Source organism: Salmo salar, chromosome ssa04 (genome assembly GCF_905237065.1).
Source record: "Salmo salar chromosome ssa04, Ssal_v3.1, whole genome shotgun sequence".
Taxonomy (NCBI): domain Eukaryota; kingdom Metazoa; phylum Chordata; class Actinopteri; order Salmoniformes; family Salmonidae; genus Salmo; species Salmo salar.
Window position 1 is genome coordinate 21,065,600 of NC_059445.1, and position 70,134 is coordinate 21,135,733.

At 44.6% G+C, this 70,134-nt stretch overlaps 6 protein-coding genes and 1 long non-coding RNA gene across 10 annotated transcripts; 3 read left to right on the forward strand and 4 right to left on the reverse strand.

Moving 5' to 3' along the window:
• Positions 1-5,950: 5,950 nt before the first annotated feature.
• Positions 5,951-13,405, reverse strand: LOC106602580 (NADH dehydrogenase [ubiquinone] iron-sulfur protein 8, mitochondrial-like). Of its 3 annotated transcripts, none has more exons than XM_014195286.2 (7): positions 13,332-13,405; positions 12,390-12,434; positions 11,949-12,014; positions 11,551-11,640; positions 11,042-11,214; positions 7,472-7,600; positions 5,951-7,223 (listed from the first exon to the last, which is right to left on the reverse strand). In XM_014195286.2, exons 2-7 carry the CDS (start codon positions 12,430-12,432, stop codon positions 7,092-7,094), a joined length of 633 nt encoding a protein of 210 aa, XP_014050761.1. In that variant the 5' UTR covers positions 12,433-12,434; positions 13,332-13,405; the 3' UTR covers positions 5,951-7,091. The 3 variants fall into 3 exon arrangements, with proteins under 3 accessions (XP_014050761.1, XP_014050762.1, XP_014050764.1); XM_014195287.2 differs by having other exon boundaries at positions 13,336-13,399; XM_014195289.2 differs by having other exon boundaries at positions 12,390-12,448; positions 13,332-13,359.
• Positions 12,153-16,600, forward strand: si:dkey-9i23.8 (parapinopsin). Of its 2 annotated transcripts, XM_014195281.2 has the most exons (9): positions 12,153-12,238; positions 12,333-12,462; positions 14,137-14,147; positions 14,320-14,465; positions 14,782-14,971; positions 15,261-15,399; positions 15,717-15,881; positions 16,193-16,274; positions 16,380-16,600. In XM_014195281.2, the coding sequence occupies exons 2-9, from the start codon at positions 12,431-12,433 to the stop codon at positions 16,590-16,592; spliced, it is 978 nt and encodes a 325-aa protein (XP_014050756.1). In that variant the 5' UTR covers positions 12,153-12,238; positions 12,333-12,430; the 3' UTR covers positions 16,593-16,600. The 2 variants fall into 2 exon arrangements, with proteins under 2 accessions (XP_014050756.1, XP_014050759.1); XM_014195284.2 differs by lacking the exons at positions 12,153-12,238; positions 12,333-12,462 and adding an exon at positions 13,367-13,480.
• Positions 16,601-16,644: 44 nt separating this feature from the next.
• Positions 16,645-17,934, reverse strand: tmem187 (transmembrane protein 187). Its single transcript, NM_001146585.1, has one exon. The coding sequence runs from the start codon at positions 17,872-17,874 to the stop codon at positions 17,110-17,112; it is 765 nt and encodes a 254-aa protein (NP_001140057.1). The 5' UTR covers positions 17,875-17,934; the 3' UTR covers positions 16,645-17,109.
• Positions 17,935-31,139: 13,205 nt separating this feature from the next.
• si:dkey-9i23.6 (uncharacterized) lies at positions 31,140-40,257 on the forward strand. The gene is made up of 7 exons (XM_014195280.2): positions 31,140-31,349; positions 32,083-33,552; positions 33,793-33,968; positions 36,392-36,893; positions 37,288-37,378; positions 37,509-37,729; positions 39,019-40,257. The coding sequence occupies exons 2-7, from the start codon at positions 32,083-32,085 to the stop codon at positions 39,115-39,117; spliced, it is 2,559 nt and encodes an 852-aa protein (XP_014050755.1). The 5' UTR covers positions 31,140-31,349; the 3' UTR covers positions 39,118-40,257.
• A 7,031-nt stretch (positions 40,258-47,288) lies between these two features.
• On the forward strand, positions 47,289-56,011 carry LOC106602581 (lectin). Its single transcript, XM_014195290.2, has 6 exons — positions 47,289-47,541; positions 48,084-48,185; positions 49,154-49,305; positions 53,338-53,478; positions 55,179-55,293; positions 55,555-56,011. Exons 2-6 carry the CDS (start codon positions 48,110-48,112, stop codon positions 55,626-55,628), a joined length of 558 nt encoding a protein of 185 aa, XP_014050765.1. The 5' UTR covers positions 47,289-47,541; positions 48,084-48,109; the 3' UTR covers positions 55,629-56,011.
• Positions 56,012-56,398: 387 nt separating this feature from the next.
• On the reverse strand, positions 56,399-57,924 carry LOC106602645 (P2X purinoceptor 3). The gene is made up of 4 exons (XM_014195390.2): positions 57,835-57,924; positions 57,420-57,485; positions 57,027-57,104; positions 56,399-56,607 (listed from the first exon to the last, which is right to left on the reverse strand). Exons 1-4 carry the CDS (start codon positions 57,907-57,909, stop codon positions 56,485-56,487), a joined length of 342 nt encoding a protein of 113 aa, XP_014050865.1. The 5' UTR covers positions 57,910-57,924; the 3' UTR covers positions 56,399-56,484.
• A 1,228-nt stretch (positions 57,925-59,152) lies between these two features.
• LOC106602644 (uncharacterized) lies at positions 59,153-59,913 on the reverse strand. Its single transcript, XR_001328261.2, has 2 exons — positions 59,779-59,913; positions 59,153-59,620 (listed from the first exon to the last, which is right to left on the reverse strand). It is a non-coding gene; the product is annotated as an uncharacterized lncRNA (long non-coding RNA).
• Positions 59,914-70,134: the final 10,221 nt, after the last annotated feature.

A 70,134-nucleotide genomic window follows, 5' to 3' on the forward strand; every position in this document is an offset into this window, starting at 1 on the left:
GCTTACTGGCCCAACGCTGTAACCACTAGGCTACCTGGTAGATGGGAAAATAAAATAAAAACAGACATTGAATATCCCTTTGAGGATGGTGAAGTTATTAATTACCAGTGCTGGGGAAAAGTACCCAATGTTCATACTTGAGTAAAAAAAGTTAAGATATCTTAAAAGAAAATAACTCAAGTAAAAGTGAAAGTCACCCAGTAAAATACTACTTAAGTAAAAGTCTAAACGTATTTGGTTTTAAATGTACTTAAGTATCAAAAGTGGAAGTATAAATCATTTCAAATGTCTTATATTAAGCAAACCAGATGACATGATTTTCTTGTTTTTTAAATTTACAGATAGCCATGGACACAGGTCAACACTCAGACATAATTTACAAATTAAGCATTTGTGTTTAGTGAGTGTGCTAGATCAGGGACAGTAGGGATGACCAGGGATGTTCTCTTGATAAATGCGTGAATTAGACAATTTTCCTGTCCTGCTAAGCATTCAAAATGTAACGAGTACTTTTGGGTTTCAGGGAAAATGTAAGGAGTAAAAATTCCATCATTTACTTTAGGAATGCAGTGGCGTAAAAGTAAAAGTTGTAAAAAATATAAATAGTAAAGTACAGTACAGACACCCAAAAAAAACGACTTAAGCGGTACTGTTAATTACACTTTCGGTGGTGTATCAATGCACCCAGTCACTACACAGACGTCCTTCCTAACTCATTTGCCGGTGAGGAATGAACTCCCTTAGGGATTTCACCATGAGGCCAATGGTGACTTAAAAAAGTTAGAGTTTAATGGCTGTGATAGGAGAAAACTGAGGATGGATAAAGGTCATTGTAGTTACTTCACAATACTAAACTGTTAGGTTTTGAACAGAGTAAAAACTCAACCGGAACATCTTGACTGGCTGCATCACCGCTTTGTAGGGCAAGTGCTTGGCATCCGACCTCGAAGGCACTACAGAGGGTAGGGTGAATAGCTCAGTACATCACTGGGGCCAAGCTCCCTACCATCCAGGACCTTTACACCAGGCGGTGTCAGAGGAAGGCCCTACAAATCATAGACTGTTCTCTCTGCTTCCGCACGGCAAACGTTACTGATGTCCCAAGTCTAGAACCAACAGGACCCTGAACAGCTTCTACCCCAAGCAATAAGACTGCAAAATAGTTAGTTAAATAGTTAACCAAATATCTACACAGACTATCGCATTTACCTTTTTTGCACTAACTTTGTCTCATCACATATGCTGCCGCTAATGTTTATTATCTGTCACTTTATTCCTAGTTATATGTACAGTTGAAGTCGGAAGTTTACATACACCTTAGCCAAATAAATTTCAACTCCGTTTTTGACAATTCCTGACATTTAATCCTAGTAAAAAATCCCTGTCTTAGGTCAGTTAGGATCATCACTTTATTTTAAGAATGTGAAATGTCAGAATAATAGAAGCGAGAATGATTTATTTCAGCTTTAATTTCTTTCATCACATTCCCAGTGGGTCAGAAGTTTACATACACTCAATTAGTACTTGGTAGCATTGCCTTTACATTTTTTAACTTGGGTCAAACGTTTCGGGTAGCCTTCCACAACGTTCCCACAATAAGTTGGGTGAATTTTGGCCCATTCCTCCTGACAGAGCTGGTGTAACTGAGTCAGGTTTGTAGGCCTCTGTAACAGTGTAGGTTCCGTCCCTCTCTACGCCCCAACCCGGGCTCGAACCAGGGACCCTTGCACACATCAACAACTGACTCCCCACGAAGCATCGTTACCCATCGCGCCACAAAAGCCGCGGCCCTTGCAACGCAAGGGGAAACCCTACTTCAAGTCTCAGAGCGAGTGACGTCACTGATTGAAATGCTATTAGCGCGCACCACCGCTAACTAACTAGCCATTTCACATCGGTTACACCTTGCTCGCACACGCTTTTTCAGTTCTGCCCACAAATTTTCTATGGGATTCAGGTCAGGGCTTTGTGATGGCCACTCCAATATCTTGACTTTGTTGTCCTTAAGCTATTTTGCCACAACTTTGGAAGTATGCTTGGGGTCATTGTCCATTTGGAAGACCCATTTGCGACCAAGCATTAACTTCCTGACTGATGTCTTGAGATGTTGTTTTAATATATCCACATAATTTTCCGTCCTCATGATGCCATCTATTTTGTGAATAATATGTGCTGTTGTTTTGGGATTGATTTGCACTTTTCGCACCAAAGTACATTCATCTCTAGGAGACAGAACGAGTCTACTTCCTGAGTGGTACGACAGCTGCGTGGTCCCATGGTGTTTATACTTGCGTACTATTGTTTGTACAGATGAACGTGGTACCTTCAGGCATTTGGAAATCGCTCCCAATGATGAACCAGACTTCTGGAGGTCTACAATTTTTGTTCTGAGGTCCTGGCTGATTTCTTTTTATTTTCCCACGATGTCAAGCAACGAGGCACTGAGTTTGAAGGTAGGCCTTGAAATACATCCACAGGTACACCTCCAATTGACTCAAATTAGGTCAATTAGCCTATCAGAAGCTTCTAAAGCCTCACCATAATTTTCTGGAATTTTCCAAGCTGTTTAAAGGCACAGTCAACTTAGTGTATGTAAACTTCTGACCCACTGGAATTGTGATACAGTGAATTATAAGTGAAATAATCTGTTTGTAAACAATTGTTGGAAAAATGACTTATGTCATGCACAAAGTAGATGTCCTAACCGACTTGCCAAAACTATAGTTTGTTAACAAGACTTTTAATGAATCCAACCTAAGTGTATGTAAACATCCGACTTCAACTGTATGTAGGACACGTGACATCCTGGCAACTTTTAGAAAAAACACTTTCTATCGGAGTTGTGTCGTTACAACCACAAAGTCACAGCCATAAAGTCACAAACCCTGTCTATTTCTACAATTCATCTTCTTAAAATGTGATTTTAAACCTAACTCGAACTTTACCCTGATACTAACCTTATCCTAACCTTAAATTAAACCAAAAAGCATTTTTTTTTCATTAATATTTTGTATGGTAATATCTTGGCTAGATCATAAAGGAACAATTGTCCAGACAGAGATTTGAGTTTACGAATTCACGGTTTATAAACCCAACTCCACATAAAACAACCGTGACCGTCTCAGCCTCCAGTATTTATGCTGCAGTAGTTTATGTGTCGGGGGGCTAGGGTCAGTCTGTTACATCTGGAGTATTTCTCTTGTCTTATCCGGTGTCCTGTGTGAATTTAAATATGCTCTCTCTAATTCTCTCTTTCTCTCTTTCTGTCTTTCTCTCGGAGGACCTGAGCCCTAGGACCATGCCTCAGGACTACCTGGTATGATGACTCCTTGCTGTCCCCAGTCCACCTGGCCGTGCTGCTGCTCCAGTTTCAACTGTTTTGCCTGCGGCTATGGAACCCTGACCTGTTCACCGGACGTGCTTGTTGCACCCTCGACAACTACTATGATTATTATTATTTGACCATGCTGGTCATTTATGAACATTTTAACATTTTAACATCTTGACCATGTTCTGTTATAATATCCACCCTGCACAGCCAGAAGAGGACTGGCCACCCCTCATAGCCTGGTTCCTCTCTAGGTTTCTTCCTAGGTTTTTGGCCTTTCTAGAGAGTTTTTCCTAGGGAGTTTTTCCTAGCCACTGTGCTTCTTTCACATGCTTTGCTTGCTGTTTGGGGTTTTAGGCTGGGTTTCTGTACAGCACTTTGAGATATCAGCTGATGTACGAAGGGCTATATAAAAATAAATTTGATTTGATTTGTGAAAACCAGACGTAAGAGAGAGAACAATGAGAGAGAACAATGACATGGTCTTAATTTGCAATGCTCCATCCACCTGCCACACCCTCCCCTTTTTCTACCCAATTTAGTGGTATCCAATTAGTAGTTAGAGTCTTGTCTCATCGCTGCAACTCCAGTATGGACTCGGGAGAGGCGAAGGTCGAGAGCCGTGCGTCCTCGAAACATGACCCAGCCAAGCCGCACTGCATCTTGACACATTGCCCAATTAACCCGGAGGAAACACCGTACACCTGGCTACCGTGTCAGCATGGGACAAGGACATCATGGCCGGCAAAACCATCCCCTAAGCCGGACGATGCTGGGCCAATTGTGCGCCGCCCCATGGGTCTCACGGTTGCTGCCGGCTGCGACAGAGCCTGGACTCGAACCAGGATCTCTAGTGGCACAGCACTAAGCCACCACTGCGCCACTCGGGGGGCATCTTGACCATTTCTATTCCAATGTATCTCAGAGAACTAATAGGATGTCCAGCTTGTACAAAATGAGCAGCAACCGGATCTTGCCTCCTCTCAACTGCCTTCCATTTTGTTTACCTCTAAAAGTGTAAGCCATTGGGGGTGGGGGGGTTAAGATGGTCATACCATGGAACATTTAGCTATTTGATTTAGAGTTTTAGGATCCCTTTAGGTATTTAAAAAAGAAAATAAAGCTAAAATATTGAATTTGGCCTACTACTGCTACAACCAACATAAATGCACTGAATAACACATGCATAAATGGCAAACAAGACAGTAAAAAAAAAAAGAAATCATAAGGAATAAGGTTTTAAAGTGTTTGTCCAATTTCTAGGCGATATAAGAAAGCTCAGAAAATATTTGTATATATATTTTTACACATATTTAACCGCTTATTTTTTGGGGCACAAAACTAGCTCCGTACTTCCATGGGTTACCTTCAGATGAGTTCCGTGACACTTGTGGGGGTCGTAGAGCAAAATGGAGCACACCATCATGTTCATCGTGTAGGCCAAACCGTTTGGACACTACAGACATTTTTGTGAGAAGACCGATTTTTCGGGATGTCTCAATGGTCTGACAAACACTGCTGTAGCTCGGCCACCTTCCACCACCGATGCGGAAGACCGACATAGGCGGATGCAGTGGATTGAGACAAAGCCCATGCAGATAAAACTGATATCTCTATCTTAATGATTTGTTGAGCAATTACGAAAAGACTATTGATAGTCATAACTATAATATCTTTATTTTTCATTAAGGTGCTGGTTAAAATTATTAAGAAAACAAGAGCTTGTATACATTTCAACTTTTCCATCTTACATCATATGGACTGAAATTGAGGTTCTTATTGACAATTTTCAATTCAATTTCCCCACAGCACACTGAACTGTTAATGATGGTATGGACAAGCAGAGGCCCCCTATGAAGCCTGGTCAAAAGTAGGGCAGTATGTAGGTAATAGGGTGCCATTGTACTGTACTTAGCCAATCGATTAAGCACACTGACCCATCATCCACAGATACTGGCACACGTTATGCATCAATGGCATTAACCTAAACCATAAATCAACCAAGTTTTCAGATGCAAGAGCAGGCTTCATTTAATTGTAACCTTATTTAGACAGAAAGCTAGAACGGTCCAATGCAGCCGTTTCATCTCAATATCAAATAATTTCGGGGTTACAGTTTACTGTGATTGTTTTCAATTAACATGGTCAAAAAGACACAATAATAGCTTCTTTGCAAATAGCAATTTCTCAGGCAAATATTTCTGATAAGATTGCCTGGGAGTGGTCTGAGTGGGGAGGGGAAAACTGGAAATGAGCTGTTATTGGCAGAGACTTGGAACTCTCTTTCTTATTGGTCTATTAACTGGTCCTGTATGGCTCAGTTGGTAGAGCATGGCACTTGCACCGCCAGGGTAGTGTGTTTGATTCCAGGGACCTACCTAAACATAAAATGTATATACACATGACTATAAGTCGCTTTGGATAAAAGCATCTGCAAAATGGTATCTATATATGTAACTAATTTACCGCCTGAAAAACAGGCAGTCTTATTAAACAGCTCCCACTGAAAGGGAATTATCATAAATGTTACAGTATACTTCCAACCTCAGTGTGAAATATAAAAAAAACAGGAAAATCACATTTTGACTGCATTGGGACTTTAAAAGACAACACTGCACGCCATTTGAAAACTTCGGACAGAACAATATTTATTCTTCATAATTTGAAGTCCACAAGTATTTAACCTTTGTACAATTCTCATGACAAACCCCCATTTAACTTCGTGTTTGCAGCAGGCTAATATATCTACTAGCTTGAGGATATTATAATCGAGCCTGAGTATCATGTGCCAACTGGTTGTGTAACGCTTTCTGACCAAATGATAACACTCTGCCCTTAAAACAGTAGGACTACGTCCCAAATGGCACACTCTTCCTTAAATAGTGCATTACTTTTGACCAGTCTTATGGGTCCTGGTCAAAAGTAGTGTACCATATAGCAGGTAAGATGCCATTTGGAACACAAAGTAGGTAGTTGTCCCTAACCACTAACACATGGTCAGATTTATTTCCTTGCCCCTAATGGTTAAGGTTACTTTAATCTGATCCTAGATCTGTGGTTAGGGGCAATATCTTACCTCGAATCAGATAAACAGTACAGTTAAGGAAAGACATCAGGGGTGCGTTCAGTAGGGCACAGCATTGTGGAACGTTCAGATAGAAATATGGTACGTAGAACAAACATGCCTCTCTGACAAGTAGAATAAAGAATCATGTCAACTCTATTCATGTAATTTCTTTCTGCAAATTTCCACAACGTATCCCTATTGAATGTGCCCCAGGATAGGCATCTGTGGGCGGGCTGCCGGTACAGGAGACTGAGGGTGCTTCTGTCTGTGGGTGAACTGAGCTTATTAATACAGTGGTCCACACAGACCTGGTTCTGGAGAGCTGTGGGTTCCTGCTGTTTATTTGTCCCATTCATCCAAATCACATTCAATATTTATGCAGTATAGATAAACGGTGCTGTCTGGATCTCTGGAAACACATCTGGGTGTGAACCATTGATCTGGATCAACTGTATAGTATGGATGGATGCGTGTCTGTGTCAAAGAGGCTGACGGATATCTATACAATGTGTGTGCCAGTCTGTCATACCGCATCTGTGTGCGTTTCATGGTTATCAACAGAGTACGGTCAGTCGGTCAGTCGGTCAGTCGGTCAGTCAGTCAGTCAGTCAGTCAGTCAGTCAGTCAGTCAGTCAGTCAGTCGGTCGGTCAGTCGGTCAGTCGGTCGTGTGTATGTGTATCTGCGCGCCAGCCGGTCTATCGATAGAGGTAATCAGCTTGTATGTTGGCAGCGATCTCAGCCTCCCACTTGTCTCCGTTGTTGAGCAGTTTCTCTTTGTTGTATAGCAGCTCCTCATGAGTCTCTGTGGAAAACTCAAAGTTGGGGCCCTGAGGGAGAGAGAGGGGGGAGGAAGAATGAGAGGGGAGACACCAAACCAAATAGTTTTACAGGTCCTTTACGCCAAACTCAGTCACAGGAATCTGAACGGCCAGACATCTACAGAGGAAGCTATGGTAGAGGGGTTTTGTGCCAAATAGCACCCTATTTCCTTTTGGTCAAATGTAACGCACTAAGTAGGGAATAGGGTGCCAGTTGGGACACTGACCACAGTAGAGAGGTAGAAGGTCCAGCTCACCTCCACGATGGCGTCAACAGGACAGGCCTCCTGGCAGAAGCCACAGTAAATACACTTGGTCATGTCGATGTCGTAGCGCGTCGTCCTCCTGCTGCCGTCCGATCGGGGCTCTGCCTCGATGGTGATGGCCTATGCAATGGGGGGGGGGTAATCATGTTTAGGGCAGTGAGCCTGAAGGTGTTGTGGTATAGCAGACATAGGAAACGGTCCACTTCTTTTGACCAGGACCTATAGGATGCACTATGCAGGGGTCTATGTACATGTACCAATTTTGGACGCTACCATGGAGGGATTTCCGTTGCAAAGTGCAGGTGTTTTGATGCACTGGGAGGGTTAGGGATATGCAGATGCGAATAGTACAGGAGTGTAAACACCACAGGGGCCGGCTGCACCAGTTGGGCCGTAACAATACGTCCGACGTAAAATGCGCTCAAAGCCGGACCACAAAAAAATGATACCCGCTGCACCACCTGGGAGCAAGCCTTCTATGACCTGTCTAGCTGAGAGCAGGCGGCGTAGGGTGTTCAATTCAGACTGTCTTCACGATACCGATAGAAAGAACAGTCATCCATTTTCAAAAGCATGTGAATCTCGCGTTCGTATTTCACAGCCTCCACCGACTGTTAGAGTTGCCTAAAGACGAGTCATTAGCAAAATAACACTGTAGATTTGGGCAACATTATAGCATGCTAAATGTTTCTGATCAGCGATAGATGAGCAAACTAATAAATGAGCTGCCACCTCCACTTATTTTCCCAGCCAGAGACCAAATTACCAAATATACTGACGGAGATTCGGTGAAACAAAATCACATCGGACGAGTCACAGGCTTTTGGTCGGGAGTAAGCTACTACGCGAGTAAACAGCAAAATCATCAACTTGTTATAGGCTACATAACATGCTATCAAAATGGTCTGATCAGTGGTAAAAAACAAGACGAGTCATCTAGACTAAAGATAGGTTTCCCACCTATAAATATATGCGCATTTGGATTTAATACACATGCACCCTGTATCAAAAGGTTGGCTGGTCCTCATTCAAGTACCGTAGATCACTTCATGATTCCGTTTTTGTTTATCAAGTTCTACTACACAAGCATCTGACTTACCTAACTCTGTTGTTGAAATATCAAAACATGAGATACCAAACCCGCTCACTCGAGGTTCCTCGGGTCTCTCCACCGAAATAGGTAAATCCGCTTTCAGTTATAATGCCCCCAACTTTTTGGAATAACCTGCAGAACTCCCTGCATCTTGATTCCCTGGCGTCGCTAAGGCAGTTTAGGAGTCTAATGTTGAATTTGTTAAATGAGAATTGCATTTGTTTTGATAGAAATAATACATTTAAAAAAAATTGTGGAGTTGAATTTGTATTGTAACCACACACACACTACCAGTCAAAAGCTTAGACACACCTACTCATTCAAGGGTTTCTGTATTTTAATATTTTCTACATTGTAGAATAATAGCTAAGACATCAAAACTATGAAATAACACGTATGAATTCATGTAGTAACCAAAATAGCCAACCTTTGCCTTGATGACAGCTTTGCACACTCTTGGCATTCTCTCAACTAGCATCATGAGGTAGTCACCTGGAATGCATTTCAATTAACAGGTGTGCCTTGTTAAAAGTTAATTAGTGGAATTTATTTCCTTCTTAATGTGTTTGAGCCAATCAGTTGTGTTGTGATAAGGTAGAAGTGGTATACAGAAGATAGTCCTATTTGGTAAAAGACCAAGTCCATATTATGGCAAGAACAGCTCAAATAAGAGAAATGACAGACCATCATTCATTTAAGACCTGAAAGTCAGTCAATACAGAAAAGTTCAATAACTTTGAAAGTTTCTTCAAGTACAGTCACAAAAACCATCAAGCGCTATGATGAAACCGGCTCTCGTGAGGACCGCCACAGGAAAGGAAGACCCAGAGTTACCTCTGCTGCAGAGCATAAGTTCATTAGAGTTACCAGCCCAAATAAAATGTTTCACAGAGTTCAAGTAAGAGACATCTCAACATCAACTGTTCAGAGGAGACTGGATGAATCACGCCTTCATGGCCGAATTGCTGCAAAGAAACCACTACTAAAGGACACCAATAATAAGAAGAGACTTGCTTGGACCAAGAAACAAGAGCAATGGACATTAGATTGGTGGAAATCTGTCCTTTGGTCTGGTGAGTACAATTTGAGATTTTTGGTTCCAACCACCATGTCTTTGTGAGATGCAGAATAGGTGAACGGATGATGACCACATAAGTGGTACCCACTGTGAAGCATGGAGGAGGAGGTGTGATGATGCTTTGCTGGTGATACTGTCTGATTTATTTAGAATTCAATGCACACTTACCCAGCATGGCTACCGCAGCATTCTGCAGCGATAAGCCATCCCGTCTGGTTTGCGTTTAGTGGGACTATCATTTGTTTTCCCAACAGGACAATGACCCAACACTTCCAGGCTGTGTAAGGGCTATTTGACCAAGAAGGAGAGTGATAGAGCGCTGCATCAGATTACCTGGCCTCCACAATCACCCAACCTCAATCCAATTAAGATGGTTTGGGAAGAGTTGGACTGCAGAGTGAAGGAAAAGCAGCCAACAAGTACTCAGTATATGTGGAAACTACTTCCAGACTGTTGGAAAAGCATTCCAGGTGAAGCTGGTTGAAAGAATGCCAAGAGTGTGCAAAGCTGTCATCAAGGCAAAGGGTGGCTACTTTGAAGAACCTAAAATATATTTAGATTTTTTATCATAATTTTTTGGTTACTACATGATTCTGGCAGGTAGCCTAGTGGTTAGAGCGTTGGGCCAGTAACCGAAAGGTTGTTGGATCGAATCCCCGAGCTGACAAGGTAAAAACCTGTTGTTCTGCCTTTGAACAAGGCAGTTAACCCACTGTTCCCCGGTAGGCCGTCATTGTAAAATAAGAATTTCTTCTTAATAACTGACATGCCTATTAAATAAAGGTTCAATGTAAAAAATAAAATAATCCATGTGTTATTTCATAGTTTTGATGTATTCACTATTACTCTACAATGTAGAAAATAGTACAAATAAAGAAAAACCCTTGAATGCGTAGGTGTGTATATACACACTTTTTTGGGGAATGTTTGTGTTGAATTTGTTGTCCTCAGGGCACTATTGAAAATGAGACCCTTGTCTCAATGGGCTCCCGATTTAAATAAAAAGTAAAAAAAGATATTAATTCCCACAGTAACTCTTTATGGATCCATCTAGTTGTGGTTAAGAAAAGGTTCATGCATAGTGGTGGGCTATGCAAAGGGGTGGACTGTTCTCTCTATGGAAGTGACATGCCTTGCAAAGTTTAGAACTGCCACGAGGATGGCAACAGCCTAGTAATGGGCGCAGCCTAGCAACCATCATTATGAAGCATTAAATCTCATGAACGCGCATTGCTTACACTGGACTAAGCTACGACAAGTCTTATTTTGGATTGGTGCAAACAGGTGTGAATTCTGATCAAAGTCTGACGTAGCTACGCCTGACCTAGCATTTAAGACCACGTTTTTACACCCAACTGGTGCAACAGGCCACAGGTGTGTTTCTATGTACCTGGGCAGGGCAGATGGCTTCACACAGCTTGCAGGCGATGCAGCGCTCCTCTCCAGATGGGTACCTGCGCAGGGCGTGCTCACCGCGGAAACGGGGCGACAGGGGCCCCTTCTCAAACGGGTAGTTTATGGTGGCCGGCTCTCTGAACAGGTAGCTCATGGTCATGCCCAATCCTGGGGAAGCAAGAATTAGGAAGTGATGTTATACACTGCACTGGCTGCATCCAAAATGGCACTGTACAGATTTCAGGTAAAGACTACTTTGTCAGTATGTAGCCTTTAATTGCAAGGCTGGTCCCTGATCTTTTGGTGCCCTCTTGTCAACTCCTATGAAATTTGTCATAGGAGTTTGCAAAATAGCAACAAAAAAACCTGGGACCAGGTTATTCAGTGGCTGTCTCTCAAACGACACCCTACAGGCCCTGGTCAAAAGTAGTGGACTATATAGGGAATACAGCACCATTTCAGACATGGGGGTTGGTGTCACGAAGAGTCAGGAGTGAAACTGACCTCTGAAGAGCTCCGTCCACAGCAGAGTCTGAGCGGCTCGGTCTGTTATGGACTTCATGTCTGTGGGCAGATCCTGAGCATTCACATACTCTACAGAGAGAGGAAGAGAGAAGGCGGGAGGGAGAAAGAGGGAGGTAGAGAGAAAGACAGTGATGAATGTTGAGTGAGTGTCTGAACATTCATACTAATCAAAGGCAAACAAAGTGCAGCTGTGTGGGGATCACAGTGGTCAGGTGTATATGAGAGACACTGGGTGTGCTCGTTTTGAATTCCCAGGGGCCCGGATGGGTGGGGATTTCCCTTTAGGACTAATGGAATGTGCAAATGCCGCCCACCCGGTGCACCCAGTGATGCAAAACGAACGCACCTTGAGAGCCGGGGTAAGAGACAGTACTTACTGAAACCCTCTCTCTGGGCTGACAGACTGATTGGACGCACCAGATTGTGTCCAGCTGCAAAGGCACCTGTGGGGGGTGGGAGGAGTCAAATTATGACCTAAAAGGCAGAGGATGAATGGAGCTACCAGGGAAGTGTTTTCACCACAAGAGGTCAACAATTAGCAAGTAGACTTCAATGACAGCTAACAGCATTGACTCGTCTTAAAATATTACATTGAGAGCATTTAGCAGACTCTTATCCAGAGCGACCTACAATCAGTATCTTCATTGATAGTTGAGATGCGTTTTGGGTATCTGTATCCACTGTTTACCCCAAATAACTGAGTATAGCCTAAATTTCCTCTTGAACTGTTGATGACCAGTGTGACTTTTCTATCACTAAAGCAGTGCACCACACCATCAATATCCATCCATCCCTCCCTTCCTTCGGTGAGGTCTTACCTGGCCGGGACACAGAATATAGTACACGCAACGCCGCAGACATGTCTGGAACTCGCCAACAACACAGGAAGAGGTTGGGAAAGAAAAACATACACATGTAATTATTAATCATGTGACACGCAAGTGCAATACAGGGTATTTGTGTGTATATATGTATGTGTATATATATATATATTTTTTTTTTAAGGCCACCGTCCTATTGAAATCTGCTGCCAGATAATACATTGCACTCATTCAGAAAACCTGTATCGGTCTTACTTTGTTTGTCATGACATAATGTAAAGATGTGCCTTATGTTATCATCCAATAACTTATGTTTGTCAACAAACAAACCATAGTAGGATGGCTAATTAAGTTCCATAGCTAAGAGGTTAGTATGTGTGCTTGTTACTAAAATCGTTCATGTGTGATGATCATTATGACCCTTACGTCAGCGCTCTGCTGGTCCTTGTGACGACAGCATGCGATACAAGAGAGAAGAAGCTACTACACTAATATAAATATCTGTTAACTGCATAGGTTAGTTAATACGTTAGCTTGCTAGTTGAGGACATGAGTGTTCTAGCAAGACAACTGTCTTCCCAGAAAAAAAACCCAACCGTCTACCCAGGTGACGCAGGCCCTGCTCAAGGCTATTTTTACTGCGTGACATGGTATATTGTAGCAAAATGTATTACTACCAAAACGCTTTACGCTATGACAAATGCATGTTGTTAGATAGGTACAAACAAGCATTAGCGAGCCGGCTAGCAACAACCGGTTAGCCATAAAATCCTCAAGGACTTTTCCAATGACTGACGTTATGTAGCTTTAGCTGTAAAAGCAGCGGTCATACAAGTACCAAAAGGCAGTAGAAATATCAACAAAGATATTATGTGTTGTAAAATATAGTTCAAACCATTGCAAATAAGTATGTAGTTGATAAAATAACTTAAAACTCACCGACCTGTCGCTATTTGGCCTTCTAAACCAGAACAGCGGACGATTTGAGAAGTGCAATTTGCGTGGGCAGGAAGTGAAAGAACGTTATGACAGAGATCTCGCGTTGGACGTCAAAAAGTTGCCATGTTTGATGTGGCGCAGGTGGTAAGGTAAAAAGTTTGAAAATATGATTTTCTATCCTAAAATACAGTGCTACGTGAAATTATTAAATGTATTGTTGTTGTTTGGAATTGATTGTGCTTCATTCAGTATTTAGAAGTGATATTTTACACACACACACACACAAACACACACACACACATATATATATATATATATATATATATATATATATATATATATATATATATATATATCACACACAAGTACAGTACATAAACAGATACTATACAGTACATAAACAGATACTATACAGTACATAAACAGTACATAAACAGATACTATACAGTACATAAACAGTACATAAACAGATACTATACATGGACAACCACAGTTCCCAAAGTTAGATAGACAGAAGGACCTCTGTATACTCAAACACATTATAGTACATGACAAGACAAAGATAAGAAAACGACACACACACACACACACACACACACACACACACACACACACACACACACACACACACACACACACACACACACACATACTCACACAATGCTTGATAAGGGATTTGCCAGTGGCTAATGAAGCAGGATAGTTTTAATTGGAGATTGTTTTTGATGACGGTCTCACTTTGTGTAATCTTCACTCTCCCATCCATAATTCCCTCTATCTCCTCATGGTTGTGGACTCTAACCAGCCGTCTTAAAAGTAAGTACGGTACTGTATTATAATTACATTAATTATTCTATAATTGCAATGATTTTCTACACATTGTGAGGCTTTCAAGATTGTAGAATTTGACTAACCAACAGTAATTGACTGCATTCGTTTATATCTTTATAACTTATAATCACTGTTCTTTCTCTTCTCCATCGCTCAGTGAACGATTGGGCCAACAGCAGCACATCGGTAGTGTTGGATCAGTCCTGGACAAGGGTTGAGAGGTCAGTGCTGGTGGCAGTTCTGAGCGTGGAGATGGTGCTGGGGGTCATTGGGAACTGTCTGGTACTACTGGTAAAAATCATGGTAGGTAACTGTTATTAACTCTGAGTGTGTGTGTGACTACACACACACACACACACACACTTCTCTCCCTGACCTACTGTTAGGAGATCTAACCAAGGACTCGCATATCCTCTTTGTAACCCAGTGTTCTGACTGTAGCTTACTTCTGTGAGTGCGTTGTAGTTTACATATGCCTGTCTGATGGTGGCACTCTTTTACAAAATGTCACAGTACAAATAAGCTATATCTGCTGATGAAGAGGCACTGAGCAATGCCAATGAGCAGAGCCTATAAAAAGCTTGAAATAGAATAATCTCTCTCTCCGTCTCTTTCTCAGTGTAGGGGTCGGTTTCCCTGTAGATACTGGGTCCCCTTCGTCAGTCTGACCCTCTCCGACCTTGGCTCCTCCCTGCTCATCATCTCTGGCTCCCTATTGGCTATGTTGACTAAGGGTCAGAGGTCACCATGGTGCGAGGTCGTCAGCTTGCTCAAATTCGCCTTCATCACTTCCTCTATTGGAAGCATAGGTGAGACTCTCCTGGGCCTAGGTTGTAGGCGTTTTGAATCCGCATTTCACTTGGAGAAACAAGTGTTACGGGACTGACTTTGATGACCAACTTCTCTACGCACACACTTTCCATTCTCATCATTCTCACTATTCACTTCTAAACACCCACTCCTCTCCTCACACATGCATCTTTTACATCCAATTCAACAATCCTCAATCCACTTGCATATATTGTGTGTCCCAAATGGCACTCTATTGCCTATGTAGTGCACTACTTTAAAAAAAAGTCATTCCTCCCCTCTCCACAGCGATTCTCTGCGTACAGCGAGCCAAGGGCGTGGCCTCCACAGGAAGAGGCGCCTCTGTTGTCGTGGCTCTGGCTTGCCTGGCTTCCTGGTTGACAGGGGTGGTGTTTGGGAGCATCCCTGTGGTCTACAACTGGATCAGGTGAGGGAGGGTTGTGGTGAGGGTCTTGTAGTTATTTGGGTCATACTAGACATACAGTGAGGAAGACTAGGTCATTGTTCATTTATCTTCTCTTCCATCAATGTACTCTGGTCTATCTTTAGCCCAGTTAGCCGATCTAAATTTGGGGTTTTGCACAGAATTATAATTATTTGGCCAATTTATTGGGGCCCAAGGAAAAAATGGGCTGGTGTCAGGCCCTCAAGGAAAAAAATAGGCATGTCTGTTAGAAATGTCCAGGCCGAATTTGGTCCGGTCCGTCCCTGCCTCTGAACTCTCTGTCTCTCTCCAACTCTCAGGTACGACCCTGCAGAGATGCTGTGTGCAGTGTTCTGGGAGAGCAGTTACTCTGACATGCTGGTCTATATCCTCTGTGCTTTCTCCATCTGCATCGTCATCCCCTTCCTCCTCATCCTCTTCTACTCTCTCTTCACCGCTGCTGGCTGCGAGAGGAACTGCGACAGGTATGTGTTGTGATTTGTGAGCATTTGGGTGTGTCGTAATAGTCTCAAATGGTCTCCTCCCCCTCGTCTCGTTTACATCGATGTGAAATAACTGCACATCAATTTCCTGATGCATGCACACCATTCTTGCTTTACCAAAGTATCTTATTCAAGCTAGAAATGGAGGTTCCATTCACATATACTCGAAAATTACAGATCAGTGCAGATGATGGAAAGGCGATGAAGAGAGAAGGCAACCTCACATAGAATGAAGAGGCACCCAGATTAGTACCTTCCTCAGTAACAGCTCTCTCTTTCCCTCTCCTTCATAGTGACCCAGATGACCTCTCCTCTGTCACTCCTCTGATTGTGGCCTTCTACCTGTTCTGCTACACTCCCTTGGCTGTGTCAGAGGTGACACACGCACAAACATCTATACACACACTCTCTTCAGATTAATTTTGCATTTCTCCTCCCTGAAGCCAATGGTTATTTTTTACCCCTCTCACTTCCCCACAGTTGATTCTCCTGGGTAGACTGGACCTATCCCCTGCACCTGATTGGCTGAGAACCCTGTCATCAGTGATGTCCTACCTAGACTGCGGGTTGAACCCCATCATCTACTGTGCCAATCAGGACTTCCGGGAGGCGGGACTTGCTCTGTTCTGGACCAGTAGGAAGTTATTATTCTCTGAGCCTGTGCTGACAAGCGTGACAAAGTTGGAATTGTAAAGATTGACCACAAAATAAATTATGTAAAGTGGGTGGCTAAAAGATTTCTCATAAAACAGTTTTAATTCCTCCAATTTTAGATATTATGACAATGATTGTTTTGACATATTTACACATTTGTTGGAAATATATGTTGCACTGATGTTGATATTTCTTAAAAGATTAGATGTTAACAAACGAGATGTCGTGCATTGGTTAAAATTACAAAGAAAAAACTAATATATATCTTCATCAGTCTTAAATCATTGGCTGACTCAGTTCTTGCTGCCTTTTCCCCTCTGCATTTTATCAAACCAGCCTACCTGTACCTACATTTCTTTTCAAATCTGAATTAGGTGTGATTGGCCTACTATATAGAATATAACTTCAGTGAATGACCGACTCAGTTTTGTCATTTGTCCTTGAAGTGGGCTGTTTCTTCTACACAATTTCTGCTCCCTCAAGTCCACGAAGACAATTGAACACATTAATTGCAGACAGACTCAGACCTATTGCCATTGATCCTCCATGGACAGACCTATTCAGTCCGTTTTGGTGCTATGCTTGTTAAGTGCGTGAGAAAGCAGAAACTGTAGTGGAACTGCAGAACGTCACACACTTTGGACCAGAAGTGTCCAGTGAGATGTTGGAATGGCCAGTACCGAGCCAGGGTGTGATCCAACAGTTTCAGCAACACGAAACCACTGCAGGATAATACCGCAAGACCCAGGTATCTCCGGGAGTGGCAGTCTCCATGGTTACGGTTTACCCCTACACCTTTGATGACCGCGAAGGCCACATGACACCCGAGGGCCACCTCGAACCCTTGGTCGTGCACCAGCGAAAGGCCATAGCTGAGAATGGAGCACAACTCGACCGTTAACGCGTACCGTGTCCGCCAACCGTGCTCGATAAAATCGCACCACACCAGCACCCACGCGAAAATGGGAAGCGTGAACCACTGGTCCAAAACAGCGGGCGCACGAAGGAGAGTCGCGAGGCGCACCCACTGCACAGGTGCGTAGGCAATGGCCATGAGTGCGAACATGTCTTTGACGTAATCTGCCCTAGTGTCTCTATTACCGTCCATCCGTTGAAGTAGCCAGTAAATGCCCATGAAAATGTATCCCAAATTGACCAAGGAGTTGAATGGCATTGCCAGGTAACAGGGTAGGTAGTCAACTGTCTTCTCGGCGTAGTGATCATAGCTCATGTCGACTAAAACGCTGTTGAATAGACCAGTGTTCGCCAAAACGATACAAACACAAAAGGGCACTAAAACGTGTAACAATGCAGACTTCATTATTATATCATATAGTCCATCGCATTCGTACAATAATTGTTTTAAAAAGAATGGAAAATGAAATGTTTTGACAGAGCAAGTTGCGACGCAAACTTTTTCTGTTGTTTTTCCGGGATTGGAATCACATGATGGCGCCAATGATTTATACACTAGATGACTAAAGGGCACTGTTTTGAAGACCCCGTGACTCCATTTTGGCACTCCCCAACCGTTTAAGAAAAATATGAAGGAAGTTTTGATATGCGTTTATTAATGTCTACATTTGCTTTTGCCAAGTTTATTCTATTACAGACACCTTCATGTATACTTGTATATATTTTGATCTAAACATAAAAGTAAAACATTTGAAAATGTATAAAAACATTTTCCTTAAAGTATCATTTTTGTTGTTGATTGAAGTAGCTATTTACTGTACATATAGATAGTGGTAAAGTGACTAGGCAACAGGATATATATATAATGGACAGTAGCAGCAATGTGTGGCGTCAGTATGCATGTGTGTGTTGGGGTGGAGGAGCCAACTTCTGCTTGATCTGAAAATGTGGTCGTAGACTCCGTATGGAGGGTGTGACACAATTGCGGAGCCTCCGGAGGCACACAGAGGCCAAATTGAGCTCCGTACCGCATCACTGTGCGCCTCCCAAATTCTGTAACGGAGGGCTCCGTATAGCTCCGCATTGACATAAATGGTTGACGGTAGGTGGGGGCGGGAGGTCCTGTATAAACACAAACTCACATCCTTCACAACAGCTCTGCACTGCGCCGTGAAGCGCAAGAAGTATGAATGCCCTGACTTCTGCAGAGGCTGTATCACCGTAAACGCTGGAGCCTTCCTCTGACACCACCTGGTATAGAGGTCCTGGATAGAAGGGAGCTTGGCCCCAGTGATGTACTGGGCCGTACGCACTACACTCTGTAGCGCCTTGCATTGGATGACAAGCAGTTGCCATACCAAGTGTTGATACAGCCAGTCATGATGCTTTCGATGGTGCAGCTGTACTTTTTTAGGATCTGAGGGCCCATGCCATATATTTTCAGCTTCCTAGTTTCCGCTGGCTGCCCCTCCACCGCAGAAAGCACTGAGCTAGACTGAAACACCTGCATTTTGGAGCTGCCTTACTCAAGAAAGCAAGAAAGACACCATGTTTGTATACGGCTTTATTCACTTAATAAATGTGTTTTTACATTGTTTGCAAACTGATATGTGAAACGTATTCATGCCAAAATAACATGTAAAACAGGCAACAAACCGGTGGTGCTCTAAACCTCCCTGAATGACGGGTCGCCACTGCTGGCACCACACTGCCAGGTCACTGACCTCTTCTCTTATAGGCTGCGTCATTGTCGTCTGTGATCAGGCCTACCACCGTTGTCTTGTCGGCAAACTTATTGGGGTTGGAGTCGTGCATTGCCACAGTCGTGGGTGAACAAGCAGTACAGGAGGGGACTAAGCACATTTACATTACATTTAAGTCATTTAGCAGACGCTCTTATCCAGAGCGACTTACAAATTGGTGCATTCACCTTATAATATCCAGTGGAACAACCACTTTACAATAGTGCATCTAAATCTTTTAAGGGGGGGTTAGAAGGATTACTTTATCCTATCCCAGGTATTCCTTAAAGAGGTGGGGTTTCAGGTGTCTCCGGAAGGTGGTGATTGACTCCGCTGTCCTGGCGTCGTGAGGGAGCTTGTTCCACCATTGGGGTGCCAGAGCAGCGAACAGTTTTGACTGGGCTGAGCGGGAACTGTGCTTCCTCAGAGGTAGGGAGGCGAGCAGGCCAGAGGTGGATGAACGCAGTGCCCTTGTTTGGGTGTAGGGCCTGATCAGAGCCTGAAGGTACGGAGGTGCCGTTCCCCTCACAGCTCCGTAGGCAAGCACCATGGTCTTGTAGCGGATGCGAGCTTCGACTGGAAGCCAGTGGAGAGAGCGGAGGAGCGGGGTGACGTGAGAGAACTTGGGAAGGTTGAACACCAGACGGGCTGCGGCGTTCTGGATGAGTTGTAGGGGTTTAATGGCACAGGCAGGGAGCCCAGCCAACAACAAGTTGCAGTAATCCAGACGGGAGATGACAAGTGCCTGGATTAGGACCTGCGCCGCTTCCTGTGTGAGGCAGGGTCGTACTCTGCGAATGTTGTAGAGCATGAACCTACAGGATCGGGTCACCGCCTTGATGTTAGTGGAGAACGACAGGGTGTTGTCCAGGGTCACGCCGAGGCTCTTAGCACTCTGGGAGGCACGCACCCCTGAGGGGCCCCATTGTCAAGTAGGTGTCCTTTGGTCCAGGTGGAAAAGAGCAGTGTGGAGTGCAATAGAGATTGCGTCATCTGTGGATCTGTTGGGGCGATATGTGAATTGGAGTGCGTCCAGGGTGTCTTGGATGATGGTGTTGATGTGAGCCATGACCAGCCTTTCAAAGCATTTCATGATTATCTGCATAATGCACAGCCCTTGTCACAAGGATCTGTACACAATTCCTGGTAGCTAAAAATGTCCCAGTTTTCCCTGAGCTGCATACTCACCAGACATGTCACCCATTGAGAATGTTTGGGATGCTCTGGATCGACGTGTATAACTGTGTTCCAAATGTAATGCAGATGTAAGACGGTTACGGTATCTGTAAGTGTGAGAAGCACAGGGAGGAGGTGAGATGACACTTTTTAATACATAAAATGTAAAGACAAAAAAGGAGAAGAGAGGATGAGAGGGAGAAGCAACCTGGTCCACTTTGGTAAGATTTTCTTTAGTAAGATTTTCTTTAGTATGTCATTGTGAAAATGTTCATTTTTTTTCTTTTGTAATGTCATAGAATATACTTTATTCTCAGTCAATTTACCTGGTGAAACAGTGTAGTTATTCCATCATTGTCCCCTAGGTGGTGCTGCTGTCCCAGTGAATCTCCAGGAGGAGACTGCATGCGTGTGGCATGCCCAAAGCCTGTGACCTGAAGAAGTTTGACGACTTGTACAGGCTGGGCACCAACTGTATCAAGTACTAAAAGGCTCTGCTCAACTTCACCAACAATTCGGTGTTTTTTGAGATATGTAACTTGGTGGAAAAAATACTTTACATTTCACCTAATTTTAACATTCTGTCATAAAGAGCACATGTTCAATTAAATAAAAAAGCATGTTTTCCCATTTCAAGAGGATAATAAAAAAATGACTAAGTGCCAAATAAAGTAACAGGGTTGACGATTTAATCGTCCATCAGCCATAAATCCCCTTGTAACAGAGGGAATGGAAGCTTGTTGTATGCAAGAGGAAGGGCAATTGAATGCAAGCTCCACAAAAAAAAAAAAAAAATTGTTAAAACATTTCTAGCCTGTCTGTCTATGGGTAACAGGGTTAACGTGTTATGATTGATCCACTCAGTTTTTCACCATAAAACACCAGAAAATGACCAAAAAAAGAATAGAACCAGCTCACCTGCTTTTACACTATGATTTGACTGTTAGATGTTAAATGTTTTTCTTTCAAAATGTATTTTTTTTATTTTTTTTTAAAGGAATAGTTTCATTATATTCAAACAAGATTTTAGTAACAGGGATGACCTTAAAATGAGGGACAGGTTTATTATTATTCTTTTTTTATCTTCAAATTAATCACATGAATCAATAATAATCTTCAGAAATGACTTTGTCAAAGAAACAGCATAACTAGGACTTACATTGATGGTGACAACTTGGAGACATTTTGAGGTTAAGTGGGTTAAAATCTTCCTGGATGTCACAGAGGGTGCAAAGAGGGACATGTCAAAATTCTGAATTTTGGCAGTTTAGCAAGTCATTATTCATATTAGAAATCTGATTTATTGAATTCTCCATGTAGTCTATATTAAAGGGCACTGCATTGAATATAACAGGTTTTAAAAAATCAATATGGGTGCACAATTTCTACTTAACATATCAAAGGGATGCAAAAGGAACTAGAACATACTATGAGAGGACAATGATGTTATAGTACAGTAGATAAGCTCCCCAAAGAAATACCATATTGTTCGATTTAGTATAGAAGCGTGGAAATTGGCACACTTGTATAATTTTTCACGCTGAACAAAACTTGATAAAGGTCAATTTCATCACCCCCTATAGGTCAATGGTGAAAATGCATTCACCTGTATTGACATTTTGGGTCATTGCTTCCCCTGTGTTGCCTCAAAATACCTTAGAATATTTGTATTTTATAACATTTATGATCGCAACAATGATGAAAAACTATCAGAAACTGCAGTAACATTTTTATATTTTTACTTTCAAAGTAGTGTATTAAATACAAAGTTACCTTTTACACTCAATTTTACACTAATGTATCCATCTCATCATTAAACGACAATTTACCTGACAGTTTTGATATCCATTCATCATGATCCATTACACCGCATGGCATAACAAGCTGCTTAATACTGATATAGAAAAATACTTTCTTTCTTCAAACATGTATTCCAGATGAAATCCTGCTATGGGTCATGTCCGGTTGCCCGACTACCTACCCGCTCGACTCCATCTCCTCCCTTCTCCAGACCATCTCTGGAGACCTTATTCTATTCCTCACTTCCCTCATCAACTAATCCCTGACCACTGACTTGGCCAGAGTCGCTCCCCTCATCAAGAAACCAACACTCAACCCCTCTGACTTCAAAAACTATAGACTGGTATCCCTTCTTTCTTTTCTTTCCAAAGCACTGGAGCATGCTGTCTATGACCAACTCTCTCATTTTCTCTCTCAGAACGATTTTCTTGACCCTAACCAGTCAGGCTTCAAGATGGGTCACTCACCTGAGATCGTTCTCCTCTGCGTCATGGAGGCTCTCCAAACTGCCAAAGTTGACTATCTCTCCTCTGTTCTCATCCTCTTAGATCTATCTGCTGCCTTTGACACGGTAAAACATTGGACCCTCCTCTCCTGCTCTCACTACTGGTGTCCCCCAGGGCTCGGTTCTAGGCCCTCTCCTCTTCTCTCTGTAGACCAAGTCACTCGGCTCCGTCATATCCTCACATGGTCTCGACCTATCATTGCTATGTGGACAACACTCAATTACTTTTCTCTTTACCCCCTTCTGACACCCAGGTGCTGACACGCATCTCTGCGTGCCTGGCGGACATCACAGCTTGGATGTCGGCCCACTACCTCAAGCTCAACCTCAACAAGACGGAGCAGCTCTTCCTCCCAGGGAAGGCCTGCCCGCTCCAAGACTTCTCCATCATGGTTGACATCTCCACTGTGTCCCCCTCCCAGAGTGCAAAGGACTTTGGCTTGATCCTGGACAACACTCTGTCGTTCTCTGCAAACAAAGCAGTGACTCGCTCCTGCAGGTTCACGCTCTACAACATCCATAGAGTGTGACCTTACCTCACACAGGAAGCGGGGTCAGGTCCTAATCCAGCCATATCTCTCTACTTGCTGTTGGCTGGGCTCCCCACTTGTGCCATTAAAACCCTGCAACTGATGCAGAACGCAGCAGCCCGATTGGTGTTCAACCATCCCAAGTTCTCCCATGTCGCCCCACTCCTCCGCATACTCCACTGGCTTCCAGTCGAAGCTCGCATCCACTACAAGACCATGGTGCCTGCCTACAGAGCAGCAAGGGGAACTGTCCCTCCCTACCTCCAGGCTATGCTCAACCCTACACCCCAACCCGAGCACTCCGTTCTGACACCTCTGGTCTCTTGGCCCTCCCACCTCTACGGGAGGGCAGCGCCCACTCAGTCCAGTCAAAGCTCTTCTCTGTCCTGGCACCCCAATGGCGGAACAAGCTTCCCCCTGACGCTAGGACAGCAGAGTCCCTGCCCATCTTCCGAAAAACATCTGAGACCCTACGTCTTCAAGGAGTATCTTAAATAGTCCCACAGCACCCACCCCGAGCCTTTTATTGAATTAACACTCACACTTGACTGCTGATAACTACTTTATTGAAGAAAATGTACTTACTATGACTGAGATAAATGCACTAACTGTAAGCTGCTCTGGATAACAGTGTCTGCTAAGTGACTCAAATGTAAATAATCATAAAGTAAAACATTTTTGAATTACCCACAATCCTCAAAAAATGGAGCCACTTGGCAAGTTGTTGCAAGAACTTAAATTACGTTTAGAGAAATATGATTACAATTGAGTAAATTAAATCACTACATTTAGTCTATTTTTGGTTATCCTAATAAAGATACGTTTGAACAACATATTAAATTGGATTTATTCAAAAATGTTGGGGTAAAATTAAATGAACAAATCACTGAAACTACTTGAATTAATTTTGATGAAGTATATTTGTATACATTTTTTTGTTGTTGTCAATTTCAGTTAACCCCAGAAATGTTTTTTACATTGGTGAATGACAGTAACAGTTTTGTTCTTTGTCCTAGAAGTGGGTTAGGCTTATAAATCCGCATTAGTGGGAAATCAGTGTAGGTGTAGTGGGACATTTGTGTTTGAGGGTAATATACTATGATAATGTACACTACAAAGTAATTTCAGTGTGTACAGAATATTAAAATAAATGGTAAGTGTGTGGTATGATGCAAAAGTCAGCCCAGGGTTCAACTGTTGGAACAGTATTGTGGCTTGGGGGTAGAGGCTGGCTTTGAAACAGGTGGTCAAAAACTTGATGTTGACTCTCACTACAGCAGATTCCTCTCTCCTGTGTGCCGCCACATCCTGCCTTCACAATCGGAGGCCCCTTTCAGGTAACGGGTGACCTGAGTCTGGACCCTCATCCATGGCAAGGTAGCATCTGCCACACTTTCGACTTCAGGCCCTTGGTATTACAGCCAGAAACCTAAGCTACAAATTGCAAGAGAAGTATTAGAAATGACTTACTATGTTAATATATTTCCCTCCCCCACCCCCTATATATTTTTATATATACATTTATTGTGACAGTCTATAAAAATATTTAAGTTGGTAACAGTTATGTTCTTACCTTCATGTCTGCGGCCCAAACTTGGCACCGTTGGCCAGTTGTAGTGTCTCCCTCCTGGCCCTGTTTGAAACAATAACGCCACATTGAAATGAATACCCAGAGTTGCAACATCAACCAAGGGGCTTTTTTCTCCTCTGAATGTGCATATAACGTTAGTCAATGTTGTTAGCTAGCAAGATGGCTAGCTACGTAACTCGGCTAGCAAGGACACAATCGGATAGCCAACTAGCGTACTTAATAGGATTTTCCCCATAATTTAGCTAGCTAGAAACTGCTAAGTTCATGTTTCAAGCTAGCTAAGTAGCTAACATTAGCATGCTAACCAAGTAACGTTAACTAGCTAGGCTAGCTATCTTGCTTGCGTTATTGTCGTTTTTTATGTTAATGCGTTACACAAGTAAAACTACACACAAATGAAGAAAGCCGTAACGTTACTTACTTGAGCAAACAAACTTTGCATTCCAATCTGGTGCATGAACAGATGAGAACAAAAAATGTTCAAACGCTTTGGTTACATATTTGAACATTTCAAATTAAGTCTATTGACTTCAACAAACGACCCACTCTCTCCATGCATGATCCAAAATCCAGGCTAGCGAATTGGTGCTCCATCTATTTACAGTCCCTTCAGAAAATATTCACACCTCTTGGCTTTTTCCACATTTTGTTGCGTTACAGCCTTCCTTTGATCATGGTGACGTTTTTCATTACACTTTGAATTGTGTGTCAATACACCCAGTCACTACAAAGATATAGGTGTCCTTCCTAACTCTGGACTGGGGAAGGTGGAAAGCTCCTTGACATACACATCACTGTCGAACTGAAATGGTCCACCCACACAGACAGTGCGGTGAAGAAGGTGCAACAACGCCACTGTCGGAGCTAGAAACACAAGCATTTCGCTACACCCGCAATAACATCCGCTAAACATGTGTATGTGACCAATAAGATTTGATTTGAGTTGCCAGAGAGGAAGGAAACTGCTCAAAGATTTCACCATGAGGCCAATGGTGACTTTAAAACAGTTACAGAGTTTAATGGCTGTGATAGGAGAACACTGAGGATGGATAAACAACATTGTAGTTACTCGACGGAGTGAAAAGAAGGAAGCCTGTACAGAATACAAATATTTCAGAACATTCATCCTATTTGCACAGCCTGGTCTCACAGACTAGACGTAACATAGTAAAGGTAAATCCGGGACACTCAAATTAGTATGATTTGTTACGTTTGGTATGGTTACATAAGACATATAGCTACTTAAGGCAAAAACTAAAGTAGTGTGGTTGGTCTGGGTGGAAGGGTGGGTGTATAATGCGAACGTTAAGGCCTGGGAAGTTTTTCAGGATAAAAAAGAAACGGAGTGGAGCTAAGTACAGGAAAACCCGGTTCAGTCTGCTTTCCACCAGACACTGGGGGAGGAAATCACCTTTCAGTAGGACACTAACCTAAACACAAGGGCAAATCTACACAGAGTTGCTTACCAAGAAGACAGTGAATGTTCCTGAGTGGCTGAATTTTGAAAACAATAATGGGCAAATATTGTACAATCCAGGTGTGGAAAGCTCTTAGAGACATACCTAGAAAGACTCCAAAAGACTCCAGAAGCCAAAAGTGCTTCTACAAAGTATTGACTCAAGGGTGTGAATACTTATGTAAACGAGATATTTCTGTATCTCATTTTCAATACATTTGCAAACATTTCTGAAAACATGTTTTGTCATTATGCGGTATTGTGTGTAGATGGATGAGAGAAAAAAATTAGATTTAATCAATTTTGAATTCAGGCTGTAACATAACAAAATGTGGAATAAGTCAAGGGGCACGAATACTTTCTGAAGGCTCTGTATATTGAATGTGTGCAGCTAGAGTATTGTTGTTCTGTGTTTCAAAACGTTGGGTGGTGATAAATACAGACAATTCAACTGTTCTTTACCTCCAAAAGCCTGTGGCGTTTTCTATCTAAAAGCTACTGGCTACTTCTTCTTCTTCGTGTGGTTTTCTGGCAGACTAGACACTTAGTTGTATATTGCTGCCTTTCACAGTTCAGAAAGTGCATTGCACATTTTGTTCACAATAAAGGGAAAATGGAAATGGGGAAAATATAAATTGCACCTAGATCTATACCTTTATCCCAAACAAACCCACAACCCCATCCCACTACTTTGGCCCTAACAGATTCGTCACGAGGCCGTCAGCCTGGGAAGCTGGAACCCCTTTTCTCAAAACCCCCTGTAGTTCTGCAATAAAATCTCTTGACACAAAAACATCTCTGCTGCTGCTACTACCAATTCAATCTTTTCAATCTTCTGGGATTTCCTTTCCATCTGTGCGGTACAATTAATGACCATAGCAATAAACACCAAGAAGCCAACCTTACTAAAGCACAAACTTTTGGGGTCACTCTGTACTGGCCTACTACTCACAGGGATCCTCTTAGGCTCCTTCAACCTTAGCTCTCCATCCTCTACTTTCCTCACTGCCTCAGAGCTACTGGCTGCTATCAAGTATTAAAGACAAGTTTGAAAACTCGATGGAGGCTCCTGTTGATAGCTTTTCAGCTTCTTCTGCGGTGTTTAAGCGGTCCGCCACCTACTATAAATAGTGATCAACACTTGTTCAAGTGGGTGAGGCGGTTTAGGGAGTGGCATTTATTGATAGAAAGGAACCGTTTGTATTGCCTCAAAAAGATTGTGTATTAAATCAATGGCAAACATGTAGGCTATTTTGGGGTATATTCAATATAAACTCAGCAAAAAAAGAAATGTCCCTTTTTCAGGACCCTGTCTTTCAAAGATAATTAGTAAAAATACAAATAACGTCACAGATCTTCATTGTAAAGGGTTTAAACACTGTTTCCCATGCTTGTTCAATGATCCATAAACAATTAATGAACATGCACCTGTGGAACGGTCATTAAGACACTAACAGCTTACAGACAGTGGGCAATTAAGGTCACAGTTATGAAAACTTAGGACACTAAAGAGGCCTTTCTACTGACTCTGAAAAACACCAAAATAAGATGCCCAGGGTCCCTGCTCATCTGCGTGAACATTGTGGTGGCTAATTTCCTCATTACCAAATGAGGAGTTACAAACACACCAGTCCGAGTTAAAACTACATCTTTAATACTTAATTAAGATACTTTTGCAAAAGTTCTTGACCCCCAATAATGCACTCTCTCGAATGAACCATTGAACAAGGTGATTACAGAATGGCTACAGGGATCTTTTATAGCAACGATACACCCCCTTCAACGTACATTGACAAACCACAGATACTTAGTAACAGTTCACAAAGGTTGTTTTGTATGACAGATATCAATAAAACACATCAGACAGTAACTGCTATGTCAACAGGGTTCATTATATAGACCAGTATCTGGTCCCCTTAGAACTGTCCCTCCCTGGTACGGTATTGAACAAAAACACAATTTCATCCAATGGCATATATCAATTGTCAACTCTAGATACTCCCATCTCAAGCAAACCCCTCTTGACCCTACTCCTGGACAGGCTCACTGGGGAGAGTGAGCCTCTAGGCCATATATTATCACAGGATAAGTGTGAGATCTAAGAGAGGACATACAAGGGTCCATTTACTGCCATAATCCTCCCCACAATAAAGAAAAGGAGGGAGTGACTTGCTCACAGACATTGTGGAGACAAGTCATTGGTTCCCCATTAATCACGCATCCCTTCACATGGTTTAAGAAATAGGTAAAGACACATTCCCATGACGACAAATCTGACCTCTTCCCTCTCTGGGCCCCAAGTGTCTGAGCCCCAGCTAAGGTAGACGTGCAACTGAAAAGACACCAGAGTCCAATGGACACTTTCTAATGACAAGTACCTCAAATAAGCATATTATACTAATAAAACATCTTCATTATCTATGTTACCCAAATAATTCTGATTCATCCATGACAACATGCCTTAGGCATGCCGCAAGGAGGCATGAGGACTGCAGATGTGGCCAGGGCAATAAATTGCAATGTCCGTACTGTGAGACGCCTAAGACAGCGCTACAGGGAGACAGGACGGACAGCTGATCATAGTGGCAGAGCACGTGTAACAACACCTGCATAGGATCGGTACATCCGAACATCACACCCGCGGGACAGGTACAGGATGGCAACAACTGCCTGTGTTACACCAGGAACGCACAATCCCTCCATCAGTGCTCAGACTGTCCGCAATAGGCTGAGAGAGGCTGGACTGAGGGCTTGTAGGCCTGTTGTAAAGGCAGGTCCTCACCAGACATCACCGGCAACAACGTCACCTCTGGGCACAAACCCACCGTCGCTGGACCAGGCAGGACTAGCAAAAAGTGCTCTTTGCTGACAAGTCACAGTTTTGTCTCTGGGGTGATGGTCGGATTCCAGGGGTGATGGTCGTATTCTCGTTTATCGTCGAAGGAATGAGCGTTACACTGAGGCCTGTACTCTGGAGCAGGATCGATTTGGAGGTTGAGGGTCCGTCATGGTCTGGGGCGGTGTGTCATAGCATCATCGGACTGAGCTTGTTGTCATTGCAGGCAATCTCAACGCTGTGCGTTACAGGGAAGACATCCTCCTCCCTCATGTGGTACCCTTCCTGCACGCTCATCCTGACATGACCCTCCAGCATGACAATGCCACCAGCCATACTGCTCATTCTGCGGTTGATTTCCTGCTAGACAGGAATGTCAGTGTTCTGCCGTGGCCAGCGAAAAGCCCGGATCTCAATCCCATTGAGCACGTCTGGGACCTGTTGGATCGGAGGGTGAGGGCTAGGGCCATTCCCCCCAGAAATGTCTGGGAACTTGCAGGTGCCTTGGTGGAAGAGTGGGGTAACATCTCACAGCAAAAACTGGCAAATCTGGTGAAGTACATGAGGAGGAGATGCACTGCAGTACTTAATGCAGCTGGTGGCCACACCAGATACTGACTGTTACTTTTGATTTTGACCCCCCTTTGTTCAGGGACACATTATTCAATTTCTGTTAGTCACATGTCTGTGGAACTTGTTCAGTTTATGTCTCAGTTATTGAATCTTGTTATGTTCATACAAATATTTACACATGTTAAGTTTGCTGAAAATAAACGAAGTTGACAGTGAGAGGACGTTTCTTTTTTTGCTGAGTTTATAATTAATCTACTTAGACTGTCAATTATTAGGTATATCACTTTTTGTGTCATCCTCAATGATGTTAAATGCATTATGTCCACATTTGTGGTTGTATTGTGTTTTTAAATTGGCAAATAAATCAAATCAAATTAAGATCAAACAAATTTAAGGTATTCCAGTATTAATGCTAAATTGTATTTATTTCCGCCTCTCGGGCCTATTTATTGCCTACCTCCCTACTCTTCTACATTTGCACACGCTGTACATAGATTTTTCTATTTTTCTTTTATTTTGTGTTATTGACTGTACGTTTGTTTATGTGTAACTCTGTGTTGTTATTTTTGTCGCACTGCTTTGCTTTATCTTGGCCAGGTCGTAGTTGTAAATGAGAACTTGTTCTCAACTGGCCTACCTGGTTAAATAAAGGTACAATAAAATAAATAAAAAAGGTATTTATAAAATAAAACTGCTTGCAGCCTAGGCTGCACAGCCACAGGCTGTGGTTAGCATGAACATGGCAGGCCGCATTTGAGATGAGAGAAATTCCTTATTGCTTTTGTCTTTCAAATGGAGTAATGTCTAGATGGCTTACCTAGGACTTATACCTGTCCCCTGAGTGGAGAGGACAGCTGTAGTCACATATTGAACGGTAAACTCCGCTCCCTTTCTGGCTGTAGGAATTTATAGGCTAAAGCCAGCCCTGTTTGGCCTACTCTGTCAGAGGAGTAGGCAAGTAGTCAGGGTGTGTGTGTGTGCGTGTGCATGCGTGCACTCCTGTGCACACCTGTGTACCTGTCTGTGTGTCTGTAGTTTGAAGCTGAAGCATGAGTATCACACATACCTTTCAGCTTACCTCATACTTGGTACTCTGCCAAAAATAGCTTACGTACGGTATACAGCGAAGACACTTGCAAACAAGAGTTGTCCTTTCTCTTCAATGTTATCCACAAATATGCACTTGTATTCATGGTGCATCCATCAAAAATACTTAACATCTGATGCCAAATCTACCTTACACAGTTTAGTCTCAAAAGCCAAAAGCATCTCAACATTTTCAAGGAAAAAGGTGCATCATCTAGTGTTTTGGAAACCTTGTGTTTAATATAGCATGCCACGCCATGTTAAACTTTGAGTCACTGACACTGTGCACGGAATGGGGGAGGACTGGTTTTTGCAGTTTCAATGAGGACATTATTACACACACACACACGCGCACACACACACACATGCACGAGCACGCAGAGGGAGAAGGCAGGAGGGAAGAGAGAGGCCGGACATGTTGGAGTTGTGTCTGTTAGGAACACATGTGGGAAAGAGAGAGAGCGAGAGAGAGAGCGAGAGAGAGAGGGACTGAAGAAAAGCAGCTGAGGAAAGCTTTCAATGCAAAGAGGTCTCGAGGAGAAGAGGATGAAGGGAAGAAAACACGGAGGAAGAGAATAGAACAGCGGTAAGAGAAATATACTGACTAAGTCTAATTAGGGGTGTAAAATTCTGTTAACTTTCCCAAAGTTCCGGAGTTTTCCAGAAACCCTGGTTGGAGGTCTCCGGATTCCATGCTTATTTTCTCCTGATTCCAGGAATATTCCAACTAGAATTTCTAGAGAACCTGGGAATTTGGGGGAATTTACCGACATTTTGCAACCCTAAGTCTAATACATCTCTAAAGAACTGTGAAGAAGCAGTGATTGAAATGCATGAACATTACACTGAGAGAGAGGATGTAGGAACATCAACAGGTTGTTGTACAGCTTCTGTAGGGGCATATAGGACATTATGAGTGAATCCAAACTGTGAATAGCTTCAGTTGATAAAACTAAGTCAATATTTCTGTAAAATTATGCCATCAATGACCTGTGCTGACTTTGACACACACTGGTCAGACACAGGCTGACAGACAGGTCGAGAGAGAGACAGACAGACAGACAGACAGACAGACAGACAGACAGACAGACAGACAGACAGACACTGAGTGTATTATTACTGTAGGGATGTGGTTATGAAACAACACTCTGTATGCCTCCAAAATGGCACCTTATTCCTTATGTAGTGCACTACTTTTTGACCAGAGCCCTATGGGCACTATATCTGGAATGGGCCCTAGTTAATAGTAGTGCACTATAAAGGGAATAAAGTGCCATTTGGGACACATATTAAAAAGCTCTCTGTATTTCTCTCTCTAGATGTCTGAGGCGAACAGTCACTCTGGAAGTATATCTCTGATCCAGTCCATGCTGCGCAGACTGAGCACTGCAGAAAACATGGATCAACCTCCTAACATACACCCTAATACGCACCGTAACACACACCCTAACACACCCCAACACCCCAGAACCTCAGTGGAAACAGACAGGAGATTCTATGTGACCCCTCAGGACCACAATAACGCAGAGCTCATATTCAAAGGGAAGCTTGTTTCAGTGATTGAGGATGATGATGATGATAATGGTGATCATGATGATAATGATCCACAATTGGAAGTTCTGACTGAGAGGGACAGCGATCTGGAATCATCAGACAGGGATTCAGAGGAGAGAGAAGAGGGGAACTCTGGCATTCTATTTTTGGATGCAGGATCAACAAAACTGGTCGACGAGGAGGAAGAGGAAACCAGCAAACCCCCTGCTGTGATTCCCAGATGGGAGAGAAGGCAGTTGCTACCCTGTCCCCCTGGCCCGGACACCAGACCCCCGCCTCCCCCCGTTCCCCCCAAGAGGAGGGCTAAACCACCGCTACACCCTACAGGGCCACCGCCGCCGCCCCCTCCACCAGCCCTCGACCCTAGTCAGAGTGCCAATGTGTGGGGGAGAGTGGTAGGCGAGGGCCCAGGCTGTGAGCTGAGGCCTACAGGGCATGGGAGAGGGCCTGGAGGCCAGGAGGAGGATATGCTGTCATCCTCAGGGGATAGGCTGTCTATGTACTCAGCTGTCATCCCCAAGTCAGAACGCCGATTCTCACAGCCCATTCTGGATCCTACTCTGGACTCTACAGCACAGAGGGGTGGGGGCGTGCAGCAGTTGGAGACGACTGTGTCCGTGGCAACACAAGACCCTTCCCAGCTGAGGGGGAAAGATATAGGGCGCCCCCCTAAAGCCTCTGAGCCGGTGGGGATAGGGGTAATGGGGGTACCCAAACCGTTGGAATCGATCGCACCCAAGCCGCTTATACCCAAACCTCCACACAGAAACAGATCTCTGCCCCAGGGACCTGAGAGGAGAGCCCAGGACAGCCCAGATGGAAGTGCCTCTTCTGGGTCTGAAACGAGAGACATCCCCCCTGACCTCCAGTCTATACCTCCAGAGACAGAGGGAGTCAGAGAACCACCAGAGCCTAGCGAACACATCCCAGATGGGAGCGAGAGCTCCAGAACCCCTGCTGAGTTTCGGTGTAACACGGAGCAGGGAGGTTTGTTGGAAGGGGGGAGGAATTTAGAAGGCACACATGAAGTTGTGGTTCAGGACGCTGCAACGTGGGGTGGTGGGGGTGTGCTTGGGTCGAAACACCCGAATATTAAGACAATGAAAGGAGGAAAGGTGAAGAAATTTGCCAAGAAGATGATGAGCAGATGGAAGCAGAGTCGAGAGGAGAAGAGAGGGAATGGAGAGATTCAGGAGGACGACGGAGAAAAAGAGGTAGAGAGCGAAATGCCATTGGTAAGTCTTTCTTGCTCATTTAATGCGACAAAATTTCATTTGTTTTCTTTCTTTTACCACAATGAACTATCTGACATTAAATGATAAATCAAATATTGCATAATTGTCCTCTTATAACAGGTGAACCTCAAATCAAGATCGACATCCAGTCGGACTATCTAACATTGATTAAGAACGAAGTCGGCCTCTTTTTTTAGGGTGACCACGGTGTGATTTTTTGCTGTGGTCTCTTTTTGACAGGTGAACCTCCGTCAAGATCGACATTCAGTCAGGTTGCATACTAAAATGTCCGTCATAGAGGAAGAGGAGGACGAAGAGGAGAAGAGGAGTAGTGAGGCTGCTCCACCAATGATGGAGCCGCCCAGCCAAGCTGAGACGGAGAGGAAGCCTGTGGGACAGCGTGCATGTTTTCAGAGGTGAGAGACAGAATGAGAGGGAGTAAGAGGAGGAGGAGGAGGAGAGAGAGAGAGAGAGAGAGAGAGAGAGAGAGAGAGAGAGAGAGAAAGACATTTTCAGTGGTGATGGAAAGTGAGTCTTCGGGAGTCTTGGGGATTTTGCATCCACCACACCCTCTCTTTATCCTTGAGTCTACTTAAGATAGATACTGTGCTTGCATAGCAGAGCACACACATTCCTTGGTCTCTGTGTGTGTGTGTTATGTTGATGAAGTTACAGTAACTCAGACACTACTTCCTCATAGTCATGACTTCCTGAGTGCTTTAAAGTCACCACACACAGTCACCACATTCTGTGCTCCGGGCTGTTAGTCCAGTTAAGTAGCATTTTTGCAATCTCGTTTTTAGAGTGAGGGAAAAAAGTATTTGATCCCCTGCTGATTTTGTACGTTTGCCCACTGACAAAGAAATGAATACTTATTTCCCTCATTAAAATCTTGTAGTCAAACGACTTTCCATGGAGGTGGAGGAAGCTGGGCTAGATACGGATATCATACCTGAGAGAGAGAAAGAGTCAGTGTGAGAGAGAGAGAGGGGGGGGGGTGACAGTGCAAGAGGTTTATATTTCAAATCAAATGTTATTTGTCACATGCACCGAATACAACCTTACCGTGAAATGTTTACTTACAAGCCCTTAACCAACAAGGCAGTTCAAGAAATGTGTTAAGAAAATATTTACTAAATAAACTAATGTAAAATAGAAAAATAAAAAGTAACACAATAAAAATAACAATAACGAGGCTATATACAGGGGATACCGGTACAGAGTCAATGTGCAGGGGTACAGGTTGGTCGAGTTATTTTGTACATGTAGGTAGGATGCTTGTCTGAACGCTTGTCTGGACGCTTGTCTGAACGCTTGTCTGGGCAAAAGGTAGATTAGGAATAGAAAAGGGGTGGCGGAGTTTGGCATAGGTGTCTACACAGCCAACCCTATGGCAGAGAATCATATCTCCCTTCCAGCACTTTCTGACCTGACCGTCAGCTTCTACTTATCCCCAGTTACATGTTCAGCCATTACAATTATAGACTGATCATTTCTTTGTCAGTGGGCAAACATACAAAATCAGCAGGGGATCAAATACTTTTTTCCCTCACTGTATTTCCAATCGCTTTGGTGCTATTTTCACAAGTATGTGGTGAATTGTCCCACACAACAACATAGGTGACCCATTCACCTTGACAGGAGGAACTCAATGAGATGTGCAGCATTGTAGGACCAGTGTGAACCCCCCCCCCCCCTGCAAGAAGAACAAAAAAAACAACATTATTTTGGATCCATTCTTACTGTGTAGGTGATGCATTTGTTGCATACAGTACATCTTTGTTCTTGTCAATATCATATAAAAACAAAAAAAAAATTACTGTAGAGTGAAATCATTATAGCCATCATCATAATTGTACATTACAGTATACATCCCTTTACATAACATAGACTGAGCAGGTGAAAGCTATGATCCCTTATTGATGTCGCTTGTTAGATCCATTTCAATCAGTGTAGATGAAGGGGAGGCAGGTTAAAGAAGGATTTTTATGAGACATGGATTGTGTGTGTGTGTGCCATTCAGAGGGTGAATGGGCAAGACAAAAGATTTAAGTGCCTTGGGTTATGGTCGTAGGTGCCAGGTGCTCCAGTTTGAGTGTGTCAAGAACTGCAACGCTGCTGGGATTTTCATGATCAACAGTTTTCCGTGTGTATCAAGAATGGTCCACCACCCAAAGGACATCCAGCCAACTTGACACAACTGTGGGAAGCATTGGAGTCGACATGGGCCAGCATCCCTGTGGATCGCTTTCGACACCTTGTAGAGTCCATGCCCCGACAAATTGATGCTGTTCTGAGGGCAAAAGGAGGTACAACTCAATATTATGTAGGCGCTCCTAATGTTTTGTACACTCAGTGTATATTATACTTTATATGTTTATACTTTACAAACATACATTTTTATACTGTAGTTATCAAAATTAGAATATAGGTTTACCAAATGTTGAAGTGATGATCAATTAAGAGCAGTTGGATTAAGTGCCTTTTAGATGATATGTTTAGAGTTTTTTTTACTAACTAGAGTTGTGAAAATGTACCACATACTTGTGAAAAGTGTTATTATATATATTTGTTTAAAGAAATGTGACCACTGGTTTCATCAACCCATGACAGATGACGTAAAATATATGTTCTTTCCCAAATGGCACCCTATTCCCTATATAGTGCACTAATAGGTCAAATGTAGTGGTCAAATGTAGTGCACTTTATAGGGAATATGGTGTATAGTGCACTATGTTTGATCAGGGCCCTGTTCAAATGTAATGCACTATATTGGGAATAGGGTGCTATTTTGTGACGAAACCATTGACTTCAATGTTTTTTCCCCTCTATTTTACAGCTCCTTCAGCTCTTTCAAGTTCAACTTCAGTCCCATCAGCTTGGTGGATGAGATTCTAACAGGAGAGGAGTGGTCACCATTCCTGTCCATTAAGGACAGTCCCGCCCCCTCGCCGTCCGTTTACCAATCAGAAGCTGCTAGCCAACACGGTGGTGATGAAGGCGACCAATTAAAGACTGAACCAGAGTCGCGCCTCCGCAACGACGTTCAACATAACCACGAGGACATAGGCCATTCTTTATATGAGGATGTTCACTTCAGCCAAACAAGTCCGAATGAGATTGTGGACAACCAATCGGACAACAGACAACAGGAAGTAGACAACAACAATGACACTGGAAATGATGCCATTGCTGTCATCAAACCGAAGATACTATTGGACAATGATGCAGCGGAGGAGAGTGAGTTGGACCACTCCAGACCCATATCTAAGGACATCCATGACTGTAAATCCCCCATAAGGAACCAATCAAAGGACCATCTTGACTTCTCCTGTGTTAAGGTGAGCCACACGGTGGGATTGTGGGCATTGTAGTCATTTAAAGTGCTGTTGTAGGCCTCTGTCTATAGAACAGGGCTCTCCAACCCTGTTCCTGGAGAGCTAACCCCCCCTGTAGGCTTTTTGCTCCAACCCCAGTTGTAACTAACCTGATTCATCTTATCAACCAGCTAATTATTAAAATCAGGTGCTCTAGATTAGGGTTGAACACCTACAGGACAGTAGCTCTGCAGGAGCAGGGTTGGAGAGCCCTGGTATATAAACACTCACTGCAAAATCTCACTCTCTTGTTCTTATTCTCACTGTCTCTCTCTCACTCTCTCGCTTTCTCTCTCTCTCTCTCTCTCTCTCTCTCTCTCTCCCTCTCTCTCTCTCTCACACACCCTCTCTTTCTCAGTCACTTGGAGTTCTGGACAGTTCTGCTCAGAAACATAAAATTCGTCTGAGCAAAAAGAGAAAGCACAGACTTCCGGGGCTAAAGACGAGAAGTAAGATTGAATCACTGAATAACGAGATGAAAGAATCAGTGAAAATAGACGTCTGGAAAGGAGTTGGACTAAAGCTGAGACGCTGAAATATAAAACATGTCTGCTGTTCTCTCTTTCTTTCCTGAAACAGAGACCTTCAAGATAAGACGCACTGAAATCAAAGCCCCTGACATCAAATTCCTCAAACCCTCTCCTCCTCCAACCCTCTCTCCCACATCCCTTCCTTCTTCCTCCTCTTCCTGCTCCTCTCTCTCCTATGTCTTTCCGTCCTCTGTTTTCTACAACATCCCTCCGTCCGCTGAAGAACAGGACCCTGTGACAACACCGACACAGGACAACCTCTCTGTTGAGGTCAGAGTTCATTTGACCCCGTAACCCTTGGCAACATTTTCAAACACTGTACATTAACATGTGTCTCTGAAGTGTGTCTGAAATGGCACTCTACTCCCTAGTGTACTATAGGAATAGGGTGGAATTTCATTCAGACTGTAGCTTATTGCTGAATGTAATAATGTATATTAGCATCACTAGCCAGGTTTCCATCCAACCTTGTTATGCAAGTAAAGTACAAAAATGTCAGGACATGCCTGATGGAAACAACACATTTGTCGGTACACTTTCCAAATGTCGACAAAACTAAATACGCTAGGTAAGGTGGGATCTTTTTGTGTCTGTAAAATTAATAATGCGAGAAATGGCGGTGGAAACACCTTTATGCGCAGATATTGATATAATAACCATCATATCAACATCAGTGTTGTCTGAATGAGATTCTGTAAGATCTGAATAAATGGATTAATTTAAGCACAAGTATATGGTGTTGTATGGTAAAATGATAGAGGGTCATAAGAAGTGAGAGATCTGACTAGTATGAGGTGTTGGGGAGTTTTCAACACTTTTCAGTAACCAGCCTCTGAGACAGCTTTAATTTAACTGTAGTTCATTGTGCTAGCAAGTAAGCAGTTCACTGAACTTGTACATGTGACAATAAATACGCCTTTATGCGCAGATATTGATATAATAACCATCATATCGAAGTAAACTTGGATTCAAGTGATATGTTGTGTGGTCCTCCTACTATGAAACATACAGTTTATTAGGCTACAGATGAAATAAAGGATGAACTTTACAGGGTGGGGAAAGTGCACAGTGATGAGCTTGATCCTGGTTTGACAAATCAAAATAATCTCGATCTTTTTGTCCATAATAATCTCATCATGTATGCTAAAGCAGCATTGTATCTGTGTCTAACTGTTGGCTAGAGAGCACGTGCCAAAACCAGAGTGGGCACATTCGCTATACAGCCTAATGCAAGAAATGTTTTGACAAAACCGTCAGTGGAGTTGAAAATGAAAACCCATTTAACTAGTATTTTTTTGTTCGGTCCATGGGAATTTAACCACAAGTTATTTTTATGTGAACTATGTCATCACGCGCAGCTTTTTATCCACAACAAGTCAATTTAAAGGAAACATCTCTGGTGGGAAAATGCTCAAATTGTTTTATGCAGATTTTTGAATTTTTGAACAGATGAAAATCTGTCACCAATTGGATGGAAACCTAGCTATTGGCAGAGACCACTTCAATCCTCCAAAGATTTCAAAATGGTTCGCTCTCTCTCTCCTCTCTCTCTCTTTCAGACCACTGAAAGCAGCAGAAAGCCAGATTCAAGTCCCAAGCTGCCTCTGTCCAAGTTCATGACAGTCCTGAGAGACAAAACCAAGAGGAAGATTAAATAGTGAAGAGAACTAGGTCTTGGTGATCAAATAGTAACCCATAGCTCCTTCTACTATCCCCTACTTGCTCCCTACCTCTATAACCCCTACCTGTACCCTACCTCTCGCCCCTACCTGCACCCTACCTTTATTCCCTACCTGTACCCTACCTCTCCCCCCTACCTCTACCCTACCTCTACCCCCTACATGTACCCTAACTCTATCCCCTACCTGTACCCTACCTCTCGCCCCTACCTGCACCCTACCTTTATTCCCTACCTGTACCCTACCTCTCCCCCCTACCTCTACCCTACCTCTACCCCCTACATGTACCCTAACTCTATCCCCTACCTGTACAATACCTCTCCCCCCTACCTGTACCCTACCTCTATCCCCTACCTGCACCCTACGTCTAGGCCCTACCTGCACCCTACCTCTAGCCTCTACCTGCACCCTACCTCTAGGTCCTACCCTCACCCTACCTCTATCTCCTACCTGCACCCTACCTCTAGGTCCTACCTGCACCCTACCCCTCCCCCATACCTGCACCCTACCTCTATCCCCTACCTGCACCCTACCTCCTTCCCCTACCTGCACCCTACGTCTAGGCCCTACCTGCACCCTACCTCTAGCCTCTACCTGCACCCTACCTCTAGGTCCTACCTGCACCCTACCTCTATCTCCTACCTGCACCCTACCTCTAGGTCCTACCTGCACCCTACCTCTCCCCCCTACCTGCACCCTACCTCTATCCCCTACCTCCACCTTACCTCTATCCCCTACCTGCTCCCCAACTCTTACCTCTACCTGCACCCTACCTCTACCCCCTACCTGCACCCTACCTCCACCCCCTACCTGTACCCTACCTCTACCCTCTACCTGCACCCTAGCTCTAACCCCTACCTGTACTTTACTTCTATCCCCTACCTGTACCCTACCTCTAAGTCCTAGCCACTACCTCTTTAGTGTTTATTGTTTTAGGTGTGTAAGTGATAACACTGCAGTTGCAGACAGCAATGAAATAAGCAGACATATCTTTGATCAAATGATTCTCTTGCTATATTGAGTGTCTTACCAACACTTTTAATAACAAATACATTATTTCTCTAACTATGAATGAGATTCTGTAAGATCTGAATAAATTGATTAATTTAAGCACAAGTATATGGTGTTGTATGGTAAAATGATTGAGGGTCATAAGACGTGAGAGATCTGACTAGTATGAGGTGTTGGGGAGTTTTCAACACTTTTCAGTAGCCAGCCTCTGAGACAGCTTTATTTTAACTGTAGTTCTGTAACGGTTGCCTTTAGAGAGAGCGGACCAAAACACAGCGGAGTTAGTGTTCGTCATATTTAACTGAGAAAACGGACACTATATAATACAAAACAATAAACAGACAACCAAAACAGTCCTGTCACGTTAAACACAGTAACACGAACAGAAACAATTACCCACAAAACCCCAACGGAAAAACATGCACTTATGTGTGGCTCCAAATCAACAGCAACGAACTTCAGCTGTGCCTGATCTGGGAGCCACACACGCCCAAAACAAAGAAATACAAACACATAGAAATAGAACATAGAACGCCCACCCAATGTAACACCCTGGCCTAACCAAAATAAAGAACAAAAAACCCCTCTCTATGGCCAGGGCGTTACAGTACCCCCCCCCCAAGGTGCGGACTCCGGCCGCAAAACCTGACACTGAAGGGGAGGGTCTGGGTGGGCCCTCTTACGGCGGTGGCTCAGGTGCGGGACGTAGCCTCTGCCCCACCCTTGGCGTCGCCCTCTTAGGTGGCGCACCTGGACGCGCCGAAGGTCTGGTGGACGACCCTGGCTTCGCCCGGCTGGCGGGCGACCCTTGTTGCACCTGGCTGGCGGACGACCCTTGTTGGGCCCGGCTGGCGGGCGGCGATGGCTGCGCCCGGCTGGCGGACGACCCTGGCTGCGCCCGGCAGGCGGGCCACTCTGGCTGATCCGGGCAGGCGGGCCACTCTGGCTGATCCGGGCAGGCGGGCCACTCTGGCTGATCCGGGCAGGCGGGCCACTCTGGCTGATCCGGGCAGGCGGGACAATCCGGCTGACCCGGGCAGACGGGCCACTCCGGCTGATCTGGGCAGACGGGCCACTCCGGCTGATCCGGGCAGGCGGGACAATCCGGCAGATCCGGGCAGGCGGGACAATCCGGCAGATCCGGGCAGGCGGGACAATCCGGCAGATCCGGGCAGGCGGGACAATCCGGCAGATCCGGGCAGGCGGGACAATCCGGCTGACCCGGGCAGACGGGCCACTCCGGCTGATCCGGGCAGGCGGGACAATCCGGCAGATCCGGGCAGGCGGGCCACTCTGGCAGATCCGGACCAGGATTCACCAGGCTGGGGAGACATGAGGGAAGCCTGGCTCTGGGCGCAGGCCCTGGACTCACCAGGCTGGGGAGACCCGCTGGAGGCCTGCTCTGAGGAGGCGGCACAGGAGAGACCAGGGTGGAGGGATCCACCTGAGGACTGGTCCTTGGAGGAGGCACAGGATGAACCAGGATGGGGAGACCCACTGGAGGACTGGTCCGAGGAGGAGGCACGGGCTTGACCAGGATGAGGAGACCCACTGGAGGACTGGTCCGTGGAGGAGGCAAGGCCTTGACCAGGATGGGGAGACCCACTGGAGGACTGGTCCGTGGAGGAGGCACGGGCTTGACCAGGATGGGAAGACATGCAGGAGACCTGGTTCTGGGCGTAGGCACAGGACGTGCAGGGCTGGGAAGACATGCAGGAGGCCTGTTTCTGGGCGCAGGCACAGTCTTCACCAGACAACCAGCACGCACCTCAGGACGAGTATGGAGAGCTGCCTCAGGTGACATCATTTCGACGACACGCTCCGTAGGGCGAATGCCGTGCCTTATGCACCAAACTAGCAGCTCTCTCATCTCTCTCTCCTTTAATTTCCCCATTAACTCCGTCACAGTCTCTGCCTCGTACCCCTCGCTTACCTCCAATGTCAGCCCGACTGGCTCTGGTTCCGACCTCGGCTCCGCCGACTGTCCCGTGTGCCCCCCCCAAAAACATTTATTGGGGCTGCCTCTCGAGCTCGTTGCTCTCTCTCTCCTCATAATATCGCCTCTCCGCTCTCGCCGCTTCAATCTCCCACTGCGGGAGGCGATAATCCCCAGCCTGAGTCCATGGTCACTCTCCGTCCAGTATCTGTTCCCATGTCTACGAGTCCATCAAGCTGTTCTCCTGTTGCTCCTTCCTCCTCCGCTGCTTGGTCCTGGTTTGGTGGGTAATTCTGTAACGGTTGCCTTTAGAGAGAGCGGACCAAAACGCAGCGGAGTTAGTGTTCGTCATATTTAATTGAGAAAACGGACACTATACAATACAAAACAATAAACAGACAACCAAAACAGTCCTGTCACGTTAAACACAGTAACACGAACAGAAACAAATACCCACAAAACCCCAACGGAAAAACATGCACTTATGTGTGGCTCCAAATCAACAGCAACGAACTTCAGCTGTGCCTGATCTGGGAGCCACACATGGCCCAAAACAAAGAAATACAAACACATAGAAACAGAACATAGAACGCCCACGGAATGTAACACCCTGGCCTAACCAAAATAAAGAACAAAAAACCCCTCTCTATGGCCAGGGCGTTACAGTACCCCCCCCCCAAGGTCCGGACTCCGGCCGCAAAACCTGACACTGAAGGGGAGGGTCTGGGTGGGCCCTCTTACGGCGGTGGCTCAGGTGCGGGACGTAGCCTCTGCCCCACCCTTGGCGTCGCCCTCTTAGGTGGCGCACCTGGACGCGCCGAAGGTCTGGTGGACGACCCTGGCTTCGCCCGGCTGGCGGGCGACCCTTGTTGCACCTGGCTGGCGGACGACCCTTGTTGGGCCCGGCTGGCGGGCGGCGATGGCTGCGCCCGGCTGGCGGACGACCCTGGCTGCGCCCGGCAGGCGGGCCACTCTGGCTGATCCGGGCAGGCGGGCCACTCTGGCTGATCCGGGCAGGCGGGCCACTCCGGCTGATCCGGGCAGGCGGGACAATCCGGCTGACCCAGGCAGGCGGGCCACTCCGGCTGATCCGGGCAGGCGGGACAATCCGGCAGATCCGGGCAGGCGGGACAATCCGGCTGACCCGGGCAGACGGCCCACTCCGGCTGATCCGGGCAGGTTGGACAATCCGGCAGATCCGGGCAGGCGGGACAATCCGGCAGATCCAGGCATGCGGGACAATCCGGCAGCTCCGGGCAGGCGGGACAATCCGGCAGCTCCGGACAGGCTGGCCTCTCTGGCAGATCCGAACAGGCGAGGCACCCTGGCAGATCCGGACAGGCGGGCAGCTCTGGCAGATCCGGACCAGGATTCACCAGGCTGGGGAGACATGAGGGAGGCCTGGCTCTGGGCGCAGGCCCTGGACTCACCAGGCTGGGGAGACCCGCTGGAGGCCTGCTCTGAGGAGGCGGCACAGGAGAGACCAGGGTGGAGGGATCCACCTGAGGACTGGTCCTTGGAGGAGGCACAGGATGAACCAGGATGGGGAGACTCACTGGAGGACTGGTCCGAGGAGGAGGCACGGGCTTGACCAGGATGAGGAGACCCACTGGAGGACTGGTCCGTGGAGGAGGCAAGGCCTTGACCAGGATGGGGAGACCCACTGGAGGACTGGTCCGTGGAGGAGGCACGGGCTTGACCAGGATAGGGAGACCCACTGGAGGACTGGTCCGTGGAGGAGGCACGGGCTTGACCAGGATGGGGAGACCCACTGGAGGACTGGTCCGTGGAGGAGGCACGGGCTTGACCAGGATGGGAAGACATGCAGGAGACCTGGTTCTGGGCGTAGGCACAGGACGTGCAGGGCTGGGAAGACATGCAGGAGGCCTGTTTCTGGGCGCAGGCACAGTCTTCACCAGACAACCAGCACGCACCTCAGGACGAGTATGGAGAGCTGCCTCAGGTGACATCATTTCCACGACACGCTCCGTAGGGCGAATGCCGTGCCTTATGCACCAAACTAGCAGCTCTCTCATCTCTCTCTCCTTTAATTTCCCCATTAACTCCGTCACAGTCTCTGCCTCGTACCCCTCGCTCACCTCCAATGTCAGCCCGACTGGCTCTGGTTCCGACCTCGGCTCCGCCAACTGTCCCGTGTGCCCCCCCCCAAAAAAAATTATTGGGGCTGCCTCTCGTGCTCGTTGCGCTCTCTCTCCTCATAATATCGCCTCTCCGCTCTCGCCGCTTCAATCTCCCACTGCGGGAGGCGATAATCCCCAGCCTGAGTCCATGGTCCCTCTCCGTCCAGTATCTGTTCCCATGTCCACGAGTCCATCAAGCTGTTCTCCTGTTGCTCCTTCCTCCTCCGCTGCTTGGTCCTGGTTTGGTGGGTAATTCTGTAACGGTTGCCTTTAGAGAGAGCGGACCAAAACGCAGCGGAGTTAGTGTTCGTCATATTTAATTGAGAAAACGGACACTATACAATACAAAACAATAAACAGACAACCAAAACAGTCCTGTCACGTTAAACACAGTAACACGAACAGAAACAATTACCCACAAAACCCCAACTGAAAAACATGCACTTATGTGTGGCTCCAAATCAACAGCAACGAACTTCAGCTGTGCCTGATCTGGGAGCCACACACGGCCCAAAACAAAGAAATACAAACACATAGAAACAGAACATAGAACGCCCACCCAATGTAACACCCTGGCCTAACCAAAATAAAGAACAAAAAACCCCTCTCTATGGCCAGGGCATTACAGTACCCCCCCCAAGGTGCGGACTCCGGCCGCAAAACCTGACACTGAAGGGGAGGGTCTGGGTGGGCCCTCTTACGGCGGTGGCTCAGGTGCGGGACGTAGCCTCTGCCCCACCCTTGGCGTCGCCCTCTTAGGTGGCGCACCTGGACGCGCCGAAGGTCTGGTGGACGACCCTGGCTTCGCCCGGCTGGCGGGCGACCCTTGTTGCACCCGGCTGGCGGACGACCCTTGTTGGGCCCGGCTGGCGGGCGGCGATGGCTGCGCCCGGCTGGCGGACGACCCTGGCTGCGCCTGGCAGACGGGCCACTCTGGCTGATCCGGGCAGACGGGCCACTCTGGCTGATCCGGGCAGGCGGGCCACTCTGGCTGATCCGGGCAGGCGGGCCACTCTGGCTGATCCGGGCAGGCGGGCCACTCTGGCTGATCCGGGCAGGCGGGCCACTCTGGCTGACCCGGGCAGGCGGGCCACTCCGGCTGATCCGGGCAGACGGGCCACTCCGGCTGATCCGGGCAGGCGGGACAATCCGGCAGATCCGGGCAGGCGGGACAATCCGGCTGACCCGGGCAGACGGGCCACTCCGGCTGATCCGGGCAGGTTGGACAATCCGGCAGATCCGGGCAGGCGGGACAATCCGGCAGATCCGGGCAGGCGGGACAATCCGGCAGATCCGGGCAGGCGGGACAATCCGGCAGATCCGGGCATGCGGGACAATCCGGCAGCTCCGGGCAGGCGGGACAATCCGGCAGCTCCGGACAGGCTGGCCTCTCCGGCAGATCCGAACAGGCGAGGCACCCTGGCAGATCCGGACAGGCGGGCCACTCTGGCAGATCCGGACCAGGATTCACCAGGCTGGGGAGACATGAGGGAGGCCTGGCTCTGGGCGCAGGCCCTGGACTCACCAGGCTGGGGAGACCCGCTGGAGGCCTGCTCTGAGGAGGCGGCACAGGAGAGACCAGGGTGGAGGGATCCACCTGAGGACTGGTCCTTGGAGGAGGCACAGGATGAACCAGGATGGGGAGACCCACTGGAGGACTGGTCCGAGGAGGAGGCACGGGCTTGACAAGGATGAGGAGACCCACTGGAGGACTGGTCCGTGGAGGAGGCAAGGCCTTGACCAGGATGGGGAGACCCACTGGAGGACTGGTCCGTGGAGGAGGCACGGGCTTGACCAGGATAGGGAGACCCACTGGAGGACTGGTCCGTGGAGGAGGCACGGGCTTGACCAGGATGGGAAGACATGCAGGAGACCTGGTTCTGGGCGTAGGCACAGGACGTGCAGGGCTGGGAAGACATGCAGGAGGCCTGTTTCTGGGCGCAGGCACAGTCTTCACCAGACAACCAGCACGCACCTCAGGACGAGTATGGAGAGCTGCCTCAGGTGACATCATTTCCACGACACGCTCCGTAGGGCGAATGCCGTGCCTTATGCACCAAACTAGCAGCTCTCTCATCTCTCTCTCCTTTAATTTCCCCATTAACTCCGTCACAGTCTCTGCCTCGTACCCCTCGCTCACCTCCAATGTCAGCCCGACTGGCTCTGGTTCCGACCTCGGCTCCGCCGACTGTCCCGTGTGCCCCCCCCAAAAAAATTATTGGGGCTGCCTCTCGTGCTCGTTGCGCTCTCTCTCCTCATAATATCGCCTCTCCGCTCTCGCCGCTTCAATCTCCCACTGCGGGAGGCGATAATCCCCAGCCTGAGTCCATGGTCCCTCTCCGTCCAGTATCTGTTCCCATGTCCACGAGTCTATCAAGCTGTTCTCCTGTTGCTCCTTCCTCCTCCGCTGCTTGGTCCTGGTTTGGTGGGTAATTCTGTAACGGTTGCCTTTAGAGAGAGCGGACCAAAACGCAGCGGAGTTAGTGTTCGTTATATTTAATTGAGAAAACGGACACTATACAATACAAAACAATAAACAGACAACCAAAACAGTCCTGTCACGTTAAACACAGTAACATGAACAGAAACAATTACCCACAAAACCCCAACGGAAAAACATGCACTTATGTGTGACTCCCAATCAACAGCTGCGAACTTCAGCTGTGCCTGATCTGGGAGCCACACACGGCCCAAAACAAAGAAATACAAACACATAGAAACAGAACATAGAACGCCCACCCAATGTAACACCCTGGCCTAACCAAAATAAAGAACAAAAAACCCCTCTCTATGGCCAGGGCGTTACAAGTTCATTGTGCTAGCAAGTAAGCAGTTCACTATACTTGTGCATGTGACAATAAAACATGAAACTTGAAACTTGCTGGTGTCACCACACCACAACAGAATGTCAACAGGAAGGCTGCGTCCCAAATGGCACTGTAGTCCCTATATAGGGCTCTACTTTGGACCAGAACCCACAGGAATAGGGTGCCATTTAGGACGCAGGAGTAGAGAGGTGGGGAGGGTATTTTGAGGACACAAAACATTTATGACAAACTGTACGCAAACTGCATACAAAAAATATGTCACAATTCATTAATCAATCAATGAATCCATCCATCCATCAGTTTATCAAACAATTTATTAGAACTTGATAATGATGATAATGATAAAGACATTATGGTATCTGTAAGGACGGGGTGAGAATTACAGGGAGGAAGTGAGATTACATTTGCTATAAAAAGAAGGGAGTACCAAATGAGAGAGAGAGAGAGGGAGAGAGAAAGAGAGAGAAGCAACCTAGTCCACACTCTGGTAAGGTAATTTTTCAGATTACATTGTGCAAATGTTCCTTTTTTTTTTGCTTTGCGTTCATTTTTTTAAAGGAGCTATACGTATTATTGTTGCATTGTAATTTCAGAAAATGTCTTTAATACGTCTACGGTAATAGTGGAATGATAGTGTTTCACAATATTTATTTATTGGGGCACACAAAATTGCATTCTAATGGTGCATCCTTCTTATTGGGCAACAAACTCTTGTTGTCAAATTGACCGGGGCAAGCAAGTCTTTTGTTGTCAAATGGGACTGCCGATTGTTCCAGAGGCTGTGGCACTTACAATCGGTTAGCGCGCGGAGCCACTCAAATGAACTATCCGTCAGGGCTCGGTATTTATAAATCGCCAGCCACAGTCAATTTGAGAACAAGAGATTTGTTTTAATGTCATTCATAGCATAGTGCTATAGACTATGCTCTCAGATAATTTACCTGGTGAAATAAAGGTTAATACAATCGATTTATTTGTAAATGCATTTATATAAAGGAAACTGTTACTGATTGAGTTGTTTGTTTTTAGGAAACGCAGAATCAGAGGAAGCCAAGATGAAGTTTGTCAGCCTGATTGTGATGATGTCACTACTTGGGACAAAAATGGCTTTGACATTCCACAGAAGTACCGGTAAGAGAGTTGCATTGATTACAGTATGTGTTTTGATCAGGGGCACAATTTTGATTTTAGAAGTGGGGAGACATTACTTTTTATTTTTTATTATTATAATTTTTTTCAATCCAGTCAGATAAACACTCCAAACAGCCTACCCGACAGCTCGTCCGCATGGTCCTAAAGCAAACCGTTGCCTCATTTTGTATCACATTCCAATTATAAAACTGGGGGGGACAAAAATGCAGTCCCCCCCATCCCCAGTGAAAGTTGCACCCTTGGTTTTGATGATAGTGCTGAAAGTTTTATTTCAATTTTTCAGGATGATTATTAACCACACATTCTAAAAAATAATCTGTTTTAAAGCTGAAAATGTGCTTTCCTCTTTCATGTCCAAATGAAAATGAGATGCATTCTTTACACAAATGTAGTCACTTACAGTATTTGTTTTGCAGTAGATGTTGGTTATTAGCAGTCATAGACTGAATTGCACACCCATGTACAATGATAGATTATGATCAAATAGTAAAACCCTAAACTAACACAATACTTTTAATGTAATACAATGTTAAAATATGCAATATATACTAAACAATAATAGTAGAATGACAATATTGGGGCGGCAGGTAGCCTAGTGGTTAGAGAGTTGGGCCAGTAACCGAAAGGTTGCTAGAACGCATGCCTGAGCTGACAAGGTCAAAATCTGTTGATCTGCCCCTGAACAAGGCAGTTAACCACACTGTTCCTAGGCCGTCATTGTAAATGAGAATTTGTTTTTAACTGATTTGCCTGGTTAAATAAGAGGTCTTAGGTAGGCATTTCTTAGGCCCCTGGGCTATATGGTGTGCGCATTGATCAGTTTAGTGAATTATGGAATGGGAGAGTTCTGTTAGCGGCCTGTGAGTGTCATAGGAATGTTCAGCTTGTGGCTGTTTTCTAAGTATATAAGGCCCCAGGAGAGTAGTTATTCCCTCATTGTTCCCTAGGTGGCGATGATGCTCGAGTGTATTTCCAGGAGGAGACTGCAGCGTGTGACATGCCCAAAGCCTGTGACCTGAAGAATTATGAAGACTGGTACAGGCTGGGCTCCTACTGCATCAAGTACTTCAAGGCTCCTCTCAACTTCACCGAAGCGGAGGTAAACAACATTCTATATAACAGGAGAAGGACATTATAACATGATCAAAGCATGTTATTGCTCTACCTGGAGTCAGTCAGCCTGTCCATTCCAATACAATGGCAATACAGTGAAGTGAAGTTTAAATCCAATGTCTTAATTAGAGGTGTCTTCTAATGTATTCATCTTACTCCCACTGGCGGACTTACCATTAGGCAGAAGAGGCAATTGCCTCATGCCTCACATCATTTGTAGGCCGCCATTGTAAATAAGAATTTGTTCTTAACTGACTTGCCTAGTTAAATAAAGGTTAAATAAAGGTTAAAAATCAAGAAGCCTCATGACCTGGGCATAATTAAAATAAAAATATATAAATATTTATCCGCTGAGGCCCCCCCCATGCATTGTTTGAGGCATAAAAAAAAAAGTAAATAAAAAAAATCCCCATCAAAATGTGTCTAAACTAGAGATTTCTGTGTTTTTGCATGGCCTTTGTCTCAATCCACCTCAACCGCTGATGTCGTCCTTCTGCACCGGCGGTGGAAGGTGGCTGAGGTAAAGCTACAGGAGACAATCTCGAAAATCGGTCTTCTCACAAAAACGTCTGTAGCGTCCTAACGGTTTGGCCTAGAAAATGTATATGACCCCTCTATGGAAACATAAAACAGTCACGAACACGATGGTGTTTCGGTTGCTCTACTGTACGTCCCCCCACAAGTGTCACGGGACTCGGTAACATGGTAAAAATGATTAGCATTTCTTCCTTAGCTTTCTTAGTCCTATATCTCTCAGATCATCCTTTTAATTTAATGTTGACTATCTGTTTTTCCATGTATGAATGTGTTATTCAAAGCATTTCTATTGGCTAATAGCAGTAAGGCCAAATGCAATGTTTCATCAAATTATAACAACAATCCAAAAATTATACCTACAGGGGTCCTAAAATTCTAAATCAAATATCTAAATGATCCTTGATATGACCATCTTAAAACAATTCCATATGTTAGTTTAGTAGTGATCTCGTGTTGTCATACGTCCAAATCACGTCGCTGTCACGACCTCCAGGGTTGTGGAGTAACAAATTACAAAAAAAAACAGTAACTGTAATCTGTTACGTTACCAGCTAAAATGTTGTAATCAGATTACAGATACTTTTGAAAAACTAGATGATTACTTCTAGGGTTGCTTCTTAAATTCAGAAAGGATGTTTGTGAGAATTTTTTTTTTTTACATTCAAATCAGCATTGAAAAAAGTTTACGTTTGTTCTACCTGAGCGAGTCTGACCACAAGTCATACACCACGATGATGACACACCAAATGCGTTTGATGGATTGCGGGAAAAGAGCAGGAATAGGCTTTTATATACTACTGTCCAAGCTATAGTATGTCTTCCAATGGTGTGACTGCTGTTGGCATCCAAAGATGATCCAACTTGAATAAATGCTCGGTGGTAAGAAAGACAGCAGTGATACGGATATCACTTATTATTGATATCTAAATAGCACATTGTTGTGAATCACACTGCTGCTCTCTCATTTAGCCTTACAGATTGTGGTTGTTGTGGATGGCTGTTCACAAATACAGTGTCTTCAGAAAGTATTCACACCCCTTGACTTTTTCCATATTTTGTTGTGTTACAGCCTGAATTTAAAATGTATTAATTTACATTTTTTTGAGGTCACTGGCCTGCACACCTCATAATGTCAAAGTGGAAGTACGATTTTCAAAATGTTTGAAATGAATACAAAATGAAAAGCTGAAATGTCTTGAGTCAATAAGTATACAACCCCTTTGTTATGGCAAGCCTAAATAAGTTCAGGAGTTAAAACCTGTTGGGGCTAGGGGGCAGTATTTTCACGGCCGGATGAAAAACATACCCAATTTGAACAGGTTACTACTCTGGCCCAGAAACTAGAATATGCATATTAGAAGATTTGGATAGAAAACATTCTGACGTTTCTAAAACTGTTTGAATGGTGTCTGTAAGTATAACAGAACTCATATGGCAGGCAAAAACCTGAGAAAAATACAAGCAGGAAATGAAAATCTTGTGCCTGTAGTTTTTTCAAGTCATTGCCAATGGAACACACAGTGACTAAGGATTCATTTTGCACTTCCTAAGGCTTCCACTAGATGTCAACAGTCTTTAGAAACTTGTTTGAGGCGTCTATGATGAACAGAGACGGAATGAGAAGGCTGGGAAGTTGGTCACCCAGGGAAGGACATCACTTCATTGGCGCACATTCACGAGAGAGGAAGCTCTGTTCCAAAACGTTTTTCAAGACACAGGAATGGTCCAGTTGAAATATTACTGAAGTTTCACTTTAAAATGGCCCTAAAGATTGATGCTATACAACGTTTGACATGTTTGAAGGAATGTAAATAGATAATTCTTTTTACTTTTCGTCGTCACATTTTCCACGCGCGTCCTACATTTTGAGTAGCTTACTGAGTTATTTGGACATAAATTATGAACTTTATCGAACAAAACAACATTTATTGTGGACCTGGGATGCCTGGAAGTGCCTTCTGATGAAGATTATTAACCTGTTGGGGATAGGGGGCAGTATTTGCACGGCCGGATAAAAAACGTACCGATTTAATCTGGTTACTACTCCTGCCCAGTAACCAGAATATGCATATAATTGTTTGATTTGGATAGAAAACACCCTAAAGTTTCTAAAACTGTTTGAATGGTGTCTGTGAGTATAACAGAACTCATTTGGCAGGCCAAAACCTGAGAAGATTCCAAACAGGAAGCGCTCTCTCTGACCATTTCATGGCCTTCTTGATCATCTTTAACCAAAACAAGGGATCTCTGGCATAACGTGACATTTTCTAACGCTCCCATAGGCTCTCAGAAGGCGCCAGAAAGATGAATGGTGGCTTTGCAGGCCATGGCTGAAAAACATTAGCGCATTTGGATAATGGTCGATCTGAGGACAATGAGACTGGAGGCGCGTGCACGAGCCGACACCATGTTTACTTTCTCTCTCTTTGAATGAAAACAACGACTCCCGGTAGGAAAATTATCGCTTTTTTACGAGAAAAATAGCATAAAAATTGATTTTAAACAGCGGTTGACATGCTTCGAAGTACGGTAATGGAATATTTAGACATTTTTTGTCACGTTTATAATGAGTATTTTTGTAAATTCACCGACAGTTATGGGGGAGATACATTTTCTGAACGTCACGCGCCGATGTAAAATGCTGTTTTTGGATATATATATGAACTCGATAGAACAGAAAAGGCATGTATTGTCTAACATAATGTCCTAGGAGTGTCATCTGATGAAGATTGTCAAAGGTAAGTCCATAATTTTAGCTGTTTTTCTGCTTTTGGTGACGCCTGTCCTTGCATTAAATGGCTGTGTGTAATTTTTTGTCTATGTACTCTCCTAACATAATCTAACTTTTTGCTTTCGCCGTAAAGCCTCTTTGAAATCGGATAATGTGGTTGGATTAAGGAGATGTTTATCATTCAAATGGTGTAAAATAGGTGATTGTTTGAGAAATTGAAATTATTAGATTTTTGCTGTTTTGAATTTCGCGCCATGTATCTTGTCAAGCAATCCCATTACCGGGATAAGAACGGGAAGGGGTGGCTTAACAAGTCACATAATTAGAGTCCGCTTGTTTCGCTTGCTTGGATGCTTTCTTCAGTGAGATAGTTTCAGCCACTTGCGAATTGAAGGAAATTTGGCAGGTGCACAGCTCAGATGCTGGAATTATTTGGGATAAACGTGCGAAGGCAACCATCTTTTTGAAGTGATTTGTTTAACAATCAGATAAAACATCATGACTGGTTGTGTTCTTGGCACATTAAAAGGTAATGCATTTTTATAGTTAATTACCCATGAAAAGAAAATGGTGCATGCGCATAAGAGTGGCCTCTGACTGGCTCCAAAGTGGCCTTGGGCTCCAAATCACTACGTCAGCACCTGCTTACTCGCTCTCTCTCTCCTTCCTCCCAATCTCTCTTTCTCTCTCACTAATTCACTCTTTCTCCTCCCACCACCTATTTCTCCTCTTCTCTCTCATCCCTCTCAGACACAGTGCAGGTCTGCTGCCCCCGGTGGCCACCTGGTGTCGGTGCATAACAGTCAAGCCAACGACAACCTGCTTTGCGTGGTGATGAAGAACAACGCCAGAAGCCCTCGCATCTGGCTGGGAGGCTTCGAACTCTTCCAGGTAGGAGAGGAAGAGTGATGGATGGAAGGAGTGATTAAGACAGGGCGGATAGTGGGTGGAGGGAGGTAAATTCATGTGGGAGGAAAGAGTGACATGTTCGGTAGAAGGGGAAAGAGAGAAGCTTTGCAGAACAACATTTAACATTGAACAATGACTGTCGTAATATCTACATTTACAGTATTCAGACCACTTGACTTTTTACACATTTTGTTACGTTACAGCTGTATTCAAAAGTGGATTAAATTGTTTTTTTCCCCTCATCAATCTACACACTACCCCATAATGACAAAAACAGGTTTTTAGACATTTTTGCAAAAAACGGAAATATCACATTTACGTAAGAATTCAAACCCTTTACTCAGCACTTTGTTGAAGCATCGTTGGCAGTGATTACAGCCTCAAGTCTTCTTGGGTATGACGCTACAAGCTTGGCACACCTGTATTTGGGGAGTTTCTACCATTCTTCTCTGGAGATCCTCTCAGGCTCTGTCAGGTTGGATGGGTAGCGTCGCTACACAGCTATTTTCAGGTCTCTCCAAAGATGTTCGATCGGGTTCAAGTGCGGGCTCTGGCTCGGCCACTCAAGGACATTCAGAGACTGGTTTTTATCAAGGATCTCTCTGAACTTTGCTCCGTTCATATTTCCCTCGATCCTAACTAGTCCCCCAGTCCCTGCTGCTGAAAAACATCCCCACAGCATGATGCTGCCACCACCATGCTTCACCGTAAGGATGGTATTGGCCAGGTGTGACGCTTTGCATTCAGGTCAAAGAGTTCAATCTTGGTTTCATCAGACCAGATAATCTTGTTTCTCATGGTCTGAGAGTCCTCAGGGGGCTTTTGGCAAACTCCAAGCGAGCTGTCATGTGCCTTTTACTGAGGAGTTGCTTCCGTCTGGTCACTCTACCATAAAGGCCTGATTGGTTGAGTGCTGCAGAGATGGTTGTCCTTCTGGAAGGTTCTCCCATCTCCACAGAGGAACTCTGGAGCTCTGTCAGATTTACCATCGGGTTCTTGGTCACGTCCCTGACCAAGGCCCTTCTCCCCCTATTGCTCAGTTTGACCAGGTGGCCATCTCTAGGAAGAGACTTGGTGGTTCCAAACTTCTTCCATTGAAGAATGATGGAGGCCACTGTGGTCTTGAGGACCTTCAATGTTGCAAATACTTTTTGGTACCCTTTCCCAGATCTGTGCCTCGACACAATCCTGTCTCGGAGCTCTATGGACAATTCCTTCGACCTCATGTGGGAACTTATATAGATAGGTGTGTGCCTTTCCAAATCATGTCCAATCAATTGATTTTACCACAGGTGGACTCCAATCAAGTTGTAAAAGCATCTCAAGGATGATCAATGTAAACAGGATGCACCAGAGCTCAAATTTCGAGTCTCCTAGCAATGGGTCTGAATATTTATGTAAATAAGGTATTTCTGTTTTTTATTTTTAATACGTTTGCAAAAATTTACAAAAAACTGTTTTTGCTTTGTCATTATGGGTTAGTGTATGTAGATTGATGAGGAACATGTTTTATTTAATCAATTTTAGAATAAGGCTGTAACGTAACAAAAAATGGAAAAAGTGAAGGAGTCTGAATACTTTCCAAATGCACTGTACATTTTTTTTTTTATCACCACCGGTCTTTCTATCACTCCCCTCTCTCTTCCTCTATCCACCTTTCTCTCTCTCCCTCCTTCTCTCAGTCTGGTAAGTTTGTGTGGACCGACGGCTCCAGCTGGAACTTTGATGCGTGGACCCCTGGGGAGCCCATCTCCCGCTGGTCGAGCCGCGAGGACTGTGTGGAGATGAACTGGAGCAGTAAGAGATGGACAGAGGGATGGAGGGAGGAGTGATGGGAAGGCGAGAGGGATGGATGGATGGTTTTTACTTGCAATGGCTGTGATATGTTTTTGTTTTCACCGACCTTAGTTGAATGCACTGGCTAACAGCTAAAATGACAAAAACGTGAAAGAAACATTTCTTGGAAGGTGGTGGGAAGAGATGGTATTTTGAACTCACATTTGAACTTCTGTTTGTCTGTCTGTCTGTCTCTCTGTATATTTGTTCTCTATCTCCTAGAAATTGGGAAATGGAACGACCACACGTGTTTCACCAAGAAGAGCTACGTGTGCTCCTTCAAGAACAGAGTTTGAGGACGAATATCCACGCTCACATACTTAGTATGAAGCAGCAATGTATTGGGTGTGCTTTCTCAGTGGTATGTTAGTATAGACTGTGTGTCTGTCTAACACCAACCCAGTCCCCTGCTCCTCTCTCTTGGGTTGTGACGGAAATGACACCGCTGTTCCCTATAGAGTGCACTACTTTTGACCAGAGCCCCATGGGCCCCCTGGTCAAAGTAGTGCACTATAACGGATAGGGTGTCATTTTGGACTCACCCTGCTCCTTTCCCCAACGATCCCAACCCACAGATCTCCCACGGTGAAACCAAACCACATGGAGATGTGCCTGCTTTTAGCAAACTGAAAAATGCATTTAAAAAATATATATAAATAAAGAGTGTTAAGCAAGTAAACAGCTAGAGTTTTTGTTTGTCTGTTCCTAGCAGGATTTGAGTTTCTGGCAGAATCGAACCAGAATCAAAATTGAAGTCACATACTTTTATTTAAGTAGTGGGTAGACTTTAATACTTTGTAGAGGTAGGAGTTCAAATACAATAGTCCATGCAGAGTTAAGGATTACACATACAACCTCCACTATGAAAATGTTACAGGTAAATTACAGGTTCATGTGAAATATTAGGAATATCACAATGCTATATATACATGCATTCTCTATCCGGTGTGAAGTCTCCCCTAGGTACAGATCTAGGATCAGCTTCCCTTTCCCCAATCCTAACCATAACCTTTAGTGGGGAAAATGTTAAACTGATACAAGATTAGGGTCTATGGGCAATATCACCCCTAAACCAACATTTGCAGCCAAACTTCCCAAATTGCCACCACCCACCCCTTTCCCCCTCAAACACTCCATTCCATTGGCTGTCCGTTAGCCGTATTGCCCAATGGAAAAGGCCCCTGAGTCGTTTGACTGCTTCTCTACTCCAATGAACTCCCTACTCCGATACAGCCCATTGCTGGATAAGGAGTTCTCGATCTGCGTGTCTGATACCTAATGGAGTAATGGTAGATTGGGGGGAGAGAGAAAATGACTTTATGGAATTGTATACACTTGAAGAACATCAGGAGCACATCACAGTCAGGCGACTCCTATTTTCCACTTAAGTCAAATTTTCAGTTAGTCTCCAGTTGATATCAATGCATGATTTAAATGGAAGTTAGGATTTGACCCTTAGTTTCAACTATTCCTCTGGGCCGTATGTATCAACTTCTCAGAGTAGGCTTACTGATTTAGAATCAGTTTGGCCTTTTAGATCACGATGAATAAGATCATGGGACAGGGGTGAACTGATCCTAGATCAGCACTCCTACTCTGAGATGCGGACCCAGGCCTGCAAAGGCTGACACTGGTTATTAAGAGAAATATCTATATCACAGTAAGCAGGGTTGGTGTCTCGCCTCAAACTTTACCTCCTCAAACTTCTTGGCCTTGTATTGCTCTGCTCCCTTCAGGAAGTTCAAGAGTATGATGTCACAAAGCACGGTGCCCTGCGACCAATCCAAGGCAGAGAAAGAAAACAAGGTTGTAGAATGGAATGGAATTGAAGAAATGAGGAGAGGGGAGAATAGAAGAGAGGAGGAAATAAGAGAGTAACTATTCTCCACGGAAATAACTTCAGTTGGGGAGACAGAGACACACATGGCACAAATACATTTTCAAACCAGCCTATAGAGACTGTGGATAATATTATTACAAAGTTAAGAGACTGAAGGTGGAAGAAGATGTGTTTTCATTTAAAACTAGCCTACAGACGGTGTGGATACTTTGTGGATAGAAAGTAGCGACTGAAAAGAAGGGCTCACCACTCCAACTGACGTAAAGGCAGCTACCATGTTGATCAGAGTCGGGATCATGTTAAACTTCCCTGCCTGTAAGAAACAAGTCAAGTACTTTACAGAAGTAAACACACACACACACGCACCAACCAACCACCCAACCCACACACACACACACACACACACACACACACACACACACACACACACACACACACACACACACACATCACACCTCATCTAAATAACACATACATGTAGAATAGTCATGGACCCACATAGGCAATTAGATTCATGCACACCACAGACATACATGTTCTCACACAGACACACGTGTGCTCACGCACACAGGTACATACACATACAAACACACACTTCCTCCTACCCTCTAATCATCCCCCATCACACAGAAACACACACACACAGCATTAAAAACACTCACATTACCATTGACCAGCACATCAAACCTGATGGCATAGGCCTTGAGTAGAGTACGGTAATCTGTCCCGTTGTCCATCTTGTAGTACTTAGCATACCTATCAGCACAACGTGGACAGAGAGTAAGGACATGAGCAATGCACATGGGTTGTACCAGGGGGACACGCCTCTATTCAAGGTCAAGGGCTCACCATACAGATAGACAGTGGTGGAAAAAGTACCCCATTGTCATACTTGAGTAACTGTAAAGATACCTTGATAGAAAATGACTCAAGTAAAAGTGAAAGTCACCCAGTAAAATCCTACTTGAGTAAAAGTATAAAAGTATTTGGTTTTAAATATACTCAACACCTTCAATTAGATTACCTAGTAAGTGGTCTGAGAGGAAGAAGAGATAGAGGGATGGAGAGGACAGACAGATATAAAACATATAAAGAAGATAGAGGGATGGAGAGGACAGACAGAAGATGGAGGAGAAGGGGATGGAGAACAGACGATGATAAGGGGAGAGAGAAACAACAAAAAAGACGAAGGACATGATGGAAAGGGTGGCAGGTAGCCTAGCGGTTAGAACGTTGGACCAGTAACTGAAAGGTTGGTTCGAATACCCATGCTGATGTGCAAGGCACAACACTAATTTGCTCCAGGTGCGCTGTACTACGGCTGACCCTGTAAAACAACACATTTCACTGCACCTATCCGGTGTATGTGACAATAAAAAATATATCTTCTGTTAAAAGGTATATCAATGCAGGGCTAGTATGTAGAGAGAAGAGGTTAAGTGTTGTGCTAGATAAACAATGTAGCTGTCATATACAGAGGATGTGGTTGGAGAGAGGGGTGTGCAGAGAAACTGAGAGAGAAGGAGAACAAAAGGGAGTGTGAGAGAGAGAGACAGAACAAGAAAATAGATGTTGTGGTTGGCTGAGAAGGAGAGGGGAGAGAGAATTGATAGTTGGCTGGAGAGAGAGAGAGAGAGAGAGAGAGCAGGAGATTGTGTTCCTTTAGAACGCTTGTTATCAGTATCAGATTACACACAGACACTTAAAAGACAGGCCTCCTCCATCCTCCCCGTCATTCTCACTGCTCATAGTTGACCACACCATGGTATATTGAAACCACAGCCCTCCTCCTTCCTCTAACTCAGTCCAACACCACACATTCTTCTAAACCACGTGGAATAACCATAGAATGTTTATTGTGCTTCGCTAATAGCAAATGGTTGTTTATATGTGTGTGTGTTTGTGAACATGTGTAACGTTATATGAAAGACAGCATTTACACCAGTCAGCCCCAAAACACTCAAGACATGGAAAAGAGCATTTACTTATAATATTTAATTCAGTAATATTCTGGAAAACTACATTTCACAGCAGGCAAGGGTTTTTACCTGAGTTGTTCACAGCCTAAACCAACAGACAGTGTCATGCATGTGTAGCTGGGAAATGTAGTCATGACACTGCTCAGGTTATGGGATTTTTGCACTGGGCTAAAATCATTAAATACAATTTTTCGCTTCCTGAGATGAGGGGGATAGTTTTACAATTCCTGGACAGAATATTCTTTGAATACATCGGTATGAATTATCTTCATACTTGATTCCTGTGCTTTAAAATAGAATAGAACGAGCGTATGAGAGAGAGGAACGGAGGGCGGTAGAGAGTTCACAACCCCCCTCCACACTTTACCCTCTCCATGTCCTTCCCTCTCTCTCTCCTCTCAGGCGCGCCTCAGTCTGATCCTGAGTCAGAACTGGGTGGGGTCGAGGCCACCTCCTCCTCATCTGAACCCTGAGAGAGAGAGAGCGAGAGAGAGAGAGAGAGAGAGCGAGAGAGAGTAAAAGAAGAGGCGTGAACATGATTAAACAAAACAATTGTCTGAAATGCCATACTTGTAGCAAAATGTTTTATATGTGAAGTGCATTGTGTGTGTGTGCATATGTCCTCACCTTGCGTTTGCGTTTACCCTTGCCTCTGTCTGACTCTGAGGAGCTCTCTTCGCTGGAGATAAACTCCCTGCTCTTAAAACTGTCGTTTCCTGTCGTCCTCTCCCTCTCCCTCTCTCGCTCCCTCCCTCCACCAGACGTCCCATTCTTATTCTTCTCATCCCTCTTCCCTCCCTTCTTTTTCCTCTCCCTGAACACATGAAAAAGAGGAAGTGATAGATTAAAGACATGATAAATAAGCAAACATTCAGACAAAAATACTTCAAATATGATGCACCTTTTGCTGTTATGTTTAGCAAAACTCTTACATGATAATCTATGATACTGTAAGGACCGACGCTGAAGACGAAAAGCAAGTACAGGGAGTGAACATTTAATGAAACATGGACAGGAAAAGAAAATGGATAGCCGTCTGGACAGGGGAAAACAAAACGACAATAATGCTGACACGGGGAACAAACTGAGGAGCAGACAGATATTGAGGGGCAATAAACAAAGTAAAGGAGTTCAGGTAAATCCAATGAAGCGCTGATGTGCGCAATGATGGTGACAGGTGTGCATAATGAAGGGCAGCCTGGCACCCTCGAGCTCCAAAGAGGGGAAGCGGGAGCAGGCGTGACAGTACCCCCCCTCTAGGGGTGCCACCTGGCATCCCACTTGGGCAAGCCTGACGGGCCTGCCGAGGCATGGTGCTGGACTAGCCGGCTGAGGCGTGAAAGCCCGACGAGCCGGCTGAGGCGTGGAAGCCCGACGAGCCAGCTGAGGTGTGAAATCCTGATGATCCCGCTGAGGCGTGGGAGCCTGATGAGCCGGCTGAGGCGTGGGAGCCTGACGGACCGACTGAGGCATGACGTGGGATGGGAGCCTGATGAGCCGGCTGAGGTGTAAGAGCCCAACGAGCCAGCTGAGGCATGTCGTGGGATGGGAGCCTGCTGACCCAAACGAGGCAAGAAAACCTCTCGAGCCAGCTAAGGCGTGGAAGCCCGACGAGCCAGCTGAGGTACCCCCGGTTCCACAGACGGCGGCACCCACACCCGACGTCACCACCAAAACACAAACTCCCTGATGATTCAAATAGTGGTGTCAGCATTCTGTAAGGACCGACGCTGGAGACGAGAAGCAAGTACAAGGAGTGAACATTTAATGAAACACGGACAGGAACAGAATATGGACAGCGTCTGGACAGGGGAAACAAAACGACAATAATGCTGACACGGGGAACAAACTGAGGAGCAGACAGATATAGAGGGGCAATCAACAAAGTAAAGGAGTCCAGGTGAGTCCAATGACCGCTGATGTGTGTAATGATGGTGACAGGTGTACGTAATGACGGGAACCCTCGAGCGCCAGAGAGGGGAAGCGGGAGCAGGCGTGACAAAAACCTAGTCCTGGATTAAAAAGCATGCTCAATGGAGAATCTCAATTAGAAAGGATTTCTAGTCTAGCAGTATGCTTAATCTGGGTCTGGGAAACCACCCAACGTTATATATACTGCAAATGATATACATGTAGTGCATCAATTGTATCTACACTCTTAGAAAAAAAAGTTCTGGATAGACCCAAAAGGGGTTCTTGTGCTTGCTTCATATTCATAGGTTGCACCTCCGTCACTCGGTGGTGCCCTAAAGTGGTGATAAACCCAGTCATTCTGGACAGAGGCTAACTACTGTTAGGTCTAAATTGCATTACAGTGCCTGGAAATACAATGACATTGCTAAAGTAGTCAAATATTTAGTAGGAAACAACTTTGCCAGCATTATCATGTCATCAAATTTACTTTAGACAGATTGCAATGTTGTCATTAGCTAGCAAAGTTTGTCAAAAATAGCTAGCAATGCTAACATTAGCGAGCTAAAATCCGGTGGCCTCTCCTCAATCTTAGCCAGCTAGCTAGCTGCATCTAAAGTCAATCTGGTGACATCGAAATGATGACAAAAAGTTTTCCTACTAATTATTGTCTCCTTTTGAATGTCATTGTATTTCCAAGACACTGTAATGCACTGAAAGCACAGTCGGGCATCAGTCCAAAATGAACGTTCAAAACAATATTGTGATGAAATATCCAAGTCATGAATATGGCACCCGTAAAGGTTCTATATAAAGCCCTTTGTAGGGTTCTTCGATCAGAACCCAAGGGCTTCTTCTCACTGAACCAAAATTGGTTCCATATAGAACCCTCGGGTTTCCTACAGGATTCTATATGGAACCAACTTCGGTTCTATATTGAATCTTAATCAATCAATCAATCAACCAATCAAATGGATTTATAAAGCCCTTTTTACATCAGACAATGTTACAAAGCGCTATACAGAAACCCAGCTTAAAACCCCAAACAGCAAGCAATGCAGATGTATGTGACAAACGTCGTAGAGAGGAGACCAAGGTGCGGCGTGTTCAATATTTATTATAACTCAGAACACTAAACCAAAACAACAAACAACGGAAAACGAATGTCACGTTCTGCAGGTTATACTGAGCTGTACAAAAACAAGATCCCTCACTGAAGGAGGAAAAAAGGGCTGCCTAAGTATGATTCCCAATCAGAGACAACGATAGACAGCTTTCTCTGATTGGAAACCATACTCAGCCAAAACAAAGAAATACAATGACATAGAATGCCCACCCCATATCACACCCTGACCTAACCAAACAGAGAAAAACGGCTCTCTCAGGTCAGGGTGTGACAATGTATTTGTATTTATTATGGATCCGCATTAGCTGCTGCTTTGGCTTCCTGGGGTCCAGCAAAATTAAGGCAGTTTATACAATTTTAAAAACATTACAATACATTCACAGATTTCACAACACACTGTGTGCTCTCAGGCCCCTACTCAACCACTACCACATATCTACAGTACTAAATCCATGTGTATGTATAGTGCGTATTTTACCGTGTGTGTGTGTGTGTGTATGCATGTGTCTATGCCAATGATTGTGTTGCTTCACAGTCCCCGCTGTTCCATAAGGTGTTTTTTTTATCTGATTTTTAAATAAAATTGTACTGCTTGCGTCAGTTACTTGATAAGGAATAGAGTTCCATGTAGTCATGGCTCTATATAGTACTGTGTGCCTCCCATAGTCTGTTCTGGACTTGGGGACTGTGAAGAGACCTCTTGTGGCATGTCTTGTGGGGTATGCATGGGTGTCCGAGCTGTGTGCCAGTAGTTTAGACAGACCAACTTCAACATGGTTGGTGCATTCAACATGTCAATACCTAAAAGTAGTGATGAAGTCAATCTCTCCTCCACTTTCAGCCAGGAGAGATTGACATGCATTTTATTAATATTAGCTCTCTGTGTACATCCAAGGGCTAGCCATGCGGCCCTGTTCTGAGCCAATTGCAATTTTCCTAAGTCCTTTTTTGTGGCACCTGACCACACGACTGAACACTAGTCAAGGTGCGACAAAACTAGGGCCTGTAGGACCTTCCTTGTTGATAGTGTTGTTAAGAAGGCAGAACATCACTTTATTATAGACAGACTTCTCCCCATATTAGGTACTACTGCATCAATATCTTTTGACCATGACAGTTTACAATCTAGGGTTACTCCAAGCAGTTTAGTCATCTCAACTTGCTCAATTTCCACCTAATTTATTACAAGATTTGGTTGAGGTTTAGGGTTTAGTGAGTGTTTTGTTCCAAATACAATGCTTTTAGTTTTAGAAATATTTCGGGCTAACTTATTCCTTGCCACCCACTCTGAAACTAAGGGGCCTAAACAGGGGCCTAAACTAAGCAAGGGGCCTAAACAGCTACCCTGGGGGATTCCTGATTCTAACTGGATTATATTTGAGAGGCTTCCATTAAAGAACATCCTCTGTGTTCTGTTAGACAAGTAACTCATTATCCACATTATAGCAGGGGGTGTTCAGACATAACACATACGTTTTTCCAGCAGCAGACTATGATCGATAATGTCAAAAGCTGCACTGAAGTCTAATAAGACAGCCCCCACAATCATTGTATCATCAATTTCTCTCAGCCAATCATCAGTCATTTGTGTAAGTGTTATGCTTGTTGATTGTCCTTCCCTATAAGCATTCTGAAATTCTGAGGTCAATTTGTTTACTGTGAAATAGCATTGTATCTGGTCAAACACTTTTTTCCCCCAGAAGTTTACTAAGGGTTGGTAACAGGCTGATTGGTCGGCTATTTGAGCCAGTAAAGGGGGCTTTACTCTTATTGGGTAGCTGAATGACTTTTGCTTCCCTCCAGGCCTGAGGGCACATGCTCTCTAGTGGGCTTAAATTGAAGATGTGGCAAATAGGAATGGCAATATCGTCTGCTATTATCCTCAGTAATTTTCCATCCAGATTGTCAGACCCTGGTGGCTTATCATTTTTTTCACCTCTTCCACACTGACTTTATGGAATTCAACAGTACAATTCTTGTCTTTCATAATTTGGTCCGATATACTTGGATGTGTAGTGTCTGCCTTTGTTGCTGGCATGTCATCCCTAAGTTTGCTTATCTTGCCAATGAAAAAGTAATTAAAGTAGTTTGCAATATCAGTGGGATTTGTGATGAATGAGCCATCTGATTCAATGAATGAAGGAGCCGAGTTTTCTTTAGTTTAGTCACATGATTTCTTAATTTGCAGTACATTTGCCAATCAGTTGGGCTGCCAGACTTAATTGCCATACCTTTTGTCTCATCCCTCAAAACCATATAATTTTTCAATTCCTCATCAATCTAAGGGGATTTAACAGTTTTTACTGTCATTTTCTTAATGGGTGCGTGCTTATTAGTAACTGGAATAAGTATTTTCATAAATCCGTCAAGTGCAGCGTCTGGTTGCTCCTCATTACACACCACAGACCAGTAAATATTCTTTACATCATCAACAAATGAATCACTACAAAATGTCATGTATGACCTCTTATACACTATATTAGGCCCAGCCTTTGGAACTTTGGTTTTCCTAGATATGGCTATTATATTGTGATCACTACATCCTATGGATTTGGATACTGCTTTAAAGCAAATATCTGCAGCATTAGTAAAGATGTGATCAATACATGTTGATGATTTAATTCCTGTGCTGTTTGTAACTGCCCTGGCAGATTGACTGACAACCTGATCCAGGTTGCAGGCACTGGTTACAGTTTGATGTTTTTTCCTGAGTGGGCAACTTGATGATAGCCAGTCAATATTTAAATCACCTAGAAAATATACTTCTCTGTTGATATCACATACATCAAGCATTTCACAGATATTATCCAGATACTGACTGTTAGCACTTGGTGGTCTATAGCAGCTTCCCACAAGAATGGGCTTTAGGTGAGACAGAGGAACCTGGAGCCATATTACTTCAACAGTATTTAACATTAGATTGTCTCAAAGCTTTACAGGAATGTGGTTCTGAATATAGACCACAACACTGCCTCTGTTGGCATTTCTGTCTTTTCTGTAGATGTTGTAGATGTTATAACCATGTATTGCTACCAGTGTATCATCAAAGGTATTATCTAAGTGAGTTCCAGAGATAGTCAGAATAGGAATGTCATCTGTTACAAGCAAGTTATTGACTTCATGGACCTTGTTTCTTAGGCTACATACAGTGAGGGAAAAAAGTATTTGATCCCCTGCTGATTTTGTACGTTTGCCCACTGACAAAGAAATGATCAGTCTATAATTTTAATGGTAGGTTTATTTGAACAGTGAGAGACAGAATAACAACAAAAAAATCCAGAAAAACGCATGTCAAAAATGTTATAAATTGATTTGCATTTTAATGAGGGAAATAAGTATTTGACCCCCTCTCAATCAGAAAGATCTCTGGCTCCCAGGTGTCTTTTATACAGGTAACGAGCTGAGATTAGGAGCACACTCTTAAAGGGAGTGCTCCTAATCTCAGCTTGTTACCTGTATAAAAGACACCTGTCCACAGAAGCAATCAATCAATCAGATTCCAAACTCTCCACCATGGCCAAGACCAAAGAGCTCACCAAGGATTTCAGGGACAAGATTGAAGACCTACACAAGACTGAAATGGGCTACAAGACCATCGCCAAGCTGCTTGGTGAGAAAGTGACAATAGTTGGTGTGATTATTCGCAAATGGAAGAAACACAAAAGAACTGTCAATCTGCCTCGGCCTGGGGCTCCATGCAAGATCTCACCTCGTGGAGTTGCAATGATCATGAGAACGGTGAGGAATCAGCCCAGAACTACACGGGAGGATCTTGTCAATGATCTCAAGGCAGCTGGGACCATAGTCACCAAAAAAAAGTGGTAACACACTACGACGTGAAGGACTGAAATCCTGCAGCGCCCGCAAGGTCCCCCTGCTCAAGAAAGCACATATACATGCCCGTCTGAAGTTTGCAAATGAACATCTGAATGATTCAGAGGACAACTGGGTGAAAGTGTTGTGGTCAGATGAGACCAAAATGGAGCTCTTTGGCATCAACTCAACTCGGCGTGTTTGGAGGAGGAGGAATGCGGCCTATGACCCAAAAACACCATCCCCACCGTCAAACATGGAGGTGGAAACCTTAAGCTTTGGGGGTGTTTTTCTGCTAAGGCGACAGGACAACTTCACCGCATCAAAAGGGACGATGGACAGGGCCATGTACCATCAAATCTTGGGTGAGAACCTCCTTCCCTCAGCCAGGGCATTGAAAATGGGTCGTTGATGGCTATTCCAGCGTGACAATGACCCAAAACACACGGCCAAGGCAACAAAGGAGTGGCTTAAGAAGAAGCACATTAAGGTCCTGGAGTCGCCTAGCCAGTCTCCAGACCTTAATCCCATAGGAAATCTGTGGAGGGAGCTGAAGGTTCGAGTTGCCAAACGTCAGCCTCGAAACCTTAATGACTTGGAGAAGATCTGCAAAGAGGAGTGGGACAAAATCCTTCCTGAGATGTGTGCAAACCTGGTGGCCAACTACAAGAAACGTCTGATCTCTGTGATTGCCAACAAGGGTTTTGCCACCAAGTACTAAGTCATGTTTTGCAGAGGGGTCAAATACTTATTTCCCTCATTAAAATGCAAATCATTTTCTAACATTTTTGACATGCGTTTTTCATGCGTTTTTCTGGATTTTTTTGTTGTTATTCTATCTCTCACTGTTCAAATAAACCTACTATTAAAATTATAGACTGATCATTTCTTTGTCAGTGGGCAAACGTACAAAATCAGCAGGGGATCAAATACTTTTTTCCCTCACTGTATGTTAATATGGGCTTTTTTTAGCACTTTTATGGGTTGCTTGATTGTTTTTAATGTTTTACTGGGAAGATTATCAGAGGTAGACTTACTCACGTTATTTACATTGGAGCTGATAGTGTAGGGTGAGCTGCATAAAGTGGTCTTCCTACTATTGCACACCGCCTCAGTGCTAACAGTGTAACTCTGGTTTATAGGCTTATGATTACTGCTTACAATAGCTGTAGGATAAACAGATGTATTCGGTGAAATTAGGGGTACATCATTTTTACAATGCCCCTAAAATCATGTACATTTGATGCAGCATTATGACGACTCATTGTCACAAGGGTAGGGATTAACTGAGCTGGTCTTGGATCATTTACCAGTCATTGTTTCAACGCAGCCTTGAAATGCGTGGACAGAGTCCAGGAGCCAAGATGATTTGGATGGACTCCGTCATTCCTGTAGAGTATCTTCTGTTTCCAGAAGGTGACAAAGTTATCAATAAAAGTGACTCCAGCAGAGCTACAGTAGTCTTTTAGCATGATGTGTAATGCCAGCAGTCTGCTGAATCTTTCACACCCGCGGCTCAATGATGGTACTGGACCTGAAATTATTTTAATGCTAAAATCAGTTCTTTAAAATCCATTTTCAAATGTTCCAGGCTAGCCCTCCTGATGTGGTTTGACCCCACATGGACTACGACAGTGTCAGCTCCCGGCATGGTGTTATGGTCTGTACTCGTGCTCCTGGGTAGCACAGGGTTTTTGCCTTGGGGACCAAAATGTTTCTCACCATAGAGTTGCCTATGATGACAGCTGGTGATGTTGAATGGGCCGGTCTCTCAGGCAGCCTCACGGTCTGGGAGCTCCGAGGATCTGAACCCAAGGTAGAAGCCACCGGAGAGGGAGACAGAACAGAGGACGAAGACGCAGCTACCTCCAGATAGGATCTTGATTGGGAAGCCACCCAGGAAGAAGGTGCCGGAACCTCTGGATCCAGGGCGACAAATCTGTTTTTGGTGTGTGTCAGTTCCGGGCTCAACATCTCCATGGAGAGGACAGAGGACGCCTTCTTCGACTTCCAAGGCGAGTGACGTAACTCCATGACTAGTTGGTTGGGTCGAGAACAGTTATGTTCTCTAGGAAAGGGGGAGATCCCTTCGGGGATGGAACCCTGCCAAGCACCGGCCAGTCGGCTGTGGAGAGCCGCGATATGGCGGCGAAACTACCACCAGACCAGAGCGGCGTCCGGCTACTGGGGTGGAAGAAAAATAAAAAGTAGGTGGGCGTGGGTTCCCCAGTAGCTTATGTAGGTTTGCTACTTGCTTGCTAAGAGTAGCTACTTCGCTCCTGTAGTCCTCCGCAAGCAAGCAGTTGCTACATTGAAAGTCAGCGCGGTCCACATTGTCCCGGAACAAAGCAAAGTAAAAACAGTTCCTGCGTTAGATATCGGCCTCCATTTGAGCCCGCCGAGCCAGTAAGGCTAGCTGGGCTTTCTCGTCTCTCCCCCATACGGAATCTGGCAGGATCCCGGGATAAATAGTGGTACTCACAGCAATTTAGCCCAACAGAGCCGCAGGATTCAAAATAAAATAAAAGTATATGAAAACACTGTCAGCTTTTAAACCGAAGTCTATAGTTCAGGTTTCGGTGTAGACGTAGAAGCCATGTACAGTGCATTCGGAAAGTATTTAGACCCATTCGCTTTTTCCACATTTTGTTACGTTATAGCCTTATTCTAAACACAACACTCCATAATGACAAAGCAAAAACAGGTTTTTAGAAAATGTTGCAAATGTATAAAAAAAAATAATGGAAATATTACATTTACATAAGTATTCAGACCCTTTACTCAGTACTTTGTTGAAGCACCTTTGACAGCGATTACAGCCTCGAGTCTTCTTGGGTATGACGCTACAAGCGTGGCACACCTGTATTTGAGGAGTTTCTCCCATTCTTCTCTGCAGATCCTCTCAAGCTCTGTCAGGTTGGATGGGGAGTGTCGTTGCACAGCTATTTTCAGGTCCTTCCAGAGATGTTTGATCGGGTACAAGGACATTCAGAGACTTGTCCTGAAGCAACTCCTGTGTTGTCTTGGCTGTGTGCTTAAGGTCGTTGTCCTGTTGGAAGGTGAACCTTCGCCCCAGTCTGAGGTTCTGAGCACTGGAGCAGGTTTTCATCAAGGATCTCTCTGTACTTTGCTCCGTTCATCTTTCCCTCGATCCTGACTAGTCTCCCAGTCCCTGGAGCTGAAAAACATCCCCACAGCATGATGCTGCCACCACCATGCTTCACCGTAGGGATGGTGCCAGGTTACCTCCAGACATGACGCTTGGCATTCAGGCGAAAGAGTTCAATCTTAGTTTCGTCAGACCAGAGAATCTTGTTTCTCATGGTCTGAGGGTCATTTCGGTGCCTTTTGGTAAACTCCAAGCTGGCTGCCTTTTTTTTTGCCTACAACGTAACAAATTGTGGAAAAAGTGAAGGGTGTCTGAATACTTTCCGAATGCACTGTATGAAGCAAGCATAGAACCCTTTTTGGTTCTATCCAGAACCTTTTTCTGTAAGACTGTGTAGTATGTACAGTCAGAAGTTAACATACACTTAGGTTGGAGTCATTAAAACTCGTTTTTCAACCACTCCACAAATTTCTTGTTAACAAACTATAGTTTTAGCAAGTCAGTTAGGACATCTACTTTGTGCAAAACACAAGTAATTTTTCAAATAATTGTTTATAGAAAGATTATTTCACTTATAACTCACTGTATCACAACTCCAATGGGTCAGAAATGTACATACACTAAGTTGACTGTGCCTTTAAACAGCTTGGAAAATTCCAGAAAATTATGTCATGGCTTTAGAAGCTTCTGATAGGCTAATTGACATAATTTGAGTCAATTGGAGGTGTACCTGTGGATGTATTTCAAGGCCTACCTTCAAACTCAGTGCCTCTTTGCTTGACATCATTGGAAAATATGAAGAAATCAGCAAAGACCTCAGAATTTCTTTTTTGACCTCCACAAGTCTGGTTCATCCTTGGGAGCAATTTCCAAACGCCTAAAGGTACCATGTTCATCTGTACAAACAATAGTGCGCAAGTATAAATACCATGTGACCACGCAGCCGTCATACCGCTCAGGAAGGAGACGCGTTCTGTCTCCTAGAGATTAATGTACTTTGGTGTACGAAAAGTGCAAATCAATC

Excerpts from the sequence above, each read along its gene's own strand:
- tmem187 (NM_001146585.1), bottom strand. The coding sequence starts at position 17,874 with ATGAAGTCTGCATTGTTACACGTTTTAGTGCCCTTTTGTGTTTGTATC.
- si:dkey-9i23.6 (XM_014195280.2), top strand. The coding sequence starts at position 32,083 with ATGTCTGAGGCGAACAGTCACTCTGGAAGTATATCTCTGATCCAGTCC. Across the intron at positions 36,894-37,287 it reads TTGACTTCTCCTGTGTTAAG|TCACTTGGAGTTCTGGACAG; the intron begins GTGAGCCACACG and ends TCTCTTTCTCAG. Across the intron at positions 37,379-37,508 it reads TCCGGGGCTAAAGACGAGAA|AGACCTTCAAGATAAGACGC; the intron begins GTAAGATTGAAT and ends TTCCTGAAACAG.
- LOC106602581 (XM_014195290.2), top strand. The coding sequence starts at position 48,110 with ATGAAGTTTGTCAGCCTGATTGTGATGATGTCACTACTTGGGACAAAA. Across the intron at positions 49,306-53,337 it reads TCAACTTCACCGAAGCGGAG|ACACAGTGCAGGTCTGCTGC; the intron begins GTAAACAACATT and ends CATCCCTCTCAG. Across the intron at positions 55,294-55,554 it reads TGTGGAGATGAACTGGAGCA|AAATTGGGAAATGGAACGAC; the intron begins GTAAGAGATGGA and ends TCTATCTCCTAG.
- si:dkey-9i23.8 (XM_014195281.2), top strand. The coding sequence starts at position 12,431 with ATGTCTGGAACTCGCCAACAACACAGGAAGAG. Across the intron at positions 14,466-14,781 it reads TACTACTGGTAAAAATCATG|TGTAGGGGTCGGTTTCCCTG; the intron begins GTAGGTAACTGT and ends TCTCTTTCTCAG. Across the intron at positions 16,275-16,379 it reads CTCCCTTGGCTGTGTCAGAG|TTGATTCTCCTGGGTAGACT; the intron begins GTGACACACGCA and ends ACTTCCCCACAG.
- LOC106602645 (XM_014195390.2), bottom strand. The coding sequence starts at position 57,909 with ATGGACAACGGGACAGATTACCGTACTCTACTCAAGGCCTATGCCATC. Across the intron at positions 57,486-57,834 it reads ATGTGCTGGTCAATGGTAAT|GCAGGGAAGTTTAACATGAT; the intron begins GTGAGTGTTTTT and ends TGTTTCTTACAG. Across the intron at positions 56,608-57,026 it reads AGGCCAAGAAGTTTGAGGAG|GTATCAGACACGCAGATCGA; the intron begins GTAAAGTTTGAG and ends TTACTCCATTAG.
- LOC106602580 (XM_014195286.2), bottom strand. The coding sequence starts at position 12,432 with ATGTCTGCGGCGTTGCGTGTACTATATTCTGTGTCCCGGCCAG. Across the intron at positions 11,641-11,948 it reads AGCCCAGAGAGAGGGTTTCA|AGTATGTGAATGCTCAGGAT; the intron begins GTAAGTACTGTC and ends CTCTCTCTGTAG. Across the intron at positions 7,224-7,471 it reads CTGTTGACGCCATCGTGGAG|GGCCCCAACTTTGAGTTTTC; the intron begins GTGAGCTGGACC and ends TCTCTCCCTCAG.